The 72089-nt window shown below is 42.7% G+C and overlaps 1 protein-coding gene across 1 annotated transcript; it reads right to left on the bottom strand.

Moving 5' to 3' along the window:
- Positions 1–47649: 47649 nt before the first annotated feature.
- On the bottom strand, positions 47650–62356 carry SPCS3 (signal peptidase complex subunit 3). Its single transcript, XM_088446940.1, has 5 exons — positions 62069–62356; positions 55605–55678; positions 53427–53503; positions 50895–51010; positions 47650–48254 (listed from the first exon to the last, which is right to left on the bottom strand). The coding sequence occupies exons 1-5, from the start codon at positions 62209–62211 to the stop codon at positions 48122–48124; spliced, it is 543 nt and encodes a 180-aa protein (XP_088303066.1). The 5' UTR covers positions 62212–62356; the 3' UTR covers positions 47650–48121.
- Positions 62357–72089: the final 9733 nt, after the last annotated feature.

The following is a 72089-nucleotide window of genomic DNA, read 5'->3' as shown; positions in this document are numbered from 1 at the left end:
AGCCCTTCATTCGCTTTGCCAGGATTCCAGGGTGGTCAATCTGTTGAAATCAGACCACTACATTTTGGCCACCGTGCTTGATCCTAGGTTTAAAGCCTATGTGGTGTCTCTCTTTCCGGCCGACACAAGCCTGCAGAGGTGCAAAGACCTGCTGGTGAACACACTGTCAGCTGAAGCGGAACGTGACACGTCAACGGCTCCTTCTTCATTTTCTCCCGCAACTGGGGCTGCCAGGAAAAAACTTAGGTATCCTAAGCAACCCGCTGGCGGTGATGCAGGGCAGGCAGGACCAAGTTTGGACATCTGGTCTGGACTGAAGGACCTGGCAACAATTTCTGACATGTCTACTGTCACTGCATATGATACTGTCACCATTGACAGAATGGTGGAGGATTACATCGGTGACAGCATCCAAGTAGGCATGTCAGACAGTCCATACCTGTACTGGCAGGAAAAAGAGGCAATTTGGAGGCCCCTGTACAAGCTGGCTCTATTTTACCTGAGTTGCCCCCCCTCCAGTGTGTACTCCGAAAGAGTGTTTAGTGCAGCCGGGAACCTTGTCAGCGAAAGGCGTAGGAGGTTGCTTCCACAGAATGTGGAGAAGATGATGTTCATCAAAATGAATTATCAGCTCTTCCAGGGAGACCAGCCTCCAGAAGGTACAGAGGGACCTGTGGTGGTGGATTCAAGTGGGGACGAGTTAATACTTTGTGAGGATGAGGATGTACACACTGAAGAGGGTGAGGAATCGGTGGATGAGGAGGATGAGGATGACATCTTGCCTCCGTAGAGCCAGTTTGTGCAGGGACACATTAATTTCCAGCTTGTTTTGTGGGGGCCCAAACGAACCAATCATTTCAGCCACAGTTGTGTGGCAGACCCTGGCGCTGAAATGATTGATTTGTTAAAGTGTGCATGTCCTGTTTATACAACATAAGGGTGGGTGGGAGGGCCCAAGGACAATTCCATCTTGCACTTCTTTTTTTTCTTTGCATTATGTACAGTTTGGGGCCTAGTTTTTCTAACTGCCATCCTGTCTGCCACTGCAGTGTCACTCCTAGATGGGTCACGTGTTTGTGCCGCCCACTCGTGTCGCTTAGCATAGTCATCCAGCTACCTCGGTGCAACCTTTTGGACATGAAAACACTATTGTGAGGTGTGAGGTGTTCAGAATAGACTGGAAATGAGTGGAAATTAAGGTTATTGAGGTTAATAATAGCATAGGAGCAGAGAAACCAACAAATTCTGTGATTTTAGCTGTTTTTATGCTTTTTAAAAAAAAAATACAGATCCAAAACACAAAACCCAGAACCCAAAACACGGAAGGGTGGTTTTGGCAAAACCAATCCAGATCCAAAACACGAAGAAAGATCCAGATCCAAAACCAAAACACAAAACACGAAAAGTGGCCGGTGCACACCCCTAATTCATAGTATGTTAAAATACAGATAATGCTACTTTCACTCACATTTCCTCCTAGCATAGAACATACAGTCCTTCTGCTAGAACAAAAGATCTTTTTATTGGAATATGTACTTAAACATTTTGATTTTCAAATGCTTTGGTTCTTTTTTAAAAATAAAAAACAGTTTTCTATTGTAGACCTTCAATAAATGATACTTACAGAGTTCCATGAGAAACTGACCCATGCTGCAGACAGCTATTTAAAGACATCTATACAATGAAGATACAGAGCACAGCTTCAGACATTATTCTTCTATAAAGTTAATGTTATTGAATATAAATTATTTCCTGGGACATGATTCATTTTTGCTAACATCAGATGGTAAGTGTACTGATTAAAATAAATGATCTCCTTGTAAGCCATGTGCTAAATATCACAGGAGTTTGTGTTTTAATTTCAGGTCAGGACTAAAAAAAAAATTGAATTTGTATCATCCAAATGTCTAGCCAGGAATGGAGCTAATGATAGAACCTAGATTTGGCAATGTTTATGGCAGGCACAACAATAAGAAGGGCAGACGCAGTTTTCCAGTGAAAATTCTGGAGGGGGGATTAGTAAAGTGAAATAGGCAATTATTATAGTATTGTACTTCCATTACATGCATGAATGAAAATACATGAATATAAGGCAACGTGTGTCTCTCGGATGTAGTCTTTTCAGCCATTTGAATTCATAACGCCAGTATAGTAGTTTACAGATGGCTCTGACAAGCACAGGAAGAAATTCCTCCCCATATGAAATATATATTTAGCTCTAGAAGGCTGCCAAAACATTAGAATAAATTGGTGAATATCATTACTATGTTTTATGTATAAAAAATAAATAAAATAGAATCTTAGGGCCTGATTCAGACGCGCTCGCAAGCGGCTCGATGGTTGGGCAGTGCGTACGCGCAAGCCCCGGAGCGAGTGAGAACTTAATTCGCTCGGGGCTCGAAGCAAAATGGGGCGGCTGTCGATGTTGATCGACAGCTCGCCACGTTTTGTAGGCGGGTCGGGGGGTGGCTGCACAAATGGAGGCGTTCCCGAAGGTACGCTTGCCGTTTGTGGGCGGCCCTACTGACATCACACGTAATGTCAGTAGTGAACTTCCTGCTCTATTAGAGCAGGACGATTACTGGAGCTTGCAGTGGACGAGACCCTACCACAAGGGTCTCGTCACAAGCCTGATGGTCGCGATAATCGCGACCATCGCCAGGCCGCCCGCACAAGCTGTGGGTGGTCACCCACAGCTATGCGAGGGGCCTGGAGGCGGATTTGTTTTAAAAAAAAATCCGCCCTTATTCAGAACGAGCACTCGCAAATAGTGAGCGCCTCTGAATCAGGACCTTAGCCTATAATGGAGACAACTTATTTCTCCGCAAGTGTACCCAAAAGCAATGACCCAAAATGGCTGTACTACTGCTTACAGGGAACTCATTGAGATGTTTGAAAAGTAAGTAATAATTACCAATGGCTATCAGCAGGTAGAGTTACAGATAGATTCAGGGCCGGATTAGGATGAGAGTAGGGGGCCCGATTGCAGCCTCTGTGCGGGCTCCCATTTTTGTCGGCCTGGTAGTCTTGAGCACTGTGTCAAATCTGCAGGAAAATAGTTGCCCGCTCCAGTTTCCCAGTGATTTCTGCAGCACCAACAGACAGGTGAGTATTGTCTTTGGGTGCAGGGTGTGTGACCCATGTGCACTGCGCGCCCTGCACTCATTATAGATATGTCCATGGTTAGATTGCATGATATTAGGAACTTGCCAGGTGAGCTCAGATCTGCTCCTACATTGCCTTCTCTGTAATCATTTCCATTCTGAGCAAGTTTATATGTGGTGCTCCGGAATGCCAGACCACATATACTCGAACAGCATTCAGGGTGTTAAATAGATTACAATTTTGATGGTCATAGGAAAGAATTCATTACAGAGATGCAAACTGCATCATACATCAAGTCACCTTCCCTGAGTGTTACAAGACAAGAACTGCTTAGGGGCATATTCAATTGTGTGCGAGAATAGCAAAAAACCAGCACCTGCGAGGTTTTTCCTGCAGGTGCGAGTTTTTTGCTATTCTATTAGGAGCGTGGTTTTTTAAAAAACATGCACCGGGAGGTTTTTTTCCACGCACCTCCTGAGCAAGCGTGATTTTTCCTAAAATCAATGATTTTATGAAAAATCACCGGCACTTGCTCTGACACCCCCGCTGAGGACTAATTAAGCAATTGGAAGTATACAATTAGCTTAATTAGTCCTTAATTACTCACCTTCCTCAGAGCTGTCTTCTGCATCTTCTTCTGCATCCAGCGTCGGGAGCCTGCTCTTTTGCAGCAGGGTGAGTATGTCAGTGTGTGTGGTGTATATAAGTGTGTATCAGTGTATGTGTGCATGAGTGTGTGTGTGTGTGACCCCCGGTGCGGTGTGTATGCCCCCCGGAATGGGTGCTGGGAGAACTACATCTCCCAGCAGCCCTTGCTCCTCCCAGCAACCCCCTCTCCAGTAATAAGAGAGAGGGGAAGCCACTGGGAGCCGCGTTTTTTTTTTCATTTTACGTGGCGCGGGGTTTTCAGAGCTGAACACCCCGCGACCACTATTTTTTTAATTGAATACCGCGGGTAGCGGGAGTGTGCATACCCGTGGTATTCTGGAATTGGGCGTGAGGTGTGCAAGGTTTTTAACTCACTAAACCTCGCACCCAATTGTATATGCCCCATAGTCTATATTTTAATAAATAGATGACAAGATAAGGAAGGAGATGTATCAACCCTACTAAACAGTGGAAAAGTTGCCCATAGCAACCAATCAGTTTCTACCTATCATTTATCAAGTAAATTCTATATAAAGATAGGTATAAACTGATTGGTTTCAATGGGGAACTTCTCCATTTCTCCCAAGGTCAGTAAGTGGGTATCCAAAATCAAGCATGGGACACTGTGTAGGCACTAATAGCAAGATCAGTAAGTGAGGAGCCAAACTCAAGCATGGGGCACTGTGTAATGGCACTAACAGCAAGGTTGGCAAGCAGAGAGCCAATTTCAAGCATGGGGCACTGTGTAGTGGCACTAATAGGAAGGTCAGTAAGAAGGGAACCAATTTCAAGCATGGGGCACTGTGTAATGGCACTAATAGCAAGGTTGGTAAGCAGGGAGCCAATTTCAAGCATGGGGCACTGTGTAGTGGCACTAATAGCAAGGTCAGTAAGAAGGGAACCTATTTCAAGCATGGGGCAATGTGTAATGGCACTAATAGCAAGGTCGGTAAGCAGGGAGCCAATTTCAAGCATGGGGCACTGTGTAGTGACACTAATAGCAAAGTCAGTAAGTGGGTAGCCAAACTCAAGCATGACACACTGTGTAATGGCACTAATAGCAAATCAAAATGTATCCCTGAATACAGGAAACCTACACAAACATATCACCTATTTATTAAGTCTGCATATGTGGGAAATCACTGTGGGCCTGATTCTGAGTCACACAAAATGCCAATGTTCATGGAGTTGAGCAATTTTTTTCCAACTACACATGTGTCTATGTCACTAACAAGACGCAGAGCGCATGCTGTGTGTGTACGCACAGAGGTACAGTTGCGCTTGAGATGCATGGTATCAGAAATGTGCTGGGCATTCCTGGGCAGTGACTGGGAGGTGGCTATTCAGACACATGGAGGTAGTCCGTCTTATGGGTGTGTTATGGGATTTTTACAGGCGTGTCTCTGAAGTGGTTGTGAACTCAGATGCTTTGGAGGCCATACTCTGATGAAGAATCTATAATAATGCAAGCTCCTTCTCCCAGGCTGAACAAGAAGCTGAATGAGCAGGAGACAGGGCAGGTAGTCAAGAGAACTTTATAATGGCTTCTGCGTGTGTGACTGAGTTAATGGGTGCTGTGGGAGGGGTGAGTTGTTTAATGGGTGCTGGTGGGTAATGAATTAATGACCAGTTGAATGGATTAATGGGTGCTGAGAGGAGGGTTAACGATTGCTTGGAGTGAATAGATTAATAGTGTAGTGAGGGGTTTAATGGGTCCTGTGAGTCAATGTATTAATAGGTGCTGGGTAGGGGGTGTAAATGGGTCCTGAGAGTGACTGTATTAATAGGTGCTGGGTTGGGTGGAGGTTAATTTGTGCTGAGAGTGAGTAGAATAATAGGTGCTGGGTTGGGGTGGGGGGTAATGTGTGCTGTGAGGGGAATGAGAGCTTGGGGTGAATGGAATAATAGGTTAATGGGTGCAGGGAATGAATAGGTTAAAAGTTGCTAGGTGGAGGGAGGATAATAGGCACTGAGTGGGGGGGGTTAATGGACTAATGGGTGCTGGGTGGAGGGAGGTTAAGGGGTGCTAACAGTGTGAACAAATGTGTTAATGGATGCTGTAAGGGTGAATTGAGTAATGGATTTGAGATAAATGGGTTAACAGGTGCTGATTGTGGGGCAAATAGATTAATGGGTGCTCATGGTGAATGGATAAATGGGTTCCTGGTGGAGGCACGTCAATGGGTGCTGACAGTTTAGATAAATGTGTTAATGAGTACTAGGAGGGTGAATTGGTTAATGGATTTTTAAAGAGAAATGGGTTAATAGGTGCTGGATGGGAGAAATGGATGCTGAGTTGGAGTGAATTGGTAAATGGGGTTCATAGGGGCTAAGGTGAATGGGCATATAGGGTGCTTTAGTTTTGCAACAAACTAATAAAATTACAGACAGGATGTGCATATAAAAAAATTACTCACCGAGTTGTCATAAGTACTGTAAGTGTGGTTTTATGTACATGGTTTAAAAGAGTGTATTGGGGAATTGTAATGTGAAGATTTGGCTAAGGTGCTTAGAAACCTTGCACAGGCCCTGGCAATGCGCGGCAATAAGATATTTATCATTTTATAGATCTTCAGATGACGTCATCTCCAAACACCACTGAAGCCGGCCAATTGGCCGGCGTTCAGTGCACTCCAGGTCATCGTGACCCGGATTGCGCCGTTTACACGGCAGGGTTTCACGGGTCATTCCCATGTGAAACCCTGCAAGTTACCTGGGTTGGATTGCAGGGTCACTCCACCAGAGAATCCAACCCTGTCCCCTTTTACACCAAGGAGCTACCTGGGTTAACCCTGCAATAACCCGGGTTGTTGCTCTGCTGTAAAAGGGGTATGAATCGGATTATGCTACTATAAGAAGTTGATTTAGCATGACTCAACAACGTTTTCATGTAAATAAACCTCTGCTGAGTATAAGATGATGGGAACTAAGTACAAACTGGTGAAACTGGTCAACACCTCCCTCTTTTTCCCATGACATTTCAATTTGACTTTGATATTTTTGTGTGTGTTTCCTGTCCTTCCTGTAAAAGGTACAACAGTCTAGTCACAAGGGAACCGTATGGCCAACATCAGTTGTTGTGACTTAATACTATTGTTTCCTCCGTCTTTTCTCACCCACTCGTATAGCTCCATTTCCCTTTTTCTCATGAATGATGGGAATAAGTGTATTTTTAAATATCTATAATAAAAAAAGAAATCTTATTTTAGACCATACCCACACTCCATGGCAAAATATTAACTTCCATTGTCTGATTTCATTACCAATAGCAACAGAATGAAGTATTGCACAATGTGTAGATTTTGTTAAAACAAATTAAACAAGGAGTTTTCCTTACTAAAAAAATCATTATGTTACATGGGCCTTATTCAGCTTCGGACGGAATTGCAAAGCTGCTCATAAGCAGCTTTGCAATTCCGTGTGTGCAGATTTGGTAATGCACAGGTGGCATCATGCCTTCTGCTGCATTACTTATCCGAGCTGCGTGATGCAACGCAACATCGGATAATCTGCGGAACATTGGCTGGATAAGGCGACCCGGCCGCGGCAGATGAGAGGAAGAAGCCAAGAAATCTCTGTCAGCCAACGGAGATCCTGGCCTTACCCTTCAACACATCGTTGGCGACACGCCTCCATTTTGGGAAACGGAGGCCAACGCCAACCCCTTCCTGCCTGCAAACGGCAGCAGGCTGTCAATCAATGACAGGCTGCAGCCAGTCTGCATGTGCAATCACAGACCCGTTCTGCACATGCGCAGAACGGGTCAGGCACCTGCACAGATTCCCGATTCAGCGTGCACTGTTGAATGAGGGCCTATGTTTGGAACTGCGCTAGGAGTAATCTCACATTCATACTTTTTATCTCAATAAAACTATTTATCACCGCAATCCAACGTTTTTCTTATTTACATAAGTGCATCTAATTACTTACCAAACACATTTAAGTGCATACCCACATAACGATCTGTTGAAAAATAGTCTAGAAAATCTACCAAAAACTTCAACATTTCCTCTTTAGGACCAGCCCATTTATTAATAATAAATATGAATGAATAAATGTTACCCTTTTCAACAACCCTGCTAGCTCACTTACATAATATAATCCCATTGGATAACACAAACTTTTGCACCCTAAGAGGAAATAGGGTCAAGGGAGAAATGACTGGCGCCACAGTATCTACAGCCTGCAGCCGAAGAGATAAACGGCAGCTTCTCAAATGCTTTCCAACCAGGAATTTGTCTGTCCAATGAGCAACTTCCTTCTTTACTTACCTTACATGAGCTGCGCACACAAGAAAGGGAGAATTGTCTACTACAATAATTTAGGTGTGAAAGACATTTGTTTTCTTTCTAATGACACATTATAAATATATAGATAAAAATGTATAATATATAGATGAAACAATAGGACAGGTACATGTTTTACAATAGTATATATACAGTAGAGAGAGAGAGTGTGTGTGTATATATATATATATATATATATATATATACAAATCCAGGAAAAGAGGGCACACTTGTCAAACAATAATATTAGAAAACATGTTTCCTTTTTGATGCTTTCAAAGGCAAAACATCTTCATCACCACCCAGTGAAGGATAAGTCTAACTCCTGGCACATGTTGATATAATGCCAGTCAGATGACAGCGATGCAGACATAAAACATCCTCCAACAGTATGACATGGTGTCAATACCAAAAATGAACACACCAGCTAATAAATTAGTGAACAATCCATCATATTGATTAAATCAATCTTGAGATACTCATACAGTCTGTCGACCTCGATCCCCTTAGACCAGCAGCAAATATCTCCACCTGTAGCATCTGAAGTAATCTAAAAGAATCACTCACCTCAAGCCATCCTAAATACATGATCCATGAGGCAATCAGTCCACACGTGTGTGGCATTCAAAGTGAACACCGCGTGCGTTCCAGCCGGACCATGAGTTCTCACACTTACGGGCATCTCTGATGACATAATGCGCTCCATCTGTTATATCAAAGACACGCCACATCTCCTACAGAAATTAAGGGAAATAGTTGAGATACCTAATGATGTCTTGTTGGCGACTATGGACACGTTATGTCCTGGTATACCGTGATTCCCCATCAACATGGGATCCAGGCGGTAAAGGACATTTTAGTTACCACTGATTTTGTTGGTCCCCCAGTCGAGTTTATTTGTGATGTTATTGAATGTTTTCTAATACTGGTGTTTGACAAGTGTGCCCTCTTTTCCTGGACTTGCATCAATGGCTGCAGGTACATTGTGAGCCCCTTGAGTGAGCACCTTGCAGGTGGAAGACAAGAAGGATGAGTACATTCATTCCTATGTGTGATATATACAGTATATATATATATATATATCTGTATATATATATATATATATATATATATATATAATCAACTCGAACATATACGTATAATCAATAGCATGGCCTTGGTACAGATTATTTTTATACATAGTCCCCATACTTGTCTAAGCATTTGTTCCAACAGTCAACCAAGGCATCTATCCCAGCATAGAAGAAATCAGTGTCAAGCACCTGAAGCCAGGATATGATATCTTGCTGAACTTCACAGTCAGTTGGAAATCACCTTCCACCCAGGTGCTTCTCCAATGGTCCAAAGAGATGGAAGTTACTAAGTGCCAGGTCATGGCTGTAAGGAGGATGGTCCAGTAATTGGATGCGGCCTGGGATTGGCCTTTACTCACCTCTGAACTGGCGTCCTTGGGCTTCGAGATGTTCGGTCGCCAGGGGTAGTAATGAGTTATGGCTGAGGATTTTCCCAGGGTCTGCTAGGACTTCAACGCGTGCATCCTGGTTCCCGTGGTGCCGGGTATGGGAGCAGCCATGTTAGTTCATCTCACCTGATCAGTCTCCTCCAATGACAGTCCTGCAGTCTCTCAGCTGATCTCATGATCCAATGACCAACTGCCTAGGGGTATTTAGGTCTGACTCCTGCAACAGGAAGTTGTGTGATCAACATCACTGTATGACTTTATGTCGCTGTTTCTTTGTGACTACCTTCTTATGTTCCAGAGGCTGTATTACTTTCCTCAGTGTTCCTGGCTTCTTTTTGTCTTCTGTGACCTCCATGTACTCACTACCTGTGTTCTTGTACCAGTCCATGCATCTCAAGAGCACCTTTATGTACTTATTTACAGTGTTCCTGTATCCTCCGTGTATGCAGTACTTGTGCCTTCATGATCGCATTCCCCGTGTGTAGCAACCTTGTGTATTCAGGGCCTGATTCAGGTTGGTTCGCAAGGCTGTGTTCGCACGCACCCTGCTCGCTGCGAAAATATGCTAATGAATGCAATTGCGCGGCAAACACAGCACTATACCAAGACGCCCATCACTGTATAAAGCCTGCCCACTTCCCATGACATGCATCTGCAAGTCAGCAAAAACATCGGTACCATTGAGTAACATCGGAACCATCCGCACAGTTGTGGTTGACCTGACCCTGCCGCAGAAACTGCTAAACTTCCTGTCGCCATCTAGACTTCTGCCAGCATATGCTCTCGCAGGGGCTTAATTATGCACGCCCCTGTAACTGCGTTTAAACGCCCATGCACACCAGCGTTTCTCTGACCACCCCCCGTCCCCACCCTCAAACGGTCAATCACTGTGTGAAGCCTCTGCGTGCGCACTGCGATCGCATCTCGATTGCTGTGGCCAGTTTGTGCATGCGCACTGCGTCTAATACGCATGCACAAAATGCAAACATCAGCTGGCTGCGTGCGAACGCAGCCTTACGAACCAACCTGAATCAGGCCCTCAGTTCCTGTGTCTCAATACTTGTTTGTTCCTGCACCTCCAGTGCGTCTCAAAGCACATCTTTGTGTACTCATTACCCGGACCTCAGTACAAGTTCATCTATGCACCTCCAGTACGTTCCCAGAGCATCTTTGTGTACTCAATTCCTGTATTTCAGTACAAGTCCGTCCCCGCACCCCCGATGTGTCCCCAGTGCATCTTTGTGTACTCAATACCTGAATCACAGTACAAGTTCATATCTGCACCTCCCGTGCATCTCAAGTTTATTCCCGCATACTCACTACCGTATACCCTTACAAGTTTGTGTCAAGAGTTCCAGTGTGTCTCAAGTGCAACTCCGAGGTTATTCCATGTGTTTCCCTGAGCAAACGTATCTCTGGATCATCCTCTCCCAGTGCTTCTAGTGTTTCTTTATTTCAGTTCCTTTCTAGTGTTAATCCATCCCCAGTCTCCCTATGTTCTTTCTAGTGTTCCCAGTGTTAGTGAATTTCTTGTTATATTTGTTACGGTCTTCTATCACTCCCAGGTACCTGTCCAGAGGGCCGCAACCTGCTCACTTGATGCAGCGAAAACCAAATCCCAACTGGTGGGGTCACTGGAGAAAACTACCAAGTGAGTTAGACTCTGCACCTCTGGGCAGGTCTAGCCAAACATGTGTTTGGCCATAATTAGAAGACTAAAGCTGGCCACACACTAGAACAACTTACATCCAACCAGCCAACTTGTTGATTGGTTGGAATGAAAATCTGGTAAGGAATGGGAGTAAATGATTATCAGCAATTTACTCCTAAATGCCAGAAAACAGATGAAAATGGTCGGTCAGAAAAGTTTGTTAAATGTTTGATCTAAACTATTTGTTCATACAACAGTTTTGGTCCATTTTTCAGCGTCTTGGAGCAAGTTGCTGATTGTATTCCTTACCAGATTTTCATTCCAACCAATCTACTAGTTGGCTGGCTGGACAGATAATCTTTAGATGTGTGGCCAGCTTTAGTCTGTCACCCATATCACTGCTTCACGGCTATCCTAACCCCCCAGTTCTTGACCTCAACAGAGGTATTCCTATTTTCCAGTTGTGAACAGTACCTCCCAAATGTAGCATCATAACAACTCACATGTGCAGTTGGCTGAGTGTGGCCTGATGTTATCATGCAGCAATCCGATGTCTGTTCACAGCAACCCAGGTGATGAATTGCCTTCTGCAACCGACTCTATGTGGCACAGCAGCGGACAGAATTCACAGTATCTCCAGTGGTGAGGAAATTAACAAGAAGCATGCCCTTGTGGTCTCAAAACACGGATGCCATGACCTTCTTTGCTGATGGATTTGTTTTGAACTTCTTTGAAGGTGGGGTTTATGTGTGTTTCCATGTCATGGATGCTTACTTCTTCTCTGGTGTCCCATGATGCACCCATATTTCATTTCCTGTACCAATATGCTGCAGGAACTGCACTACCTCCTCATGGTACTGCATCAAGTTCACGAGAGACCCCCTGGTGCCTATTGGTTTTGTGAACTTCTGTGAGTTGCTTTGGTACCCAGCATGAAAACTTTTTCCTGTTTCCCAGTTGCTCATGAACAATGTTGTGCACCATACCTACTAAGCTTTTCAGGTCGGCAGCAATATCACTAACTCAAACCTTTCTGTCCTCCTGAATCAGACCTTTAATGGCATCTGTGGTGGAGTGCTTGGCTGGCCGGATTGCTGCTCATCTTTAACATCTGACCTCAGTGCTAGGTGATTGTCTAGGGTCTAGACTGTGCACTAATTCAGTTTTTTTGTTTCCTGATTACTCTCTATGGCTCTTGTTCATTAACAAACAGAAGCACAACCCTGTCCACCACCACATAACTGAACCTAAGGATGACAGGTAAGCACAATTTGCTTTACTTTACTATTTTAAAAGATTTTTTTTCTGAATTTCTCAATAACAAACCTAAGCTTAGGGGTGCCATGAAAATAATCTGATACTGTAGGGCGCTGTGATTCAAAAATATTTGGGAACCACTGGGCTAGGCCCTGTAAAGTGCAATTAAAATAAAACTGTTATAAGTGTATCAGATTGGGTACATTGTAATGCTCTGACAGGATATTTCTACCTTATTTTTACTATTATCTGACTTGTAACGCATTTCTGATAGATTTGATTTGCTATAAAGGCGAATTATAGGTCAGTTATAAGATATAATTCCAAGTCATAAGATATAAGATAACTCTACGTTTCTGCATTTTACACCAGTATGCAGATTACATAATCTGTCTTTAGGTGGGCACTGTACGGAAAGTTTTATTATGTTTACTTTTAGTTATTTATTTTATTATTTTTTATTAATTTGACAGGACATTTTACTGTCAATGCTGTTGCTGTATATAATGATACATGTGCTGTTCTGCAGGAAAGCAAATGATGCATATGCTATTAAAGATAAACCATCCTGAATTTTGACTTGCATATCTTGTAACCAGTCTGTAATTACGTTATTAGTTTTATTTTTAATAATATGGCGCCACAAGGGATCTACAGCGCCATACATAGGGGTAACACAAGTGACGAACTGCACAAGTACACAATTAAAACAGACAAGAACATAACAACCATATAACATAATTATATAATTATGGTGCTCAAATTACATAATTACATGGAAAATTCAGTGGGGATCTGCTACTTAAATATTTAATTGTATATAAAAAATGTGGAAGAAACACATAGAGACATATAAACACTAGGGCTAATGATATGTTGAATGTATGCCTGTCTGAGGAGTGTATCATGCTTTTTTGGCACTGCGCACAAAAGTATGGGCAATGCAGATTCATATGTATTTTGATGTCATCTAAGACCGAACAGGTAGAACTGGGCTGTAAAATGGTATTGTCATGATGGCACACAGGGCCTGTTCTAGAGTTTGTAGGTCTCAGGGTGAGAGTTTCCTTTGGCACTCTGGGCTTAGGGGGCATGGCCTTGTCGAGGGCGTGACCATGGGCGACAAAAAAATGATAAAGAAACCAGTAATTGCAGGCGGACAACATTTGTCGGGGGGGCGGTCATTTGCCAGGGCAAGACGTTTGCCAGAGTGGGGGAGCTGTTTGCCTAAGTCTTACCTTGTCAAGGCAGGTGGGTCCATCCTCCTTGGTGATGCTCCTCCATCTTCTCTCCAGCAGCCACACCTAGGGGTTAATTTACTAAGTTGGGAGTTCTATTAAGAAGTGTTGTTGCCCATAGCAACCAATCAGATTCCAGGTATTATCTTCTAGAAGGTGCTAGATAAATGAGACATATAATCTGATTGGTTGCTATGGGCAACATCACTTCTTAAATAGAACTCCCATCTTAGTAAATTTACCCCCTAGAGTGCAACGTGAGATGACATCACGAAGTGTTCTGGGAGACTGAGACTGGTTTCCGCGGGCACTTGTAAATATGGTGGTGCGGCCATCGCAGCTTATATATGGTGGAGGGCAAGAGCGGGAGGGCACCGTCAGATTAGACGGCACCAGGGGGTTACTCAGGCCACAGTGCCCCAGGCGATAGCCCTGCGTGCCCACCCCCAGAACTGCCACTGAAGGCACAGTTAAGTTACAGCAGGTTGACACAAATGCAGGTTATGCAGAGATCTCTCTCTCATATATATATATATATATATATATATATATATGATTGATGGGAGGTACAGTATATATGTCTCAGGTTCTTAACTTCTCTGTGTTAATAATCCAGGTAGTGAGCAGTCTTGATTGCCAGGACACATGTGAGAGGCTGATAAACAGTATGTCAATTCCTCTAGGCAGTCTCTCACTACCTGGGAACAGACTGACAGATCTGTTGAGAGACACTGCTATGGCTTTATGCAAGTGCTGTATTTAAATGTTGTTTTGTCTGAGTTGGACATTATGTATAGTTAGTGCTGGACAGGCCAGGATTTATTTATATGTTTGTTTATTTTGTGCTGTGAAATTAAACTAGCTGCAGATACTTGTACAGATGAACTGGACTGGTGTGCTTTTAATCTGTTGCTGCAAGACAAGTTCTACAATTTACCCCAGGAGATGACACCCCACGACTTGATCTTTGGACACTTCTAATGAATTGTAATTATGAAAATAATGTTATAACAGTAAAATGGCAAACAGTTTGCATACTATCATTTGATTGTGTTATAAACTAGAGTTTAAGTTATTATTTTCTCTTCTCATAAATAAAAGCATTACTGAATTTTTCCCAGAGCAGTTTCTTGTAGGCAAGACACTGGGACTTTTTTAGGACACTGGTCAGTGCAATCAATTAGAAAAGGACTACTTGAGATTTTGGAACAGAGTTTGTCATTTTTGGCATTCCGCTATGTTTTCAGGGTATGCTGTAACTCCACCGCTGGAAGCAGCACAACATTTCAATAACACTAATGTGGATTAAAACAGCATTCATTAAAATTATACATAAAATTGTGCTAAGTAAATTAATTTAATAATTGCAACATTTAGCAGTAAATTAATATCCAATTGTGGCACTCCCACATAGTCTGCAGAAGAGTACCTACAGTATCAAAATACAAAATAAATACTGAATAAAACTGCTTAATATAATGACACAAGGGCTGGATTTCCCACTAGGCAACCTAGGCATTCGCCTAAGGCCCGGCGGGCCCCTTTGCCCGATGAAATCCACATGATCAAAGTGCTCCCAGAGGAGCACTGTGCGAGTACCGAATGACATAATGTCACTAGGTCCCGCCTCCACTCCCAGAGAGTCCCGCGCCGCTGTCTGCACAGCGCTCTTTTGGAGACTGTGTGCGCAGTGTGCAGCCACCGTGACTACCTGCGCATAAAAAAGGGTGACAGTGACACCCACGCACAGTGCACTGACTCACTATCACCGGGTCCGCGACCTGCCGCCACCCTGTCCCACCTAGCTCTGGCTGCGGCACGCCCCAGCAGCCACTTTGCCAGCCTGCCAGGCCCGCTGCCCTCCAGCAGCAATCAGCAGCAGCACCCAGCAAGGCCAGGCAGGTAGGGTATTACTCTGATGAGCTGCCTGCAACTGGATGGGAGAAAGGTGCTTTGAGGGGATGGGAGGTGGATCTGTGCTGTGAAGGGAAAAGGGGGGTCTCTCCTGTGAGGGCAGAAGGGGGGATTCTGTGCTGTGAGGGCAGAGAGGGGTCTGTGCTGAACTGGCAGAGGGGGGATCTGTGCTGAACGGGCTGAGGGGGGATCTGTGCTGAACGGGCAGAGGGGGGATCTGTGCTGAAAGGGGGATCTGTGCTGAATGGGCAGAGGGGGGGTTCTGTGCTGTGAGGGCAGAGGGGGGTTCTGTGCTGAACAGGCAGAGGGAGGATCTGTGCTGAACGGGCAGAGGGGGTAACTGTGCTGAGAGGGGAGGGGGGAAACTGTGCTGAGAGGGGAGAGGGGGATCTGTGCTGAAAGATCAGAGTGGGGATCTGTGCTGTGAGGGGAGAGGGGGTCTGTGCAATGGAGAAGACAGGGTGTCAGTGCTGTGAGGAGAGAGGGGTGCTTAGAGGGGAGAGGTGGTCTGTGCTGTGTGGGGGGAGGGTTGTGTGCTAAGTGGGGTCTGTGCTTTGAGGAGAGAGGGTTTCTGTGCTGTGAGGGGAGAGGGGTCTGTGCTGTGAGGGGAGAGGGGTCTGTGCTGAGTGGGGACAGTGGTTTGTGCTGTGAGTAGAGCGGGGTGCTCAGAGGGGAAAAGGGGTCTGTGCTGAGAGTAGAGGGGTGTTGTGATGGGAGAGGGGTTCATGAATTAGGAATGAAAGTACAGTGCTATGGATTGTTTGAGGAAGGGTGGCCCCAAAACCAGTACCTTGCCTAGGGCCCCATAAGGTCTAAATCTGGCTCTGAATGACACAGTGACCTTTTAATGAAAGTGCAATTGCCACTTTGAATATCATTTCCTGTCATAGCAATCGGCCAGAGCTGTGTGCTTTTCCCCATGTTAACATTCAAAAAATATTCTGAGAAAAAAAAACGGCAACATGGAAGAATAGTGAGTAACTCTGAATAATCTGTGATAGCCACTGTATGTACAAGCAACACTGCTTGAGTTACCGTATATACTGAAATAGATCTAGACACATGACCTTGGAGTTAATTAACTATGCAGTTCTTTTTAATGTAACAGCGTCTTCTGTGGTTTTGGCTTCTGCATTTAAAGGGGCAATAATATTAAATTCAAAGCAAGACAGTTTTTCTTATTTAATATTATTGCCCATTTAAATGCAATAGCTGAAACTACCAAAGACGCAGCGACTTTGAAAACAGCCATATAGTTAACCAGCTAGATTGCATCCACAATTGAACACAATTATGTCAACAACATGGGCCAGCATCCACAGCATGTGCTGGACTTTCCATATCTTGTTAAGTCCAAAGACATTGAATAATCACTCACTATTACACTATGGTTTTATTTATTTATTTAGGGGTTTTTTTTATGAATAACCACTCACTTATAATTATGTTTAGGATATACTAACCTTCTTGGTACAGCTTTATTCTCCTATGTTGGAATTCCATGATAATATTCTATGTAAGTATAATGATATATTGCTTTCAGTGTAATATTATTACATTTTGCATAATATATATATTTATATATTATATATTTAAACAATGTGGTCACATACCATGTTGCACCCCAAATCTAGGAATGGTGAGTGCCGTGGATTAGTGCTTTTTGTTTATTATGATTAATTTTTATAATTAATCATTTTTGTGATCACATTTTCTCATGCACCCCTTTTAACTAGTTATCTAACTTGTGTCAGCTGTTTTCCTAGGTGCTTTGCAACAGGTGTGCTTGGTAACTGTCTCACATTTAAAAGCAAAGTTGCTGTGAGCTTTAAACCTTGATAGCATACCCTGAGTTTAACACTAATGTGATGGCTATGTCCATGTTATAATTTTGAGCAATAGAGTAGGGACTTGCAGTAAAGTGGGGTCCCGTGACAGGGGCTGCAAGCTTAAATGTATTGATCAATTCATGAACCAAAACCCCACTGTTTATTATGTTTATTATTATTATTGTTAGTTATTATGGTGAGTGCAGAGCCCCTGTGATTTCTATTTAAACAATGTGGTCACATACCATGTTGCACCCCAAATCTAGGAATGGTGAGTGCCATGGATTAGTGCGTTCTATATATATATATATATATATATATTCCATAGACAAAAAACCTTACGGTTTCACATGTCCAATTAAGGCTGCCTAGACATGATCTGAAATTTCACAAAACCTCTTGATTTCTGCCACTCAAACTTCAAAAAGCAATGAAATTACGATCATTAAGGCTGACGCCTTAATAAACGTGTTCCTTGCGCAATACAGATATGGTATGCCATCACACCCTGTGGTTTAATGCAGATTCAGCACTCTCATAGAAGAGGTTGCTGTCACTCACAAAATGGTGGAGCTGCTAATTTACAGAATTGTGTGCTCCTTGGAATACACACATGCAGTCTATGCAACTGAGGGCCTGATTCAGAGCCGCTTGTAAGCGGCCGCTCATTCGCTCCGAGCGATGTTCGCACATCTGCGCATAGGTTGTAATGCGCATGCGCCAACCAGTCAGTGCGGTCGGAAATTGTGTGCTCGCAAAATAGCGAATGCCTGCTAATTTGAGTGACAGGATGAGGCATTTGTGGGTGGTAACAGGGGAAGGTGCTTGAAAACGGGGAGTGGAGATCCAAACGCAGGCGTGCCAAACGGTCAAAACGGCCGTTTTAAGGGTGTGCATAATTAACAAAGCAGCGTCATCGACCACGTCACTTGGTTGTCTTTTAGTCTGAACTGCTCGCATGATTGCGGTAGGAAAATGCTACCACAAGAATAGCGAGCAGTTCATACGCCTTTCAATGTACTCGATTAATCTAATAAATAGCGAAGATGATGTATGATGCGAGCGGCCAAGGGGCGTCTTTACAAAATAGCGAGCGCATGTTTCGTTCACTCGTTCAGACATAGAGGCGTCAATAGACCGCAAAGAGCGAGCGCTTAATTTAAATATCCGGGCCTGAGGTCAAAGCAGAAAGTAGAGCTGTGTAGATGGGATAAAAGGGGTGTGGATGGGGGGAGGAGACAGCGTGGACAGTTGAGACACAAAGGCGTGTAGAGGAGGGAAGTTTAAGCAGTACAGAAGGGGGGTGGTAGCCAAAGTAATGCAGATGGGTGGAAAACAGTGGTGTGGATGGGGGAAACAGAGTGGCACGGTTTGGGGGGACAGTGACGTGGATGGGGGTAGAGAGTGGCATGGACATGGGAAGACAGAGCTGTGCAGATGGGTGAAGACAGATTGGTGCGGATAAGGGAATACAGACTAGCACAAATAGGAGAACACACAACAGTAGGGATTGGGGAAGACAGAGTAGTGAGGGTGAGGGAAGGAGACAGAGTTGAACAGTTGGGGGGGACAGAGTGGTGCAAATGGAGGAAGAAAGAGTGCCACAGAAGAAAGGAAGACAGCGGCGTGGCTTAGGGGAAGGCAGTGGTGCAGAAGGAAACAGAGTGGCACGGATGCAGGGTGGTGCAGATGGAGAAATACAGATTGATGCAGATAAGAGAACACAGACTACCATAGTCCAGAGACCACACAGCAGTAGGGATTGGGGAAGACAGATTGGCGTGGATGGGGAGGAAAACAGAGTGGTGCGGCGGTGGGGGGAGACAGAGTTGCACGGTTGGGGGACCAGAGTAGTGTAGATGGAGGAAGAAAGAGTGCCACAGATGATAGAAAGACAGCAACGTGGCTGTGGAGAAGGCATGGATGCAGGGCAGCTGGGGAACAATATTGGTGCGGATGAGGGAACACAGACTATCACAGTGGGAGACCACACAGCAGTAGGGATTGGGGAATACAGTCAGGTGCATAAATATTGAGACATTGACAGAATTTTCATATTTTGGCCTCTATTCACCACCACAATGGCTTTGAAATGAAACAAACAAGATGTGCTTTAACTGCAGACTTTCAGATTTAATTTGAGGGTAATTACATCCAAATCAGGTGAACGGTGTAGGAATTACAATGGTTTCTATATGTGCCTCCCACTTTTTAAGGGGCCAAAAGTAATGGGACAAACTAAACAACCCTAAATCTAACTTTCACTTTTAATACTTTGTTGCAAATCCTTTGCAGGCAATTACAGCCTGAAGTCTGGAACGCATAGACATTACCAAACGCTGGGTGTATCTGTATTGCGCAAGGAACACGTCCATTAAGGCGTCAGCCTTAGTGATCATAATTTCATCACTTTTTGAAGCTTGAGTGGCGGAAAATCAATAGGTTTTGGGAAATTTCAGATCATGTCTAAGCAGCCTTAAAGGGACATGTGAAACCGTAAGGTTTTTTGTCTTTGGAATTTCATAGTTTTTCTAAAAATTCATTAACTATCAGGGTTTGGATGAGCAAGCCGCGCCACCTCCAGGGGACAAGGGCAACAAAATGGTACACTAACGCAGGTGGAAGAGGGGACAGCACAGAGGAGGTTGGTTTGGAAGTAGCAGAGTGCGAGGTGGCTGTAGGCGTGTGGGGTAGCGGCAGCAGCAGTGGTGTAGAGCAGTGGCGCAGTGCAAAGGGGGCATCAGTGGGCGACAGAGGGCTCACTGCTAGTACGTATGCACCTGAGAAAATCAAATCAATAAGTGACACATAAACTAATGCAGCAGTGAGATCCATCTACACATCTTTTAAAAATTGAATGTGTAAAAAAAAAAAAGGTCCTGGTTCTGGAAATACAGTGGGAAAAAATGCCTTCCCGGCAATCTCCAGTCATCCATACATGGTCAGCTGATTTCTTCTTGCTGCAAATAGTGCATGAGACCTGCTGTTGTGCAAATGTGCAGCTTCCTTGTAGTTATGGCAGGAGGTTGAAAATTTCTTTTAACTCTCCCTGTCATCAGCTGTAATCAAGAGGCTTGCTACCTATAACAAATTCTAAGCATGGCATTTATACCTGTTCTCAACATATACATGTAATCAGAGTGGGAATTGGCCCCAATACTTGTATAGAGAACAACAAGCACAAAGTTTCAGAGTGTTCTGTGAGTTAGGCAAATATTGAAGCCTTTTGGATTATGTGACATACTGGTAGAATATTACAAAGTTCATAGAATCCCTGTTGCTTTCATTCATTATAAACAGAATCTAGCAAGTTCATCAGTTGGTACACATTACCTGTATCATCATCAACAGCATTGGTAAATTCACTGCTGGTTGGAAACACTATGTGGTCCCTCCCCGACTTAGATATGGTCCTATAACATTCTGTGGCAGTGACTCCAAAAAACGGGTTCTTATTCTTTTTTAGCCCAAAGATACTTGAACATCACCACGGATATGTACAATTTTGCCACAAGACCTTTACTGTAATCTAATAAATAAGAGTTACTTAAAGAAAAGTGCTCTAAGTCTATAAGCATTCAGCAGGATTCCATTCACTGACCTGGAGAGAGTCCTGAAAGTGCTCTCCTACCCTTTTCCCTAAACTTCATTACCTATAGAGGCATATTTGTAATCATAAGTTCATAAATCCAAATTATGCTGGTGTTTCCAAAAGATTTCTCATTTTACTTTTGGAATTACACAAAGAAGTGTAACATCCAAACATTCAAATTCATATTTACGCAAACTGTAAAGGTCATTTAAATGAATTAAGACAAAATTGACTAATAAAATTATGTTACACTTGAAATCTGTAACAATTCACAATAAGTTTCAATCTTGTTTAACTACTACCATGATAGATATTATAAAAATAGAATAACTTATTCTGCCTTTTGAGAAAGCCGCTGACTGCGATGAAACGCGTTAAGGATCAGCTGTTGTACCCTCACTGCCACATACCCACACCTCCGGACTTACCTCCAGTTACCTTGTGGAGATCACGCATCATAGGCGCTATTTTGCTCATCGAGCCACTCTGCTCAGTGTGCCAGCCACACGGCTACTACACCGCTGAATCTCCTTGCCGAATCTATATACACTTAGCCACCGAGCTGCAGCTCCAACATGGTGCGGCACCTACACTGGAGGCATACGGATCACGCAGCTGACCGATAAGGTTATCATCCAGCTGGTAGGAACAGCGATCCCACTGTGCTGCCGGAGGACTTATTGTTTACAGCACTCTCAAATCCGTCTATTCGAGGAGGTGTCATATAATGGTATGTGAAGTACATGTGGACACTTTGTTTCAGGCTACAATATAGCCAAGTCATTTTTGCTACATTCAATTAGCGGAGTCTCACAGGACATTTCTCCCAATAATATTGCTGCTTTTTCACTAATTTTTTCCAACTTCATGGACATATTTATTTCATCTTTCCAGTTTCACAAGTGACTCTATTTATGTATAATATTGTTGGTGTTCTCTTATTCTCATTTTCCTTTAGTGATGCTTTCATTTTAGCATAGCACTTGATTTATTTAAACGTTTCTTATTGCCAGTTCTGCTATGATAATATACTCAGGATATATCCATGATTATGTATTAGAGCATGGTTTGATACCTTTTAAATGCATATTAAATATCTTTTATTTAACATTTGATTGATATTTTTTGTGTGTGTAGCGCTCTTCCACCTTTCTGGTTTTTTACATTTCATTCCAACCAGCCAGATTGGATAGATAGAAAATTGTATAGTGGATGCCGGCTTAAGAGTTGTGGGTAGGCCCTTACAGAGGTTCATAGAGGCCGGGGAAACCCAAATGAAGACCCCCCCCAACCCCCTCTTTCTTAAAAAAGCACATTAAAAATGCATTTTAAATTTGAGATTTACAATTAGAAGTGCTTTCCTAACTTTTTTTTCAGCACCATAAATCATTTCTCCCACTACCCTAATTTATCCCAATCACACACACTTACCCTATTTCTATGCTAGCAATCACACACACACTTACCCTATTTCTATGCTAGCAATCACACACACACTTACCCTATTTCTATGCTAGCAATCACACACACACTTACCCTATTTCTATGCTAGCAATCACACACACACTTACCCTACATCTATGCTAGCAATCACACACACACTTACTTAAGAAAGCAGCGAGTCTTTCTATTTAGGCGCTAGGTTTGAACTTATTACTTGGAAATTGCCAAATTAGCAATTGGATAAATATACTGTAAATATTAAAAAAGTCGGAACATAAAAGCTATTAGTCGGAAAACTCTGAGGACCCCTGCCAATCAGAAATTTGGGGAAATTTCACCATCTGGTAGGGCTGGTTGCAGGTTCAGCAATTCACCATCATCATACCCAGCACTCAATCGCCATCATCATATTCAGCATCTGCACACTATCATCATACTCAGCACACAACCAACATCATCATATTTGGTACGGGATCCCGGTGTACAGAATACCGACAGAGGAATCCCAACAGTCAGAATCCAGACAGGATTCTTTCCCAACTCTAACCCACCTTTCCTCTAGCCTAACCTGAAGCCCCCTTCCCACAGCCTAACTCTAACCCTCCCCCCTCTGCAGCCTAACAATGCTCCTAGTGCCTAACCCTAACCCTCCTCTAATACTTACCATTGGGATATCAGCAGTCGCGAAGGTGGATGGTGCCGGGCTGTCGGCCACCTGAATATGCCTCACCTTACGCAGGCTGGCTGGCTTGTGAGGACAGGAAACTGCATCCGGACGCAGCCCCTTGCCTTGCCCTCCCAGAAAATGGGGCCAACCCCACACACCACCACTTAAATGCCTCTGCCCATCAATCAGGCAGAGGCATAGCAGGGGCTGCATGCAATCACGCAGGACCTGTTCTGCACATTCGCAGAACGGGTCTTGCGCATGCGCAGATTCCTGATAATCGTGAGTCTGCGTTCAGCATTGCACTTACTTACATGCAAGGCTCAATCAGCCCCTTAGATGCATTTCTTTGTGAATTCCTCTCTTTGGTATGTGGTACTGTATCTTTCTAGCATGTGTTTACCTTCCTTTACATTGTTACATACTGTATATGGGGAGGTTTGATGGCATGTGTGGGGTTTGAGGGACATTTGAAAGATCTGATGGGACTAACGGCATGTAACGGATCTGATATGCCTACAAAGAACGTGGGGATCATAAATAACATTGATTATGCTGAAGGCTCTTGGGTGGCAGTGTATTTCATATAGCCTAACTGTGCAAATGGCTTCTGAATTGGACTGATACCCGTACAGTAGTTGTCCCTACAGATGTGTCCTCATACATTCTTACTGCAGTCACGCTAAATCGCCCCACTTGGCCTGCCAGGTCCCATGCAACCCTGCTACTGCCGGGCATCTTTTTTTTCATTAAACTGCATCTTAGGTGCAATGTAATGTGACTAGAACGCACTAGGAGACAGTGCTGATTCATTTGTATGCGACTGAGCAAACAGAATACAGAGGTCTGTACTAACACAATGGACGGTGAATGTAATCTCAATGTCCCAAAATTAAATTTTTGGTTTAACTGTTTCATTTAAATACTTATTTACAAAATGTAATGAAATAAAGACTTTCAACTCTTGCAATGCTGTCTATAGAAAAGCCTGTGCTGTTGAAAACTATTCCCGATTTCAATAATAGGGTGATAGAAACATTTTCAACCCACAAATCTCGACGTATGGAACTGATATGCAAAAAATAAACTATTGTGTCTTCTTAATTTGTGTGAGTGAAGACACAATTCAGTTCAATTAGTTATTATAACTCTATGCTTTAGAATATAACCTCGTTAATTGTAGTTGTACTGACAACTTGAGCAACATATTGCTGAAATAGAGCTATTGATACAGATTGTTGTTGTCAGGATGCATGTGCATTCCATTCATTACCATAAGCAGCAGTGATTCTGTGCATAGAAGTCCTACATTTAACACAGAAGGATTCCAGCAAGCTAGTAGTCAGAATGGGATGCAATCGGGAAACCGGCTGACATGATCCCGACAGCCGGCTTAACGACTGCTTTATCCCGGCGTGGGTTAAATGACAGGCGTCTATATCTAGACGCCTGTCATTTTCCCAATGCTGGGAGACAGGCGCCCGGCATCCTGATCGAAGGGATGCCGGGCACCGCGAGCGGACAGCAGCGGGGGGGGGAGGGTTAGGTTTAGCGCACCCGGGGTGGACTTAGGGTTAGGCTAGGGGGAGGGTGGGTTAGGCACTCCCACGGGGGGGACTTAGGGTAAGGCAGCGGGGAAGGGGGAATTAGGGTTAAGCACTTGGGGGGAAGGTTAGGGTTAGGCACCACTAACGAGGGTTAGGGGGGATAGATTAGTGATTACTTACCTTAGGACGATCGGGATTTCCAGCGCTGTCGGGCTGCTGCTGCCGGGATCTGTTCAGCTGTCGGTCTGCCGCTGCAGGGAATCGAATTTCATACAGATTCCGTCAGAACAGCAAGTGTCTCTTTGACCACAGCAATTAATCAACAGCTACTTGTTATACTAAATACAATTATTATTATGATTAGCATTTTGTGTAAATGAGACTTCACTGGCTATGCCGCAGCAAAAACAATAAGACAAAATACATTACCACACATTTTTAATTGATTGTAACAGCCTTGTGCTATTTTACATTTACATATTAATTGTTTTAATGTTAATATATGTAATTATGCGCATATGTGTCTCTCTTCAAAAAGGTGAGTTTTTCCTAACACCATGTAACCATTTTAACGCACACTGAAATGTCGTTTCTTGGTGGTTTTATAGCACACATATAACTAAGTGTAACATTATATGAATTATAAATTATTGGCATTTTAGTAGGTAATTAGACGTAGGCAAATGATTTTCAGTCTCTTATAAAATCATTAAAATGTATTAACTTAACCAATATACTTTCATGAAAACACTGCCATCTACTGGTCACATTGCTGAATTTCAACATCTAGGTGGTGTTAGGGCACATTCATGATACATATTTTTTATTTAACAACTTAGGGCCTGATTCAGCAAGCATGGCAGATGCGATCGCGGCTGCAATTGCGTATGCAGATCTGCTTCGAAAGTATGCTAATATGTGCAATTGCAAAGCACTCGCACGGACAACATGCAGATGCCCACTTCCCCTCTCGCACATCCGCAATACCTTGCAATCCAGCCAAAACATTGGTAACATCGAAGCCGCTCGCACATTTTCAGCAGGTCAGACCTCACTTATCAATTGCTAAATTTCCTGTACACAATGGGGTCACTCAGCAGGTGCACAGGTGTAGTCATTACTCACTGACACATTTTAAAAGATCCATTGGTGGAACTAATTATTTCTCTTGTTATTTTGTGAGGAGACCTGGAAAACATGCACTGTTCCTATTCTTCAGGAGATATTTGATGAATGTAGCTATGGCTGAATATATCCCTAGCACATACTGTACAAAACACTGTTCATGATAATCAGCCTAAAGGCTTGTTAAGAAGGTTTCAACTGTTTCATTCACATTGTAATCCAAAGAGCAAGACTACTTTTATCATGGCTACCCCGCTATACAAAGCTGCAATTGGCAGCATAGTAAAGTGGGGAATGTGGCCATGATGGTCTGATTCAACACAAGTAAAAGAATGTTTAAATGAACTGCGCTTGGTTGTTGCTTTAAAAAGCTGCTCTGTTATATAAAGTCAAGTTTTAATGAGAATAGAACGAGAGCTGATGCTAAATAAAGTAGAGAAGGGATCTGAATATGTTAAAATGGAAATAACAAAATGAAGGAAAGAAAAAGGGGACAGACAGAAGACAAAATAGACAGACACCACTGAAACCATATATAATGTGTAGACTCTTTTAAAAGACATGTGAGGCAGGTCCAAGCAAATGTGCAGTGGTATGGTTAGACCAAAGCAAGCGAACCTATCTGTCCTTACCTGGGTCTTCGGTTTCCAGTGCTGGCGGTGTATCCTCACTCTGCCTATACTGCACGGGAAGCCACACGATGTGTTTGTGGGGTAGCGACAGCTGTGCGCAGTGGCCAGGAATGATGTCAGAGGGTATGTGACGATCGTTACTGCTTGATCCGCTGGTACTCCGCTTTTCTTCCTCCACTTTGTTTGTAAGACCAACGCGTTTCGTACCTGCCTAGGTACTTTGTCAAGGATAGTTTCTTACTCACAGAATCCTTCCTTATATAAGGAAAACTTTATTGAAAAATTGGTAAAACACCGGAAGTGGTGGCTGAATGGAGCAGGAAGCTCATAGGCCAATAAAAAACAATATGGTTTCGTGGTGAAAAGGAAAAAAAATTATATAAAAAAAATATAAAGGGAAGATAGACATTAAAAATAAGAAAGTAGACATTAAAAATAAGAATAAAAATAGAAATAAAATTTAAAATAACAATTAAAGAAGAATAGTGGAAGTAAGGCTGGGTACACAGGTAAATATTTTCTGTCCAACCATCCAACTAGTTGATTGGTTGGAATGAAAATCTGGTAACGTATGGGAGTAAATGATAATCAGCAATTTGCTCCTAAATGCCAGAATACAGATGAAAATGGTCGTCAGACAAGTTTGTTAAATGTTTGATCTAAACAAATTGTTCAAACAACAGTTTTTGTCCAATTTCTGTTTGGGAGCAAATTGCTGATTGTCATTTGTTTTCTTACCTTACCAGATTTTCATTCCAACCAATCAACTAGTTGGATGGTTGGACAGAAAATCTTTACGTGTGTACCCAGCCTTAAAGAGAGAAAAAGAATAGTAAAAGCTATAGTGTAAAATTTCTAAATATACTTTTCATAAAAACACATTAAGTTCTATATCTGCATTCAGTCCTAAAGGTTAAAAGGGTTTTAAGGAATAAGGCCCTCATTCAGAGCCGTACGCTCTGAGCAGAGCGCACGCTCTGAATGAGGGCCGGCCTCCATGAAAATGGAGCGTCCTTCTGGACGCTCGTATAGCTGTGGGTCGCCACCCACAGGCTATACGAGCGTGCATTTTGATGGCCGCGATGGTCGAGACCATCGCGACCATCGAAATTGCGAGCCGGAGCCTGCGGTTGAGGTTTTCAACCGCAAGCTCCGGAGTGATTTTGGCTCTATCAGAGCCAAAATCACTCCCACTGACATCACTAGTGATGTCAGTGGGCCGGCTTCTGACGGGAGGCGTTCCCGTGGGAACGCCCCCGTCAGGGAGGCACGCCCCCGGTACGCCTACCAAAGGGGGCGTGCTGTCAATCAACATCGACAGCACGCCCCCTTTGATCAGACACAACGAGCGAAGGACTTTCCTTCGCTCGTCGCGTCTGGCGCATGCGCACGACGGAGCTCCCTCCGTCGTGCGCATGCTCAGTCCATAACATCGACCCACTTGCGAGCGGACAGCCGCTCGCGAATGGGTCTGAATCAGGCCCTAAATCCATTTAGTTTTGTTTCTTTTTAATGTGTCGACTATGTTCCCTCATCTCTAATGAGGCGTAATTTTGTGTATGCCTATAAATTTTAGGCCTGATGGATCTTTACTATGGTTGACGAGGAAATGTTGAGACACACTGTGTGTTTTTAATCCTCTCTTTATATTATATATATGCTCTGCAACTCAAATTTTTATTTTTATTTTAGTCTGCCCTACATATTGAATCCCACATGGGCATTCTAAAAGATAAATCATACCTTCTGTGTCACATGTTAATTGGTCTTTAATTTGATACTCTTTATTATCTTGATTTGAAGAGAATTTAGTAGTTGGTTTTATAGAAAACCAACTACTAAGTTCTCTTCAAATCAAGATAATAAAGAGTCTCCCAAACAATCCAAGAGAGTAGTTACGTATGACACATATAGAACTTATTCTAGCCTTAAATAATTCTACACTTAGTTAAAAGCTCATTAAGTTTGAAATTTACTTGACATTCACCGAGGGATTCTGTGAGTAAGAAACTATCCTTGACAAAGTACCTAGGCAGGTATGAAATTCGTTGGACTTACAAAGTGGAGGAAGAAAAGCGGAGTACCAGCAGACCAAGCAATCATGATCGTCACAGACCCTGTGACTTCATTCCTGGCCGCCGCACATACCTGTCGCTACCCCACAAACACATCATGTGGCTTCCCGTGCAGTATAGGCAGAGTGAGGACACACTGCGAGCACTGGAAACCGAAGACCCAGGTAGGTCCGCTTGCTTTGGACTAACCATACCACTGCACGTTTGCCTGGACCTGCCTCACATGTCTTTTAAAAGAGCCTATACATTATACAGCCAGGTGCATAAATATTGGGACATTGACAGAATTTTCAGATTTTGGCCTCTATTCACCACCACAATGGCTTTGAAATGAAACAAACAAGATGTGATTTAACTGCAGACTTTCAGATTTAATTTGAGGGTAATTACATCCAAATCAGGTGAACGGTGTAGGAATTACAACAGTTTCTATATGTGCCTCCCACTTTTTAAGGGGCCAAAAGTAATGGGACAAACTAAACAATCCTAAATCTAACTTTCACTTTTTAATATTTTGTTGCAAATCCTTTGCAGGCAATTACAGCCTGAAGTCTGGAACGCATAGACATCATCAGACGCTGGGTTTCATCCCTGGTGATGCTCTGCCAGGCCTCTACTGCAAGTGTCTTCAAGTTCCTGCTTGTTCTTGGGGCATTTTCCCTTCAGTTTTGTCTTCATCAAGTGAAATGCATATACAATCGGATTCAGGTCAGGGGATTGACTTAGCCATTGCATAACATTCCACTTTTTAGCCTTAAAAAACTCTTTGGTTGCTTTTGCAGTATGCTTCGGGTCATTGTCCATCTGCACTGTAAAGCGCCGTCCAATGAGTTCTGAAGCATTTGACTGAATATGAGCATATAATATTGCCCGAAACACTTCAGAATTCATTCTGCTGCTTTTGTCAGCAGTCACATCATCAATAACTACAAGGGAACCAGTTCCATTGGCAGCCATACATGACACTACCACCACCATGCTTCACTGATGAGGTGGTATGTTTTGGACCATGAGCAGTTCCTTTCCTTCTCCATACTCTTCTCTTCCCATCACTCTGGTACAAGTTGATCTTTGTCTCATCTGTCCATAGGATGTTGTTCCAGACTGTTTGGCAAACTCTAATCTGGTCTTCCTGTTTTTGTGGCTCACCAATGGTTTACATCTTGTGGTGATCCATCTATATTCACTCTTGTGAAGTCTTCTCTTGATTGTTGACTTTGACACATATACACCTACCTCCTGGAGAGTGTTCTTGATTTGGCCAACTGTTGTGAAGGGGTTTTTCTTCACCAGGGAAATAATTCTTCTGTCATCCACCACAGTTGTTTTCCGTGGTCTTCCGGGTCTTTTGGTGTTGCTGAGCTCTCTCTCGGTGCGTTCTTTCTTTTTAAGAATGTTCCAAACAGTTGATTTGGCCACACCTAATGTTTTTGCAATCTCTCTGATGGGTTTGTTTTGATTTTTCAGCCTAATGATGGCTTGCTTCACTGATAGTGACAGCTCTTTGGATCTCATATTGAGAGTCGACTGCAACTGATTCCAAATGCAAATGTCACACCTAGAATCAACTTCAGACCTTTTACCTGCTTAATTGATAATGAAATAATGAGGGATTAGCCCACACCTGTCCATGAAATAGCTTTTGAGTTGCTAGTCCCATTACTTTTGGCACCTTAAGAAGTGGGAGGCACATATAGAAACCGTAATTTGGATGTAATTACCCTCAAATTAAATCTGAAAGTCTGCAGTTAAAGCACATCTTGTTTGTTTCATTTCAAAGCCAGAGCCACAAAAACAGGAAGACCAGATTAGAGTTTGCCAAACAACATCTAAAAAAGCCATTACAGTTCTGGAACAAAATCCTATGGACAGATGAGACAAAGATCAACTTGTACAAGAGTGATGGGAAGAGAAGTGTATGGAGAAGGAAAGGAACTGCTCATGATCCAAAACATACCACCTCATCAGTGAAGCACGGTGGTGGTAGTGTCATGGCGTGGGCATGTATGGCTGCCAATGGAACTGGTTCCCTTGTATTTATTGATGATGTGACTGCTGACAAAAGCAGCAGAATGAATTCTGAAGTGTTTCGGGCAATATTATATGCTCATATTCAGTCAAATGCTTCAGAACTCATTGGACGGCGCTTCACAGTGCAGATGGACTATGACCCGAAGCATACTGCAAAAGCAACCAAAGAGTTTTTCAAGGCTAAAAAGTGGAATGTTAAGCAATGGCCAAGTCAATCCCCTGACCTGAATCCAATTGAGCATGCATTTCACTTGATGAAGACAAAACTGAAGGGAAAATGCCCCAAGAACAAGCAGGAACTGAAGACATTTGCAGTAGAGGCCTGGCAGAGCATCACCAGGGATGAAACCCAGCGTCTGCTGATGTCTATGCGTTCCAGACTTCAGGCTGTAATTGCCTGCAAAGGATTTGCAGCAAAGTATTAAAAAGTGAAAGTTAGATTTAGGATTGTTTAGTTTGTCCCATTACTTTTGGCCCCTTAAAAAGTGGGAGGCACATATAGAAACCGTTGTAATTCCTACACCGTTCACCTGATTTGGATGTAATTACCCTCAAATGAAATCTGAAAGTCTGCAGTTAAAGCACATCTTCTTTGTTTCATTTCAAAGCCATTGTGGTGGTGAATAGAGGCCAAAATCTGAAAATTCTGTCAATGTCCCAATATTTATGCACCTCACTGTATATAGTTTCTGTGGTGTCTATCTATTTTGTCTTGTTTGTCCCTTTTTCTTTCCTTACTTTTGTTTTTTCCATTTTAAACATATTCAGATCCCTTTTCTACTTTATTTAGCATCAGTGCTCGTTTCTATTCTCCTTAAAACTGATTCAACACAAATCACTTCATCATCCAATTCAGGAGTCTCCCAAACAATCCAAGAGAGTAGTTACGTATGACACATATATAACTTCTTCTAGCCTTAAATAATTCTACACTTAATGAGCTCTTAACCAAGTTTGAAAGTCACTTGACATTCAACGGGGGAGTGAGCTCGATGGCCTATATGCTCTTTTGCATGGTCCCCCAGGGTTTCTGACATCTTCATCTTCTATCTTCACTTTCGGGGGCGGCGGCCTTTAAGTTCTTTTGCATGGCCCCCGCCCATTCAGGACTTCCACTGTATATTCTATCTTCAGATCTTCCAGGCTATTCCTGGCTCCTCCTCTGCCATAGAACTGACTGCGCCTGCCTCACGCTGGCTGATATTAACTGGCACAAGGTAGCGAGGCGCTGAAACTGCGAGTCAATCTTAAATTTTCAAAATGACTCCACAGCGCCAGTTTTGAAAATGGTGAAAACCACCATTGTGCATGCCGCTCTCTGCAAGTAAAGGCTTCGAACCCAGCGCCATGCCCTCAGCCGCCTCCCGCCGACATGTCCGCATCATCAAGCTGCCAACACCACATCACACCGGGTCCCACAGCAGAGGCAGATGGTGGCTGGATCCCCCGTATCCCGCACTACCGCCACGATGATGGTGTGCTGGGATGCCGGGAGCAGAGATCAGTCGCCAGCTCGTCTCAGCAGCCTACACACTACAAAATTGGTTGGCTGGTCTGTGGTTGGGTCTCCTAGTTTTTAAGCATGTTTGAAAACCAGGAGACCCGACAGGCGACCAGGATCGGGTGTGCGGGTCAGTCGGCAGAGGGTGCACACTTGGCCACTGTCGGACAAACCAGTCGGTTGAGAGTCGAATATGCCGAGGATTGGACAACTGTGTACCCAGCTTAACTGTCATTTTTCAAACACCTGTAAAGTGACAGTTAATTGCTGATTGGTTGGTACTTTGGGCCTGATTCAGACCCGTTAGCTAGGATACCTTCTCACGCAGCTGTTCGCATCCACAGTGTGCAAATCCCGCGATCGCTAGCAAGACATTAGCACGCCCAGTATGTTTTGCCGTGTGATCGCGGTATGTATTTAGACGCCCACTTTCCCTTAGTAACATACGTCATCTCCAAGAAATGTATTAAACAATCTGTAACATCGGACCCATACGCACTTGTGGCTGACCATACCCTTCCGCAAGCACTGTGAGTGCTGTTTACTTCAGCCATGTGATGTTTTTACTGAAACGGCGCACTGCGTCTTGTACGCATGCGCAGATTGCAAACATCGGCAGGCTGCCATTAGAAATTGACCCAACAGCTCAGTCGTCTGACTGAGGTGAGCAATAACTAGTCTGGATGGGCCAGTGGGCGGAGCCGGCAGTTTTATTTCATACAAAATTTAGGGTGGACAGAACTTCGGCCAGCCAGTTTGAGAACCTGTGGGCCTATTTACAATGGAGGGTCTACAGCTCCATCCGCCCCATTGTTAATCCGGCCATGGTAAAAACAAGTAATTTAACTATTACAGTGCATCTGGAAAATATTCACAGCACTTCACTTTTTCCACGTTTTGTTATGTTACAGCCTTATTCCAAAATGGACAAAAATTTATTTTTGTCCTCAAAATTCTATACACTATACGCCATAATGACAACGTGTAAAAAGTTATTTTGAGATTTTTGCAAAATTAAAAAAAAAAGTATTCACATCCTTTGCCATGAAGCTCAGGTGCATCCTGTTTCCACAGATCATCCTTGAGATGTTCCTACAGCTTAATTGAAGTCTACCTGTGGTAAATTCAGTTGTTTAGATATGATTTTGAAAAGGAATACACCTGTCTATATAAGGTCCCACACTTGACAGTGAATGTCAGAGCACAAACCAAGAATGAAGTCCAAGGAATTGTCTGCAGATCTCCTAGACAGAATTGTCTCGAGGCACAAATCTGGGGAAGGGTACAGAAAAATATCCACTCTCCCCTCAGAGAAAATAACTTTACCCCAGTCCTCAGCAGTCCAATCCCTGTACCTTTATCAGCCTGTCCCTGATGTTTTTCCTGGAGAGAAGTGGCTTCTTTGCTGTGCTTCATGACACCAGGCCATCCTCCCAGTTTTCGCCTCACTGTGCGTGAAGATGCACTTACACCTGCCTGCTACCATTCCTGAGCAAGTTCTGCACTGGTGGTGCCCCGATCCCACAGCAGAATCAACTTTAGGAGACAGTCCTGGCACTTTCTGTACATTCTTGGGTGCCCTGAAGCCTTCTTCACAACTATTGAACCTCTCTCCTTGAAGTTCTTGATGATCCGATAAATGGTTGATTTAGATGCACTCTTACTAGCAACAATGTCCTTGCCTGTGAAGCCCTTTTTGTGCAAAACAATGAAGACTGCACGTGTTTCCTTGCAAGTAACCATGGTTAACAGAGGAAGAACACCCTCCTTTTAAAGCTTCCAGTCTGTTATTCTAACTCAATCATGATGTCAGCTGGTCTTTTTGTGGCAGGGCTGAAATGCATTGGAAAGGTTTTTGGAATTAAGATCATTGTCATGGGCAAGAGGGACTTTGCAATTAATTGCAATTCATCTGATCACTCTTCATGACATTCTGGAGTATATGAAAATTGCCATCGTAAAAACTGGAGCAGCAGACTTTGTGAAAACCAATACTTGTGTCATTCTCAAAACTTTTGGCCATGGCTGTACATTACAATATAGCTTCTTTTTTTATGTGACATCTTGGAGAGAGCATTTTATGTGGAATCATACATCAGGGGGGTAAGTTTACTAAAGGTCGATTTTAATCCAATTTAAAAACTGAACAACATTTATGTTGTGTTTCAGTGGCTAAATTACATATTTACTAATAGACAATTTCCTTATATCAATTTTTGCGTGTTAGTTAATGTGAGATTTAGACCCTGAAATATAACATAGATGTTAAGCAATTTTTTAATCGCATAAAATTGACCTTTAGTAATACATCAAATAGACCCAAAAGCTTGTTGGATTGTGCTTTAGAGTGAAATTTAATAAAATATACTACAATGTAATAACCACTTGACTTTGAAACAAAATATTTAGACAAGGCTTCTCTTAGTAAAATATAACAAATTTAATATACATAATCAAAATTAGTAATTTTGACACGAGATACAACAAATCTACCACATGATAAAATATACATGTATAAAATAGTGTCCCTTGGACTTAAATCGGTCCTTATGTAAAATATGAAACCAGGTAACTTGAGTATAAATCCTCACTAAAGAAATGCAATAAGTCACAGTATCCTGTATAGTTTAGTTGCATACATATAATGTGCAATGCTCACCAGCAAGTTGAAAAGCACAAGTTGGGATTCCTTTAGCTTAAGTGTACAGGATCCAGAGGAAATACTTTCACTCAATATTAGTGTCTGCCTCCCCGTATAACTTGTGGAGGATGGCGGCAGTGCGTCTCTGCTGTATGGCTCTCCCCCTGAGTCTGGGGAACCGGTGTCTGCTTACAGCGGCTGGTGTGGTATCCCAGCACTGATCACACCGGGTCCTCCCTATGGGTATCACTTGCCTCTGGTTACAGCAGGTAATAGCCACTCGATACTGGATGCACGCTGATGGACCTTGGTAAAAATAAAGTCCTCCAAATAATACAGGTCCACACAATGTGACAGAGCAGGTATATCTGGATTGCCTGGATGCAGTCTGTGGGCACTATTATCCTTTTGTCAACCGGTTTCACTTCCTTCAGGGAGCTTTAGCAAGACATGAGAGATGTGCTCCAGATCTCTCTTAAATAAGGGAACTCTCCTTCATTCATTTTCCCCAGGTGTGTTAATTGGATCATTAATCACCTGCGTGTCTTAAGGCCCCCATACATCAGCAATCGATTGTGGCAATCCTGCAATCGATTGTGTATAAAAATATGCAATGTATGGGCTTCACAGATCGCAGATTGCAACCAAAAAGTGATTGGAATTGTTTAATCAGATTGTCCAACATGTTGGATTTCACAGATCGATTGGGTCTGTAGATTGCTAGTGTATGGACATGATCAGCAGATTTGCAGACCGTTTCTAGCAAAATGATGGGCCTTTCAAGATTGCCAGATCTGTGTTTGCTACAATCGATCTGCAAATCACTGCAAAAGATCTGTAGTGTATGGGCGCAGATTGCTCGATTGGGAAATCCTAAGATCGGGCAATAAATCTTCAAATTGTTCAATTGTGGTTTTCAGATTGCTGATGTATGGGGGCCTTTAGTTAAAACAAGAGAAGCCTTGACTATATACTTATAATATATTTAGTCTACAGCAAAAGTGTAAACATGAATAAAAACATGAAAATATAAATAAAAATAACATGAGTAGTCTAACCTAAGATGACATAGAATCCAATATATATATATATCAATTAGAAATTCCAATGGAAAACTTACTGTAATGATTACCAATAATGCACAGAATTCCATATACATCAGTGGTACTTAATAAAATCAAATTATATATGCATATAAAGCTGTAATTTAAATATCTCCTTTATCCAACCTAAAATTCCTAAGTAACAGATATATTTATATTTCCTAGAGCGTATTTAGGCCCGTATTCTATTTGATGTGAAAAGTCCAGACTTTTCACCTGTTGGACTTTTCGCCTCTTTTCCAGGCGGAAAAGTATCGCGCACGTGCCCGCTATTCCCCTGTATTCAATTCCAAAGTAGGTAAAATCGGGAATCAGCAAAACTTTGATCGGCGAAAAAATACGGGAATTTTCGGGAAATAATTGTAGGTCCCCCCTAAAGATGTCCAGACCTGGGGGATCTCTATGGGTAACCCCGGTTTTGCCTGCAGAAGAAAGTCAGGTTTTTAAATAGCCGCGGAAAGTGCATAAATGCGGCTTTGAAGAAGGTGATGCAGAAGAGCATTTAGAAGGGTTTTTTTGGGGAAAAAAAAAAACTATGCCCATCAAATTTGGGGTACTTGAAAATGGGTGCAAGCATATTTTTAAGTCCCATAAATTATTTTTTTAAATTCTGCAAAAAATGCACCTGCTGCTACTCGTGTTGTTCTCTTTTTTTTTTTACCCCAAAAGTAGAAAAAAAAAAATTTGGGGTGTCCCTATTTTTTTTTTTTTTTACTTTTTTGACACAGCTCGTTTTAAGGGGGCATTCCCAAGGGTGCAGGCCAATTTTTTTAAGCCTGCACTCCTAAACCCCAATTCTGCACTACTTTTCGCCAGCAAAAGGATGGCGAAAAATTATCCCCGTTTTTTTACATTGACTTTTCGCACCAGCGAAAAGTCAATGTAATGGAATACGGGGATAATTGAAATAGGCGAAAATGACGTCATCTGCGATAAATTATCACCGATTCCGACATTTCGCCTCAAAATGAACATGGACCTTAATAGTTTTATTAAGTGTCACATGTCTAACCAGTTGGTTAAATGCTCAAACACATAAGTACAAAAATGGTTAATGGTGAGCCATAATGACATTTATATATCTACATTATTGTCTATTTAAAATACTATTCCCATAAAGTGTATGACCCTAACTCAGGAAACATACTCTAATGGTATCCCATCCCAACAACAGCCAGACTCCACTCTACTTAGCTTCAAGAAAACAAGAGATATGGTAAGACCTTACCTTTGTTATCTCTGTTTCTACAAAGTCCATAGGGTCCACAGGGTTAACCTTGGGGTATAGCTGGATCTGGATCCACGGGTAGCACGCAGTTAAAGCTTTAGCTGCTCCCAGGATGCACTTGGGTCCATCCTCCTCTATACCCCGGCCCCGAGCCACAGGCACCTCAGTTGGTAAGCAGCCACGGCCGGAGGAGGAGACTAAATAGAGAGAAGGAAGACTGGAACACACAAGAAACCATACTCACAGAATGGGAGACTGAAAACCGGTGACCAGCCACACAGCCCATATGAAGCCAGGTGCGTCAGGGAGGGTGCCCTCTGGACCCTATGGACTTCGTAGAAACAGAGATAACAAAGGTAAGTTCTTACCATATCTCTTGTTTTCTACTTCAGGGTCCATAGGGGGACCACAGGGTTGACCTTGGGGATGTCCCAAAGCAGTTCAACCAAGGGCGGGGACGCTCCTGTGCAGAAAGGAGAACCCGGAGCCCGAAGGATGCATCCTGAGAGGTAAAGGTGTCCAACGCATAGAACTTCAAAAACATCTGAATGGAAGACCAGGTGACCGCCTTACATAGCTGAACAGCAGAGGTGCCACGTCTAGCAGCCCAAGAGGGACCCACAGAACGAGTGGAATGAGCCTTAACAGAGGCTGGCACAGGTAAACCCTCCTGTGCATAAGCCTCACAAATAACAGAACAAAGCCAACGGGCTAACGTTTGTTTGTTGGCAGACCAACCCCTCCTGTGAAAAAAGAGGACAGACAAGGAATCAGACTTCCTAACAGAAGCAGTCCGGTCCACATAAATTCTGAGAGCACGGACTACATCCAAGGAAGCCTCACCAGCTGAAAGATCAGGTGACTGAAAAGCTGGCACAACAAGTTCCTGATTGATGTGGAACTTTGAAACCACTTTCGGCAAAAACTCAGGACGAGTGCGAAGCACCGCTTTGTCCTGGTGAAAAATCAGAAAAGGGGGACGACAGGAAAGCGCCCCCAATTCTGACACCCTCCTGGCAGAAGCAATTGCCAGGAGAAAAACGGTCTTAAACGTTAACCACTTGAGTTCCACCGACTCAAGAGGCTCAAAAGGAGGACCCTGCAGTACCCGAAGAACCACCGCCAAGTCCCAAGGAGCCACAGGAGGCACGAAGGGAGGCTGGATTCGGAGAACACCTTGGAAAAAAGTGTGAACATCTGGCAGTGTAGCGATCCTTCGTTGGAACCACACGGACAGCGCGGACACACGCACCTTCAGGGAGGCAAGGCGTAAGCCTAGGTCCAAACCTGATTGAAGAAATTCCAAGAGCCTAGAAACTCTGAACACCTGAGGATCATAGTTTCTGGACTCTGAAAGTAAGTGCGCCACACCCTGTGGTAAATCCGTGCGGAAGCAGGCTTGCGTACCCTGAGCATGGTACTAATGACCGAACCCGAGAAGCCCCGAGACCTTAAGACGGCTGTCTCAAGAGCCACGCCGTCAAAGACAGCCGACCCAGATCCGGGTAAAAGCAGGGCCCTTGAGACAATAGGTCCTGACGCTGAGGAAGAAGGTACGGAGCGTCGATGGAGAGGCTCCTCAGATCGGAGTATCATGGACGTCTGGGCCACGTTGGAGCCACCAGCACGAGCCTGCCGCCGTCATGCTTGAATTTCCGCAGGACCCAAGGTAGCAGGGATATCGGAGGAAACAGATACGCCAGGTGAAACGTCCATTTCACCAACAGCGCGTCTACCAAACATGCGCTTGCATCTCTTGTCCTTGACCCGTAAACGGGCAACTTGTGATTGTGACGAGAGGCCATCAAGTCCAGCTCCGGCAGTCCCCATCTGTCCACGAGTAGCTGAAACACATCTGGGTGAAGCGACCATTCCCCAGGATGCACGTCGTGACGGCTGAGGAAGTCCACCTGCCAATTGAGGACTCCGGGGATGAAGACCGCCGAGATTGCTGGAATGTGGCACTCCCCCCAAGCAAGGATGCGAGACACCTCCGACATCGCAGCCCAACTGCGAGTTCCTCCCTGGTGGTTGATGTACGCCACCGTGGTGGCGTTGCCGGACTGAACTTGAACCGCCCTTCCTTGAAGAGCAGTGCCGGACGACTGCTGGACCCTGTACACCACCCGCAGTTCCAGGATGTTGATGGGGAGAAGAGCTTCTTTCGCAGTCCAACGTCCCTGAAGTGACAACGAGCCTGTCACTGCTCCCCAACCCCGGAGACTGGCATCTGTTGTGAGCAGGACCCATTCCGGGATCCAAAAGGGGTGCCCCTCAACAAGATGAGCTGTCTGAAGCCACCAAGCCAAAGACTGCCGAACCTCCGGGGACAACACCAGCATCTGAGAGCGGATCCGGTGAGGTAACCCGTTCCATTCTGATAGACACCATGGACCCCAGAACTCTCACTGCTGAATGGACCGGCAGGTGGCAACTGTGTATCCACAGCTGTAGGGAGGAGACCTTTTGCGGAGTCAGGAAGATCGTATGCTGATGAGAATCTAGTAGGGCTCCCAAATGAACCATCCGCTGTGATGGAATCAGGGAGGACTTTCTCCAATTTATCAACCACCCGTGCGCTTGCAGACAAGCGATCGTCAGGTGATGTTGAAGAGGTACCTCCGGAGAGCTCGCCAGCAAAAGGAGGTCATCTAGATACAGCAGCAGCCGTACATTCTGGCTCCGAAGATGTGCGGCCATGATCGCCATCACTTTGGTGAATACCCTTGGTGCCGTGGAGAGGCCAAAGGGTAGCGCCCGAAACTGATAGTGATGCTGCAGGATAGCGAACCTCAGATACCGCTGGTGCGAAGGTGCTATCGGAACATGGAGGTAGGCGTCCTGGATATTCAGGGAGGCCATGTAATCCCCAGGTTCCATCGCTAGAATGATGGAATGTAACGTTTCCATCCTGAATTTGGGAACGCTGAGGAATTTGTTCAGAGACTTCAAATTGAGAATAGGGCGATGAGAACCATTGGGTTTCTGCACCAAAAACAGAGTAGAGTAGTACCCCGTCCCTCATTGTGATTGAGGAACGGGATCAATGACCCCCTGCTTTCAGCAAGGACTCTATAGCTTCCTGAATCTGCAAAACCTTGGTTTAGTCCTGAGAAGGACTCGTGCAGACAAACTGGTGGGGCGGTCTGTGCCGAAAAGACAGGGCGTACCACTGGGAGACCACTTCGCGAACCCAGGCATCCGTGGTGGTTTTGTGCCAGCACTGGGGAAACTGAAGAAGTCGGCCTCCCACTCTGGGTTCCCCCAGAGGGAGGCCCGTCCCATCAGGCTGAAGATTTATCTTCCTGCTTGGAAGAAGGGCGCCTGGCACTCCAGGCCTGCTTCTTGGGCTTAGAGGTGGTCTTGGTCGCCGACTGCCTCAGGAAGGACTGACCTTTGGTCTTGCCCTGAACCCGAAAGGACCGAAAAGCGGAGCTCCGCACCTTAGCAGGTGCTGAAGCCGAAGGGAGGAAGGCTGATTTGGATTTAGCCAGAGTATCTACTATCTTGTCCAAGTCCGGACGAAATAGTAATTCTCCATTAAAGGGTAAGGCCTCCAGGCCTTTATTTGAATCAGCGTCTGCTCTCTAAGACCTCAACGACAAGGATCGGCGAGCAGACAGCTGCCACCAAAACCCTAGAAGTCAGCAGACTAGCACCTAAAGATGCTTCTCCAATGTAGGAAGCAGCATCTCTCATCTGTCCTAACAACGCTCTCTGGACATCCGGAGCATCGTCTAGAAAGGTATTCTCTAATGTATTGGCCCAACCCTCAATGGCCTTTGCCACCCAGGAGATGGCCATGGACGGCTGGGCTACTGCCCCGAGAGAGAGTAAATGGACTTTAGGCAAGTCTCAACCTTCCTGTCCGTGGGATCGTTCAGCGAGGATATAGACGGTAATGGCAACGTAGTGCTTCTGATTAAGCGAGTGACATGGGAATCCACCACCGGTGGAGTTTCCCATTTTTTACAATGCACCTCAGGAAATGGGTAATTAGACGCCAACCGCTTCTGTGGCTGGAATCTCTTACTGGGTGCCTGCCAAGCCACCGCCATATGATCCGTCAATTGATCAGACAGGGGAAACACCGCAGAAGTCACCTTAGCCTTTTTAAAACTAGGGTACTTAGACTTCGGGGCTGGTGCCTCTATTTGAAGAATGGCTCGCACCGCCCTAACCAGAGCCCGCACATTGATGGAGACTTAGTATCCACCTCCTGGACCGAGACGTCCGAGTCGGTGTCGTCATGCACCTCCTCATCATCTGAGGACGCCTCGGTGTCTGTGAAATGCGCGGCTTGTGCCATTATAGTGCGTTTAGACTTCCCTGAAGGGATGTCACTCTGCAGCATCGACTGAAAAGCCGAAGACGTGGCCGCCAAACTCTGGACCAAGTTGGAGAGCACATCCACCCATGGAGAGGTAGCCGCCCCAGGGGCCTGAAAAGGCACAACAGCCTGCTGCGTCACAGCGGTAGACTGTATATACATAGGTAACCCCGCATAATGACCAACAGGCTGAGACCCAGGGAGACTCTGCAATAATTGCGGGACACCCGGGGAATGGTAGGCCGGGGCAATGCCCTGGTAGGGATAGCAGTCGGGACCGACAGACGTCCACAATAGACACCAGCAATTGAGAAAACATCGCCCATGGTGGTTCCTGCGACAAAGGGGGTTTTGAGGAGCCAGGTACCAACTGGCACCGTCCGCACAGGCCATCCTGTGATAAATCCTCCCTATCCACTCCCGCAGAACAGCGCCTGCAGGAGACCAACACCGGAGCCATGGAGTGCTCAATCTCCTCCTCAGATATGACAAAATATATTGTAGAAATATATATATGTATCTGGCAATAGAGAAGAATAGTGCCACACCGGCGCACTCACCTGTGTGCTAAACAGCCCACAATATGGCACTGTGTCGCACACAACTGTATGTGACTGACCACACCAATACTTGATTTATATAGGTGAGGTTTGTAGAAAAACGCCCTACCTCCACACACCTGTAGGGCCTTATAGGAGAAGGAAAGGGATAGGTATAAGCTGACAGTAAGTGGAATAAGCACAGACAGGCAGCACTAGCAAAAGTCACATACCATGCAGGAAGATAATACTCACTGCACCTTTCACTACACTCAACCGCCCAGATTCAGTGTCTGGGAGGGCTATAGCACTGTGTACACTGTCCTTTAGCGGGGGAGAGGTACACAGGGGGACCGGTCCGCATGCTCCCTGAGAGATCAGCGCTGCCACCTAGAGAAAATGGCCACCAGAGACCTCAAGGGAGGAGTGGCCGAGTAATCTGCAGCTAAGGGATGCCAGACTGCGTGCTGAAAGGCGCGCTGAGCTGAGGGAGGAGCCGCTAGGGAAAGCTTCCTCCCCTTGCTAGCTATTAACCCCAGGGTTGCCGGCTTCCCGCTTGCCGCGTATTTTACCCTGGTGGTCTAGTGGTCTCATGGGGTATGCCTCCAAGAAGGGGGAGCCCGCCGCCACCGCTAGCGCCCCCGGTCTGTCCCCCAGAAACGGGGGCATCGGACTGCATTTAGAGGAACCCGCGAGCCGCCGCTAATCAGCGTCTCCGGCAGCAGTCCAGGGAAAGCCCCAGAGCCCTGCTAGTACAGGCTCTGGGGTCCCGCCGCGATCCACAGATATGCACTGGCATTGCGGCACCAGCGGGGAGTAGGAGCGGCAGCTTGGAAGTCTGTATAGGAAGTCCGTCGCTGCCGCTCTACAGAGCCTAGTAAAATAGTTAAATTGGCACTAAAAAGAAAAAAAGAAAAAGCTTTTGGGCCCCACTGCGCAAGGTGACCCGACTCCGGCCGGGCACCAACTAAAACTGAGGTGCCTGTGGCTCGGGAGCGGGGTATAGAGGAGGATGGATCCAAGTGCATCCTGGGAGCAGCTAAAGCTTTAACTGCGTGGTGCCTGTGGATCCAGATCCAGCTATATCCAAAGGTCAACCCTGTGGACCCTGAAGTAGAAAGAAAGCTAGCTCTAATCCATATCCCCACAACTAGTTCTCAGCATTGTATAGATAAAAACTGAAAAGGATTATATATTAGGCAACTCTAATGGGAAGACAAAATTGCATACAGAATGCATGATAGTATATAACACCTAATAACCTGCAATGACGGACGTCCTCTTGCAGGATTATGTATATATGCAGAAATGTAAAGTAGTTGAATAGTGTTTCCCTACAGAGATGACTAGGTGAGTGATCATTCCAAACAAGTAAAATCCAAAACTATATTTAAGCCTTTTGGGTGTAGAGCAGGGGTGGGGAAGCTTTGTTCTGCTGAGGGCCATTTTGATATATATATATATATATATATATATATTATTGTTTGCGGGCCTGGTGCAGGCCATGCACCTTTCATGTGGTGTCACAAGGAGCGGGTTCACAATCACTAGTGATTACAGCAATGCCTGGAGCATCCTGAAGATGCTCTGGGGAGCTGGAAGGGCAGCGGTGTGACCATCTGAAGCATCCTAAGGACGCTCCAGGCAGCACTGCTGCATAGATTCTGGCTGCAGGATGCCATTCTAGGCACCCTGCTAGCCAGATGAGGCTAGCATGAAAAATCTCAGAGGGCCAGACCAAATGATTCCGCGGGCCTGAGGTTCCCCATCCCTGGTGTAGAGTATCCAATTTAAGAATCCAAGAGGATTCCCCTAGACCAGTGTTGGCTAACCTTGACACTCCAGCTGTTGTGGAACTATATATCCCAGCATGCCCTGCCAGTTTTAGCATGCCCGAATAGTAAAACTGTAGCAGTGCATGCTGGGTTATGTAGTTCCATAACAGCTGGAGTGTCAAGGTTAGCCAACACTGCCCTAGACACAGCCTTTTAAATCTACCACCACCACTTTTGGTTCCCAAAATCTGTTCTACACTTGTGAGTTTAAGGCCTGTCGGATCACCTCCATGTGTTTGTGCAAAGTGCCAAGACACACTGTGCTTTTGTATTTTCCTTATGATGTTGTATCTGTGCTCTCTAAATCTAGTTTTTACTGATCTCGTTGTTCTACCTACATATTGTAAAGAGCAAGGGCATTCCAGAACATAAATACAGTACACATATTGTGAAATTGGGAACGGAATTTTAGTTGAAGTGGATGGAATTGTGGTGTACTTATTTTGAACATGCCTACAAGTTAGGCACACTGATCTATTGCACTTATAACATCCACAAGGTCTTTTTGGGAGCCAAGAACTTGGTGTTGACACCTTATTATCCTGTCTAAGTTCATTAGTAGCTAAAATATTTTTAAGGTTTATATTTTTCCTAAATACAATATTGGTGGTCTCTTGCAGATGTCTAGATAAAACAGGATCTTGTTAAGAGTATTTTGAAAACAAATTGAGATACTCAATTTTTGTTGACTTGTTGTTAAATTTAGAAATAAAGGGAATAAATTCTTTATTCATTTCTCTTTCATTTTCCCTCCTACCACGAAAATATTGTTTGTTCCCACTAGTGTTATGAGTACCCTCTTGTTGTAAACTAGGACCTTCTACACCCAACAATTTAGGTCTAAGGAGAGAGGAAGCGTATAATCTTGCTTCATTGAGTAGTAAATCAGGATATCCTCATCTCCTGAAATTAACATTTCTTCAATCTGTATTATAAAATCCTCATCTTTCTCACAATTTCGTCTTAAGCGGAGAAATTTTGTTTTTAGGTATATTTCTTATCCATAGACGGTGTTGTCCACTTTGGTAATGCAGGTAGTTCCCCACTAATACTTCTTTCCTATAGTTGGAGGAGATCACTTTATTGTTCTCATCAATGGAGAATGAGACATCTAGATAATTGATGTGATCAAAACTAAAAAGTGTGTGTAAATTTTAAATTATACGTGTTAGTGTTTAAGTGCTTAAACTCAAGTGCCAAATGATAAACAAATCATCAATAAAACGGCCATAGAGGACCAGGTTTTCGCTAAATGGGCCGCTCCAAAGGTATTCCTAGAAGCGGCCCATATAGAGATTAGCATAACTAGGTGCAAACCAGGTCCCCATGGCTGTCCCCAGTGCTTGTAAATAATAATGTGATTCAAACAAAAATTGTGTGTTAATATAAACAAAACCGCATCTAAAATAAAGTCACGTCGTCCCACTAACATTGTGTTCTCTTGATCTAGATAGTATTTCACTGCTTCCACACCTTTTTGGTTGGGGATATTGGTATAAAGAGCTTGGACATCTAGGGTTAAAAATCCCCATCCTGGTGTCCATTTAAACTTCAACATCTTTTGTAATATATGAGTGGTGTCTTTTATATGAGACTTTAGGTTGACGACGTGACCTTGTAGATGAATGTCAACAAAATAGGACAAATTAGAAGTGAGTGACCCTATACCAGAAATAATGTCTCCCAGGGAGTACAGAAAGTACTTTGTGAATTTTTGGGAGGTGATAAAAGATTAACGAAGGAGAGTTCCCCTATTTAAGAAAGATCTGGAGCACATCTCTCATGTCTTGATAAAGCTCCCTGAAGGAAGTGAAACCGGTCAACAAAAGGATAATAGTGCTCACAGACTGCATCCAGGCAATCCAGATATACCGGCTCTGTCATTGTATGGACCTGTATTATTTGGAGGACTTTATTTTTACCAAGGTCCATCAGTGTGCATCCAGTATCGGCTATTACCGGCTGTAACCAGAGGCAAGTGATCCCCACGGGATGGACCCGGTGCAATCAGTGCTGGGATACCACACCAGCCGCTGTAAACAGACATTGTGGTTCCCCAAACTCAGGAGGAGAGCCATACAGCAGAGACGCACTGCCACCATCCTCCACATTTTATTTTTGGGAGGCAGACACTAATATTGAGTGAAAGTATTTCCTCTGGAACCTGTACACTTACGCTACAAGGAATCCCAATTTGTGCTTTTCAACTGGTGAGCATTGCACACTATATGTATGCAACTAAACTATACAGGAGACTGACTAATTGTATTTAATTAGTGAGGATTTATACTCAAGTTACCTGGTTTCATATTTTACATTGTTTTATACAAGTACCAATTTAAGTCCAAGGGACACTATTTTATACATGTATGTTTTATTATGTGGTAGATTTGTTATATCTCATGTGTCAAAATTGCTAATTTTTATTATGTATATTAAATTTGTTATATTTTACTAAGAGAAGCGTTGTCTAAATATTTAGTTTCAAAGTCAAGTGGTTATTACATTGTAGTCAATTTTATTACGCTTCACTCTAAAGCACAATCCAACAATCTTTTGGGTCTATTTGGTTTTGAGAATTAACTAGCCAGCTGGTACTGGCTGATCGGATTAGTTTTGAGTGGGAAAACAATTTATTTACATTAGCGCAAGGATTTCAGCGGTTAGGAAACCATCAAGCTGTAATAGAAATTTTTATCTTTAGTAATATACCCTCCAAAATCCTTTGAACCACCAGTGGGACTTGATGAATGGACCTCTCTAGTATTTATAAGTTTCTACATATATTTTGAATTCATTATCGTATGTATCTCGTGGTGTTAGGATAGGTTTTCCTTCTTACATATATAACCATAAAGGGTTATGGCAACATAGATTTGATTGGTGCAGATTAGTGACAAATGTATGTAGCTGAAAAAAAAAAGCATACAGTAAGTTAAAAAACAAACAAGAATGCGTGTCTGCTTGTCCTCTATGCACGCCCAAGTGGCGTAGTTTGGCAGGATTATGTTTTTGCCTCGGTTTGAACTTCGTCAGGGCCACACACTGTCACACAATCCATAAAAATGGGGACACTTAAATTACACAGATTCTGGTGCTGGCTCCAGTGAAAATTGGCAGTCTGACAAAAACCTGTGTGAGTGTTATGCAAGTTCATAGTAAATTAAGTTAGTCTCTTTTAAAGTGACCATATATATTTTAATCAGCCCTCTTTGTTTAGATGCAATAACTTTGTGGGCCACATAGCAAGATCATAAAAGGCCAGCCCACACAGAGCCCATTCATGTGATGCCACAAAGTACTGCCCCTTTTACATTATGCCACACAGTAATGCCCTTTACAGATTACACCACATAGTAGTGCCCCATATAACACACTATTTTAAAGAAGAGTAGTGATCCTTACACATTATGATCCCCCCAGCAACTCGACCTCCTCGTGTCCCTACAGTAGCCTCTCGCCTCCCCCAGAGTGCCATCAGCAGGTGTGGATTTGGTGCCGGGCCACCAGCTAATTACATTGTATCTTCACTAGAAGTGCTGATCAGAGGCAATCATCCCACCCTCCTGCAACAGACACATTCATGCCAATTTGCGGGAGGTATTTCCAAACTGTATAAAGTGGAGACAGGTGCCCCCACTGCGTGTGGCATTAATATGGTGTATACCATATTAATGGTAGGTGGGAAGGGTAGCCCAGCATTTCAGAAAGAAAATAGTACACCAGCCGCATCCACTATGAAGCAGTCTAGAGCCCATTGTGTCACAGCTGTAACCCTGTGTCGACTAAATTGGGGATTTTACTGTAACATACAGTATACCATTTTCTGTTACAACTATTTCACAGTTTAAAGTTTATTTTTTATCTGGGCGTATTTTTCATAATCATTTGTGAAACGTATCACTGCAAACATGTTCATGGTTTTTCTCTTCCTGTGCATTACTACTGAAAAACAAGACTGACAAGTATGTATCTCGTACACCACGTTGGATACTTTTATTCAAACAGTGTTTGGACTGTTCATATTGGTCTATGGATGACAGTATAATGTATTCCTAAAATGAATATCCTAATTTAAAAACAAAACATAACATTCACCACATTTATTCGATAAACAAAAGGCTCAGCCATTACCAAAGAAGAAAATGTTTGCATTGCTCTGGACCGCTGGATACAATTGCTCCTCCCCCCACAATCGGGGAGAAAAACACAGAACTACTCAAAATAAAAAAATAAAAATTGTGGCTTTTCCGCAGTATTTACAAGGGTCTTCTTACCTACATGGGCATCACATTTTTTGAATAAAATGTTTTATTGCCACGTACGGATTTGTAAATAGAACATGTCTTTCTTTTGGTAGGAAAGTAGGCAGGATAACTTCAAGATGTACAGGAACATACATATATATATAAAAAATTCAACGTAGCAAACATTGCAATAACTTAATAGCTCATTGTGGTTTTGTAGGTATCGGGGAATGGAATGGAAATGTGCCCTGACCCTGTGACCAGAGGTAGGATGCCAGCATTTGGGACAACATTCCACGACAGGGTGAGTGTGATGTTCCTGTTACCCCTGGAACAAGAGAGTACAAGATTAACACAAACAAGATAATCTTTAAAATGTTATGGTCACCAATAATTAATGGTTTGATTCAAAAGAAAGACCAAACCCCACACTGCACATTCCGTAATGAATCTGGAAAAAATAGCGTAACATCTAAAGTTCATGCAAAGTAGATATAAAAACACACAAAGCAATTACTAATAGACCACAGGGTATAATCACACTTAACAGTTAGTCCTAGCATGTAAAGTGTGCAGACTTCAATAACAAAAAACATTACATTAAAAATATCCTAATCTGAGACAATATACCAAGTTGTATATACTGTATGTATATAGTATTTTGACATTTTTGAGCAACTAAAATATGGACTTCATTACTTTATCTAGGAAAATGCTGTGGTACAACCTGGAAAACAGGGGGAAAACATATACTGTTTGTCACAATTCCCAAAACTTAAAATCCCTTTATTACTGAATGTAAACTCTACATTTCCAGAAGGTGCTTCAGCTGCCAACAGATGAAACATGTATGTTACTGTACTACATACAGAGATGTTTTACACTATATCACTTTGGGTTTACAAGTATTAACAGAGAAGAAACCTCGAAACAAAATACACAATTATTACATGTGTTGAAATTAGATTCTCTATAACTATCTATTAACTGTGGCCATGCACTCCATGTATTAAGCACAGGTATAGAACTTTTATGGTGTTAGAATGTTGTGGAAAAGTTTGCAGTCAGTTCCTGTACTTTGTAGGCTTTTTTTTTTTTTTTATCATTCAAAAATGCAAAGTAGCTGATGAGTCATAATGAATTAGGCGATACCCCACGAAGTTTCCTTAACTCATATTTCATATCATACATAATGAATGAGTGCCACAAAATGGAATTTTCTTTTCTAGCTCTAGTCTAGAGGTTTTTTGTACTTAGGAGTATTTTGTATACTTTATCCCGGGAAGCCACCGCTAACACTCAAATATCTCTATTTTGGCAACAATATACTAATAGTTGGTCTGATTATACATATTTATAATCCTGTGCGGGATCAAGTTTTCCTGTTTGGTGGGTATCGCCTGATGCCAGCACTAAGAAATTAAATTTAAGATGGTCCGCATTTAACAAAAAGAAACCCTCCAACAGGGGTGTGCTGGGAGTCTCTATTGTAAGCCAATCGCTAAACAGAGGATGTTTAACTATCAAAAGGTATTTACCTTCATAGCTTCCATATCTAATTATATCCCCTTTCACAGTCCACACATAACCTCACACATTGTCTTTCTCTCACATCCTCCTGAGATTTGGCCGACATTCCTGTGTGACTGGATCATGCAGCCCACCAAGAAACTCTGCATTCTGATTGGCTCAAAATGCAATATATAGCACCTATCCTTGTGTATCAATGCCTATTTCCCTACAGATTGTAATCTTACGAGCAGGGCCTTCCTACCTATATATCTGTCTGTTATTGCCCAGTTATGTTCTATTTATGCTTCCAATTGTAAAGTGCAACGGAATATGCTGCACTATATAAGAAACTGTTAATAAATATTTCAGTAAATCAACAACCTCTTACAGACCACCTCTCCTGGTCCATGGCTGACACACACACCAAGCACTATGTACATACACAAGGGGGTGCTAAGCAATTGTATCTATGACAAAAAAAAATCCAAAGCAGGGTAAATACACCTTCCCAAGTAGAGTTTATTTCCTCTATCCTACTGTGACTTTTCAGTAAGGTATAATATAAGGTAGCTGCAATCTCAGCAAGTTTGTATACATCAGTAATATTGCTGAGCAAGATCAGTCACTCATAAGTAAAACAATACTGCCACCTAGTGCTCACATTAACCGCACTTATTAAACATACTCTAGACTTATCGAGCAATATATAGAACAAAAGTACTTGTTACCACTTGGAAGTAATTCTGTTTTATGCAAACATTAACTTTATTATTTCTGGTGAATACAGAGCTGGTTCTCCCAACTACTACATTGCATACAGGCAATGATGGAGCCATTTACCCACATTTTAATTGCAGTAAGTATCAGATACCTTGGAAAGCCACAGCAGAGTAGATTACTCATAGGAGGGTATGGAGACCTGCAAGGAATCCTTCATTCTGTCTCCCTATACAGTGTACCCACAAACTTTTTTTTTTTTTAATAGGTTAAAAGGGGGTCTAGAGTAACCTACTAAACTGAACAATGACGTGCTGCCGTTCTGTCCACTTAGAAGTTATCAGCTTTGAAATTATAACTAAAGAAAAACTACCTAGAAGACGGCTCGTCCCTTTTCCAGTGAAAATACTGTAGACACTTTAATGTCTGTATTGCAGATTGCTTGTTTCAAGATATTAAAAAAATAATACAGTGCTAGTAGAATTCAGGAAACTGTGGTACGAGTAATATCAAACAGTGATAATTAAATAGCACAACTTTGAAGTACTTTTGACATCTTGATCCTTCACAGAACACGCTCTTCTGTCACCACAAATCAATCATGAAACATTCTGGCGCCAAAGAGTAAACAGACATCAGCATTTTAGTCAGGTTCCACCTTATAAATTTTATCTCTTGCACTCGCCCTATGAAAAGAGCACATTTTAATAAAAACAATATATTTTTTCCAGATGCTTACTTCAGACCGTTTCCATCGTCAAAGAAAAAATACTTTGATTTCATCTCTTTTAAAGACAACTTTGGGTTATCTCCCCGGAGAATGATCTTGTCCCATAGCACAACCTGATTCAAAGCCTAAAAGTGAAAGCAAAGACATATTAGATTTTATAACATATCAAAGAACAAAATTTACACTAACAAGAGTGTGTAAACTAGAATAAGTGAACAAAATAAATGTATTATTCCTAAAAAGTTTAGGATCCTGACAGGAACACTCCCATTGCATACTTACTATTTTACTGAATGGTCTTTGAGGCTCCTGGATATTAGGGAATTCTCCCTGACTACCGGACAGCAGCAGACCCAGCTGGATCTGAAGTGAGTAGACGCGATTCACTGCAAATTGAGTCATCATGGCCTGCCAACCACTAAGCACGATGCCATTATTCGCGGCACAATGCCACCAGGGGGGGGGGGGTCGGCCATGACTATGCAAATTGCATCATCATGTCCCTGCACTTGCCAATTAGACATCCCCTCCCAGGAATCCCAAAGTTGCCACATATGATTCAATATGTACTAAAACACACCCAAAAAAAAAAAAAGTCAAATGGCTATTTTTTATTTTCACTCTGGAGAAAAAACTAACGTTAACGTTTTTCTCATCTGAGTAATACTGGGCATACAGTATACAATTATCTGTCAGACACTGGAAAATACTGGACGAAACGATTGTTCAAATTGGTTAGAATCGTTTGATTTAACCAATTTGTCTGACGACCATTTTTGTCTGTTTTCCAGTGATTGGGACCATATGGTCGATTGTCACAGGCAGATGTCTGACAAATAATTGTATAGTGCATTAGTAATATTTTCAAAACATCTCATTATCATTCACAAAACTGTAACAGCATTTAAAAAGATTACTTTCATTAACTGACACCTATTTAGAGCCTGAGAGAGATTAAAGAAACAACGATCCAAAGTGGAAAGTTTTGTTTTGGTGAAGTTCCATACAATAATGACCGAATCCTGGGAGGAAAATGTACGGAATCCTGGGAAGAAATATACAAAATCCTGGGAAGTTTAAATTAGAGTTAAAGAGATGGCAGTAATGTACGTCTGTGCAGAGAATACATCTGATAATTTTACCAAGATGAAATACAATACTTAGATTTTGCACTATTGAATAAGTTGCTATGTGGCTTGATTAAAAGTGTTAATTTCCTTTATTGATAATTTAAAGGGAGTAATCAATTATCTGCCGCTGTAACAACTGTTTCTTCGGTACCTCGCAGCCACCAACATTGCATATTTGTCCTTACCTAGGGGGTGTGGGAAATCCGCAATGTTGCTGTACTGGTGATGTGCGTAGCCACACATCGCCAATACCTGAAAACTACCCTAAATGTGAGGGATTACAAGTTGATGTTTTTTACAAGAAGATATTTACCATTATTTTATTGTTCATTTTTTTATATCCGTTTATTCAGAAAACTAATTCTGTGGAGATGCGATTGTGTGCCGTTTTAAGGTGTGAATTCACTAACCCACATCAATTAACATTTGTTTTAATATTACACACAATGGTTTTGGTTTATTTTTTCATCTGAGCACAGAGTATCAGGATTTTGGAGAAGCCAGAATTTTCATATGATTATATGAAGAGGAGCAGAACCACGTTGGGTTACCCACAAACATTCACTCCACGCAGTTTTGCACTAGGCAGTTTAATGGATTAAAGAAAAACAAGTTAAGTTTACTTGCAAATGTTGAATAACAAAAGATCTCGCTCCACGCACTTCAAGGGTATGCACTTTTCATATATATATTCCTTTATCTATTTGAGTTCGCCTGCACTGGATTTCTTCAACTAAACACAGACTTTAAGACTACGACAGATGGGAGTCTATACAGTCAATTGTTTAGGAGTTTATTTAACAATCAGCTGTTTTGCTGCTGGATTTAAAGCGGCCATTCTTAAAAGGCAATACATGGGTATTGTCTTTTTAAAAAAAGAAAAAAAAAAATATTTAAAAAGAAAAAAAAAGTTTTGGTTGATCATCTTTAATGTTCCAAATAGGTTGAAATCTAAAGTTGGGAAAAGCACACATAGGGGCATATTCATTATCGTGCCCAGATTGGCCCCCGTTAATTTGGTATCCAACTTACTGCGAGATGCAGCGGCAGATACCATACTACCAGAGCAATTCAGTATTGCACCAATGCGGGGACAGCAGCTCTATAAAGCATCTGTCGCCATGAGCCTTATGACACTACTTTTGCCACCATACACTAATGGGGAAGGTTTACACTGCCAGGTGTTACATGCCAGTGTTACTGCTCATGCATGAACAGGTTTCATGCAGTTGCATAACCAGAGAAGATGAGTGTTGGAGGGAACAGGGGTCCCTTTCCGCAAACGGGAACTGCTTCCCATAAAAAAAACTAGTATTTCCATGTGTGTAATGGACCAGTTTATGTTAATGACTAGGCCCTTTTAGCGACTATTTATTCCGTGCAAAACCACCAAATAAAATGTCATACTTACATTGCTCTTGGTGGAGTATTCCGCAGATAGATATATGAATAGTTGCTTAACATTCCAATCAAATATTGGCTGCAAATGTAAATTAATTAAGAAAGACAATTCATGGTGTTGGCATTTTCTCGTATATTGAATTTATGAAAGTGAACTTTACTCACAAAAGGGATCTGTACTATTTGAGTAGCCCAATATAGCAAAGATTCATGCACAAATGGTATTCACACGAATTTAAGTAAAAACAGACCACAAAGGATGTTAAACCAAAAATGCTGCCTGGTTACTCTCACATTTTGAAGAGCCAATGTTTCTGCTATGCTAATGAAAGCGTAAATATTACCCCACTGAGGCACGTAAAAGTATGTAAGGCCTCTGGCACACAAGATTCCCCTCTTGCTCATCAAAAAAAATAAAATAAAAAAAATATTATATATTTTTTTTAACAAGCTTTACTGTTTGGGAGACGATTATGCGACTATGCTAACGTTGCATGGTAATATGACAGGATTATTCATCTGACTGCATGCATGAGAAAGCATGCATGTAATATCCCATCTCCAGGCTTCACAATTTATACACTCTGTACATATGCCTAATTAGAAAGACTCTGGCAAGCATCATATGAGTTCTCTCACACTAATCCTACTAAATTCTCCGCATTTAAAGAATTTCTACTTGAGTCATTGCCTGTAAAGTCTACCATAAACTTAAACCCTATTTCTTTTAGTATTATATTATTTTTGTTGTACTTTAGTTGTAGCAGTTATTTTGATTCTTGCTTTCCCACCAGCTTGGACTTATGGTAAGATCAACACCATTACATAGACACATATATAAATACAAACACAGATTTTTCTTCATCTATTTTAGGTGATCAGACTAAAGTTGGGTACACACAAAGTTTTTCTGTCCAACCATCCAACTAGTTGATTGGTTGGAATGAAAATCTGGTAAGGTATGGGAGTACCTGATGATCTGCAATTTGCTCCTAAATCCCAGAAAACAGATGAAAATGGTCGTCAGACAAGTTTGTTAAATGTTTGATCTAAATAATTTGTTCAAACAGTTTTTGTCCATTTTCTGGCGTTTGGGAGCAAATTACTGGTTGTCATTTGCTTTCATACCTTACCAGATTTTCATTCCAACCAATCAACTAGTTGGATGGTTGGACAGAAAATCTTTACGTGTGTATGCAGCTTTAGTTTGGAAAATTAGTAAGGTTCCAAAGGGGCAGGAGACAAAAGCCAGTAGTGTCTGTATGTGTAATTATGGTAACATTGTAGAAGTGAAGGCAGAGATTTGAAGCTGTCCTCTTGTAGATGTTGTCACCATCCTGGCGCTCAGAATACCAGCGCCGGGATACCTACAGCAGTCGAAATCCTGGCTCCAGAATCTCAACAGCCGGCATCCCACCAGTAAGTATTAGGATTAGGCTGCTAAATGTATATTGTATTTGTACTTTGAGAAACCTCATGTTTAGACCAATAACTAATCATAACTATTGATTTCTGCACATTTCATGAGTTTGACAGATTGAATGATTTTTAGATGTATTAGTATTTGTATCTAGTCTGCCAACATGTACAGATCTCATTTTCCAATTATATATAGTTTAGGCCCAGGGGCTAAACGCAAACGTGCATCTCTCCCACGATTGCTGCAGTCATTCACACTTTAATCTTTGTAGCACCTCTGCTTACCTAATTAATGTAGGCATATATTGTTTTAATAAACATATCCCCTGCATTTTAAAAACTTGACAACTTTCAAGTTTAGGGATATAAAAAAATAAATCCCTATGAGAGACACAGATCACAGCTGCCGTCATAAGACTTTTATATATCATTTATAATCTGAAAAACCCACGTTCAAGGATCTCCGAGATACATAATACTTGTGCCGAAATTTACTATGGAACGAACATCTATAATCCATTTAAGAAAACAATGTTATAATATGACGAAAAGTCACGCTTTTGGCAATTGCACAGATATTCAGGCTAAAGTCAACTTTCCAGCAACAATCTGTTCTACTAAACTACTTTTGGCACCGATATTAAAAGTAAACATAACCTTGGGATTTTGTGCCTGCGGAACACACTATCAGTGGGATTAGGTTTATCAGCAGTCAGACAGAGAATAAGAGAAAAATGTGCAATATTTCATTTTGTTCATAAAAGGATATCTGCATTTAAATCAAATATGATAAATCCGAGGTCACTCCTTTCTCTGGGACCAGTGAAATCTTCAACATTCTCTCTGCAAGACAAAGAGAGAAGACATTACAGATGGTAAATGTTTTTATGAATATAGATGCATATCGGGGTTGTAAATAGCATTTGCTTTTATCAACAACAACGATTAACAAGGCGATGTGACTTAATCCAGAGCAGAACACCACGTTAGCCCCCTTAATACTTATACTACCGTTAGGATCCGTCATAGTATCATCATTGCTATTACGCTATCTTGCTATTCCTAAAGGACAATACACACTAGATGATGTCTAGTGTGTACCGACCATGTAAGCGACGGGATCCGGCAGAGTGCTGGCATCGGCAGGTGCATACACACTTGCAGATGCTGGAAGTGACAGCGGGGTCCATGCTGCAATCGGCAGCATGGCCCTCGCTAATTATGTCGCTAATAAGACCTGCATGCAGGTCCAATGGGCGATGTTGCGGACGAGCATCATCGGTGAAATTGAGGGTACACACTAGACCATGTGCCCGATGTTGTCATATCGTCTAGTGTGTACCTGGCATAAGACAAAAGATGTTTTTTATCCGTTATTTTATTGTCTTCTCAGATACTTACTGCACCTTCATCTATATCTATATCGGACCTTAAGATCATTTACACCCTAATAAGATGCAAACAAGAAGTAAATCCTACAAGTAATGCTCACAAATATCAACATCATTTTTTAAAACAAGCCTCTAAATTTCCACTTTAAAAAAAAAAAAAAAAAAAACGTAGGTTCTATTGTAGATGAAACTACAGGAGTTCAAAGCAATTGTCCTAGAAATGCAGTGACGGAGCCAGAAATAACCCTCTCATGGACTGACTTCCTCTGTTCATCTCCTTTGCGTCCCCAGCACTCATGAGGGAGGGGAGCAATGACATGTGTGAACTCAAATATTTTTCCCAATTCGCTCTACTACGGCAACCACAGAGTCACTGTTCGTCTATGCTTCAGTTAGCAAAAGGGATATTCCCATTTGCAGGGCATAAGGGAGAATAGTGTGCAAAGAAGACAACTTTTGTACTATATACTGTATGCTTCAGAATAAAAGTGTTATATCCAAAAATATCACCACAGAAACCAATGACATTGGCACCCTAATCATCCAGGCACCAACCAATGTTACTGGTCAACAAGCTCATTTTCTCACACCGCAGTGAGCCCCGATTGTCGGCTGGACATAAATAGACCTGTTAGGTATTAGTGCATAGCACCTCTTATTCAATGCTTAAAAAAAAAAAAACTTCCTACTGCATGTAACAATATACAGTCCTATACTAAAGGATTAGGGAGTTTCATATAAACATCCACTTAACATGTAACAATTAACTTGGCTTCATGACATGACTTATGTTTCAAGACTGCACAGTCTTCCGATGAGTCTTGTTTTGAAATCTACATTGGCTTCTACAAACTGTATATGAAGGGCCTGGATTTAATTTTGTTACCAAAACTTCAAACCATTCTATATGACTAATATTCCAGTTCCCTTCCCACTGTGTAGATATCAACCACGCAATCCAATTAATTAAAGTAACTGCATAGCTTATACACAACTCTATCTCCTACTTCTCACCTTTCCCAAAACTAGTACATGAAAGACATTACAGGTTGAGTCTCCCTTATTCAAAATTTTTTGAGCATCAATTGAGATAGTAAACCTTTAGCTTTCTGATATTCAATGTACTCCAAGATATTTCATTATGTTATGCATATACCAAAATATGGAAAAATCAGAAATCCAAAGTACTTCTGGTCCCAAACATTTTGTATATTAGCGAAACAACCTATATTAAAATATATACCTTGTGTTATCAGGACATTATAGTAACACAAAACAAAACACTTATAACATATTTGGCAGTGATGCTGTAATGCTAGCACCTGCAATCAGCGACATTAATTTATACTGTATTACTCATTTCACTACATTAATTATTCACCCGTATAACAGTGGTTCCCAAACTCTACCATTACAGTTCACTTCTTAAGAATATCTATGTTTGAGACCAGATGGTTAAATAAAATTAACTGAGGTACTAATTAAATCACCTGTGCTCAAGCTTGGATCTCCTTAAAATGTGGACTCTATTAGCAGAGTTTGGGAACGTCTGCCATATGAGTTTAACGGGTAAATATAAAAATGTCAAAGAACAACAATTCTTCTACCAAGCAAACACTAATATTAATCTGACTCAAAAATGTCTATGAATATATTTATTAATATTATCATCATCACCAGTTATTTATATAGTGCACACATATTCCGCAGCACTTTATAGAAAATATTTGGTCACTCACATTAGTCCCTGCCCCTGTAGAGCTTACAATCTATATTCCCTACCACATATAGGGCAGAATTCAATTGTTTCGCCCCCCGGCCCGCCCAACAGGAACTATTCAATTGTTACACCTGTCGGACGCTATCAGCTGCTGGCACACCATTTCAGCTCACACTCCCCAGGGGGTGCGAGCTGAAATGGGTGAAAAAGTGACCAGTTTGGTCACCTAAACGGCACTTTTCGCGATCGCGCCCTGCACTCTGGTCGGGGGTAGCAGTTTTACATGCGATAACAGGCATCAATTGAATAGCACCCCGCGATCTCCTGTCACTTTATAAGGGAGATGGGGCGCACTAAAACAATTGAATACCACCCATACACACAAAGGTTCATTTTTTTGTTGGGAGCCAATTAACCTACCAGTATATTTTTGGGAGTGTGGGAGGAAGCCAGAGTACCCGGAGGAAACCCACGCAAGCACAGGGACAATATACAAACTTCACACAGATAGGGCCATGGTGGGAATTGAACCCACAACCTCAGTGCTGTGAGGCAGTAATATTTAAACATTTTAACATTAATACAAAAATGCAAAATCTGAATTACTATAATTTCCCTATTGCAAAACACTGCGGAGTATGCGGTCACAATATAAATACAGGTTTACTATAATAAAGCCCACTTCATATCTTCAACGCATAAAATAATCCTACAACAACCTGCAATTGTTAAAGTCACCACTGGTACACCTGTTTCAATGCATGTTATTTCCCTTTCCCTTATGAGTGCCAAGGAATACAACCACCAGCCAAAACACTGAAAGAGAATGACACATTATCTTGTTACAAAGGCACCTGTGAAGGAGTAGAATATATAAGGTAGCAAGAGAACAGTCAGTTCTTGAAGTTGAAGTGTATTGGTGCATACACACGGTCAGATTTTTCTTCAGATCTGAACAATAACTATTTTAAAAATCATTCAATCGTTTATATCTGAAGGAAAATCTGACATATGACATGTGTGAACAATGCGTGTTCCTGATGGTCAGATAACGACATCTGATGTGTTTGCAGTCAGACTTGGACGATTAAATTAATTTTAATGCAGTCAGAAATCGTTCAAATCATTGGTAAAATCTTTCAAATCGTTCATTTGACACATCTGACAAATCTGACAGTGTGTATGCACCATTAGAAGCAGGAACAATGGGCAAGGGTAAGGATATGAGTGATTTTGACAAATCAAATTGTGATGCATACAACTGGGTCAGAGCATCTTCAAAATGACAGATCTTGTGGGGTGTTCCCAGTATGTAGTGGTTAGTAAGTACAAAAGTGATCCAAGGAAGGACAACCGGTAAACCGGCGACAGGGTCATGGGCACCCAAAGCTCATGGATAATGCACCCTGCAACACTGCAAAAATTGTTCAGGAATGGTTGAGGAACATGACAAAATTTAAGGTGTTGACTTTGTCTCTCTAGGGGGTAAATTTACTAAAGTGAGAGTTTATAGAAGTTAGTTTTAGAAGAGATGTTGCTCATAGCAACCAACCAGATTCTAGCTATTATCTTCTAGAAGGTGCTAGTTAAATGTTAAGTAGAATCTGATTGGTTGCTCTTCTAAAACTCACTTCTAAAAACTCTCACTTTAGTAAATGTACCCCCAGATCTCAATTCGATGAAGCATCTGCGGGATGTGCTGGAAAAAAAAGTCCAAGCCTTGAAGGCAACTTACAGGACTTAAAGGATCTGCTTCTAACATCTTGAGGAGTCCATGCCTTGATGGGTCAGAGCTGTTTGGCAGCACGAGGAGTGCCTACACAATATAAGGCAGGTGGTTTTAATTTTATGGCCGATAGGTGTATGCTACATAAACACATGTTGGAAGCTATTTTGTTCTATTGTGTGGGAGTGTGTACTTTGGCAGACACTTTAATATGCAGAATAATGGGCATGTCTGTTCTCTTACACACAAATATCCATGCACACTAGCACAGCATTAATGATAACCAGCTTATAGTTTAATTAAATATTATGGACTTTACAATCCAAATAAACAGTGTATTGTAACAGGCAGGTTATCTTTCTGCACAGTTCTTCAGCAAGGACTAATTAGCTTTACCATGCATTATACAAATATAATCAGAGTTGCACATGTATAGAAATAGCATGGTGGAAGTATAACTGGGCTTTCTGACAAATGTGAAAATGACCACCAAAAATGCAGACACACAGGGCCGGAAACAGAGTTAGGAGTAAATAAAAAAAAAAAAAGGAGCCATTTGCACCTGGTCGATTCCATGTTGCTCTGCAAGTGAGGCAGATGTAAAATGTGCACAGATATTTTATGTTGGGAAAAGTGTGTCCTAGGTTCATCCTAAAGGTCCGTGTGAAAACAAAGCTGCCCAGTATTTGTCTGCTACATGCAAAAGCAGCCAGTATTTTCGCTGCATGCAAAAACTAAAAGGATTTATACCCCTAGCGTTGCAAAATAGTTTGATCCACAAAAAACTGCTACTTTTATTTTGGGATTTGCGCCTAATTTTGTATCAAGCCCCCGAAACTGCAAATGCTGCATGACTGCACTGACAAGTACTCACAGCCATCTGGATGAATTGCAGTGCAGCATACTACAAAAATAAGCTTTCAGTTATGAATGTGGCAAATTAGGTAGATAAGCGGGATGTAGTCAGCATCCCGGCGTGTGGGATGCCGGCGGTTGAAATCCCGACAGGATACCGGCACCAGAATCCCGACCGCTCGCATCCCGAAGGTAAGTATCGGGGATTAGGGGGAGGGTTAGGCTTAGGCACTTAGGGCCGTACTCAGTTGCGCACCCGCGATACCTTTCAGCCTGCCGCACTTTTCACCTACATCGCATGTTTTGGTCCAAAAACTTTTCGTGCGCGCCTCCACTATTCGCCATATTCAATTCCAAAACACGCGAAAGCGCAACCCTGCAAAACTTAACCAGGCTGAAAGTGCTGTAAAAAAAATGGGGAAATCAGCCTAACACCTTCCAAAAAATGCACTAACATTGGAGACCAATATAGAGGTCCCCAAATAGCCCTACTGAAGCTATTTGGGGTACTTAAGTGCTGTCAATTGCTTCTAATTAGCGCCTTTGAACAAGTGTTAAAGAATAGCATTTTGCTCTTTTTTGGTGAAAATTAGTAGTCCTGTCAAATGTGGGGTACGTGAAAATGGGTGTTAGCATATTTTATAGTTGCTAAAGTGAAGTGTAAAAAATCGTGAAAAACCCGCCTGAAACAAGTACCTGCAATAAAAAAAAAAAAAAAACTCCCATACTTGCAGACTCCCCAAAAGACTATTTCGCTAGTTTAAAAGTTTGCACCCTGACTCTGTATTTTTTCACCCCCATTATCAAAGTAATTTTTTAGGATGTTTCCCCACCTTTGCACCCCAAAACCACAAGTCTGCACTTTTTCCACCTGCTATTCAGTGGTGAATCTTTTTCACCTATTACACTGCATTGCGTTTTCGCGTACACAAAGTGTTTGGAATTGAATATAGAGGAAACTTTCCGCCTGGCGAAATAACGTCATCCGCAACTTTCTTGCATCTAATTGAATACGGCCTTAGACAGGAGGTTAGGGGTAATGGTTAGTCTTATCTTACTTACCTAAGGGTGTCGGGGCGCCGCTGTCGGTATTCTGACCTGCGGCATCCCGACCGCCAGGATCCGATACCCAACCCAGATATGTATAGCATGTAAAGGCTATGACAATCTAGAATTATGTATTCTTGCAAATATACCACGGCTGGTTACTGTTACACCTGCAATATGTTGTGTACATTACTATTCCACTGATGAAAATCTGCCAATGTATACATGCGAATATGAGATTTGCACCTTTCCACACATACTAACTATTCTGTTCAAAATCTCCAGGTGCCAAGTATAGCATGCATAGTACTAACCAGCTGGCACCCCTGTATCATGCATGTGATATGTGCCATATAGGGGGCCCTGGAAGGGACACACCGGGCATGCACACTGGAGGAAGCAGAGTCCCTGGCTGGGTGTAATCACTGTTACTGGTAATAATCAGCCCATAGAGCTGGCTGTGTAACCTGCACAGAGCCCCTGGCAGCACTCACAGAGTCACCCTGGACACATGGATGTTCACAGGCACCATCCGGTCTTTGAAGGCGGTGGTGATGAAGCAGCCGAAGGTGAGCGCGGCCATAACACTCAGCGAGAAGGCGAACAGGGAGTTTGCCCGGGACAGAGCGGTGTTCATGGTGACTCCACCGAGCAGGACGCGGCGAGCGGCTGTCTGGTGTTACGGAGGCCGGGGAGCAAACCGAAGCTAGCTAAACTAGTGCTGAGCTGTCTCTGTCTGGCCCAAGCGGCTCACCGTAGAACGTCACTTCCAGCGAGGAAGCGGAAGTGACCCGGCCTTTCGGGGAAAGAAACAAATCAGCCTAAATTGCAGAAGCGGACATTTTTGTTACTGGCTAAATGCCCATAACTTGGCTGTTACGAGCGCTCGCTCGGTTACATCATGAATAGGGACACGTGGACTTTATACATAAACATTTAGGGGCAGATGAACTAAGCTCTGGAAAGTGATAAATTAGAGAATGATACACTGCTTATCAATCAGCTCCTGTCATTTTTAAACACAGCCTGTAACATGACAGGAGCTGAATGGTTTATCACTCTAATTTATCACTTTCCAGAGCTTAGTACATCTCCCCCTTACACATACCTCCTAATATTTTGTACCATATTTGCCTACTCTCCCGGGAAGGTCGGGAGTCTCCCGAAAATTGGGTGGTGCTCCCGGCACCCTGGAAGATTGGGCAAGTCTCTGAGATGGCCCGCACCCCCCTACCGGCGTCTGCTTCCACCTTGTAAGAGGGCAGTCTGGGGGAGTCAATGACGCGATTGAATCGCGTCATCGTGGCCCCGCCCCCGGCTGCACAATGCCAAGAATCTCGGCATCCCTGGCGGAGATCTGCCCTTTTTATAATAGGCATCCATGGGCACAAAAAAAAATGCAACCCTTACCAGCCTGTTTGTTGGCTAAGAGACAGAGAACTCACAGCCAATCGGTGGCCTCTTCCCATGGTAGCGGCCACTGATTGGCTTGTGGGGCTCCATGTGCAGGAACACAAGTGGGTCCTGTCACATTCGGGAATGTCACTATATGCACAGTATGTACATATAGCGCTGCTATGTCTAGCTGGTACAGGTTCTTTTATTTTCTTACCCATGGATGCTTACTGGAGAAGAGGACAGATCTTCGCCTGGGATGCCTACTGGACAAGGGGACCGACCGGCACAAGGGAGTGGGTAAATACTGTATGTAGCGTAAGTAGGAATGAGTGTGAGTGTGGATGGGTGAGTGAGTGAGTGAGTGAATGTGTAATAAAATAAAACATTTGGTGTGTGTGTTGTGTGTACTGTCTCTATGTTAATATTTCCTGTACAGGGGAACTATAGGTACCAGCAGTCCCGTAATGCCCAGACTTGCTGACACTTTTGGTTCTCCAAGTGCCAGCAAGTGAGGCAGGTTTGCTGGGACCCATAGTCCTACTGTAAAGGACAATATTAGTTTAAATCTATTTTTTAAAACCATCAACTTTGCACCCACCACCCAGGGTTGTGGGGGATAGCCCCGGGCTTCAGCTTTATATATTTTTTTAAATGTAACAGTTTAAAGCCTGTCTTGCACTCAGAAGCATGCACGGATCACACTGATCTGTGCAGCTCTTCTGTTAAACATACTGCTCACAGGCACTTCTAGTGTATTCAGTCCAAATACGACTGAACACACACACTTGCAAACATGATTACATACACCATTGGAAAACACAAATCAGTCAAACAAGATTCTTGGTAAATTTGCAAGTTTGTTTTAAACACTCATCCATGTGATGTCTACATACCTCACAACTTTTGAAAAGAGGGAAGCGGGACCAGGTGCGCACACACCCGAAAAGGGGGCGTAGCTTCCAAAAAGGGGCAGAGACTCACGGCAACCCCCCGTTTTCGTCAATATAGGGGGCGTGCCCAGCACTCTCCGAGCTGCTGGCAGCCCCCCAGGCTCTCCCTGCGCTAGTGAACAGATGCCGTGCGATGCGCACGGCATCTGTTCACCTTCTGCACACCCACTGCTCTGGGGTGTGCTCTCCCCAACTTCCCCCGCGGGACACTGTGGTCCGAGGGTGGGACAGCGGGACAGTCCCAGAAAAACTGGACTGTCCCGCTGAATGCGGGACAGTTGGGAGGTATGTGTCTAGCGTGTTTAAATCTCTACCAGACACGATTCTTAGTAAATTTATCCCTAAGTCTAATTTATGAAAGAGATAATGCTGGTGAAGTCTGACATTACTCAATTTATCAAGTTATGTGCAGCAAAGTGACACCATCCGCTTTACTGGATCCCTGGCAGGGTCACATAACAATGCGCACGCACCGATGTTAGCTGTACGTGCACATAAAGTAAACAAGGAACTGGATAAACACTTAGGGCCTGATTCAGAGCCACACGCAATCCACATGTAATACTGATGTTCACGTAATTTAGCATTTAATTGCAACTGTACATGCGGAAAAGTGATAGGCGTTCCTGGGCGGTGACTGGGTGGTGGCTGTTAGTGCACACAAAAATGGTCTGTTCAGTGGGCGTGTCATTGCAAGTGGCTGCTTTCAGCCGCACAACCACAAGCATAGGAGGCCGTGGTCAGACGGAGACACTGCATTTGCCATTGGGCTGGTGCAATTTTCAATGGTGCAACCAATGGTGGCATATAAGGACGCACCAATCAGCATTACAGCGTGCACAGGCATTAAATGTGCGCTCCTAGGTCCGTGCATATTTGGGCGCATAAATGCATAAGGAGAGGAGTTTGTTGGCCACTTTAATAAAGTCGCAGATGGCCAACTGCCAATTGACGTTGTGTGCGCTATTGCGTGTGACTCAGAATCAGACCCTTATGGTGGATACACACTACACGATATGCTCCCTGAGCGATATCGTGTAGTGTGTCCCCGGCAGGCTGTGCTCAATGTCGTTCATGACATTGAGCACAGCCACTGAACGATATCATTAATGATATCGTTCAGCGCCGGGCTCTCTCCCCCATTCCCCAACATGCAGCAACCTGACGACATCGTCAGGTTGGCCTGCATGTCAGCCCGATGAACGATAATGACGAACGACCCGCGGGAACGCGCGTCGTCGTTATCGTTCCTCTTTTGGGGGTTAAAAATGGACGACAAAGTGGATGACTGAATGATAACGATATCATTATCGTTCAGTCGTCCACTTTATCGCCCAGTGTGTACGCACCATTAGTCTATTTGCATCAATGATAGGCTGGCCAAAGGAAAACTGTCATTGCTGAGAAGAATGGGTTTCGACTGGGCTCTCGGAACAGCCCCTGAATGGTAATTAATGGTTGTGTAATACATTATGTTTCTCTGCAATGGGCAGTAATACATAATAATTACTGCTGTCCAATAGCCACCAATAATAAATAGATTCCTAATTCTATTTTACTACCATGACAATACTGTAGAAACAGATTAATTCATACCCCAGCAATTCACAGAGCTTACCTGTGCCGTATAGATACAGTATTTATGAGAGGTATTCGGGGCACTTCTACCTACCCTCATTTTTATACCTCTTTTTGGAATCAACACTTCTGGTCGCAAGTTATTGGACCACTTTACTCCATTATCCCTTTACCTATCAAAATAGACCCTATTATGTGTCTGCTGGTTATTATTACTCTAGGAATGAAAACTGGCTCCAATGCTCTGCTAGTATATTCTACACTATACTGTGCTGCTTATATATATCCTCAAAGTGAATGTCTTCTGAAGTCCCCATATACAAAATGTCGAAAGCATTGCTTGATTCCGAAATCCACAATATTTGTAATTTACTTACAAAGAGGGACCTTAGCTAAATTCAATGAAATCTGGCTTGGATGGTTTAACACTCATTAGGGAATGCATTGGGGTATTTTTATGTCCTCCCTCCCTATGGTATAATTGCTGGATATTTGTGTTATCCTGTTTTTACTGTTACTTGAGGCATACCCACTTCCTCTGGGATATCTCCTATTGTAAAATAATATTATTCACTCTAACCCTCACCTTGGTGCCTAACTGTCCCTCCTGGTGCCTAACCTTAACTGTCAGGGTAAGTGACTAACCCAGAGGTTCTCAAACTCAGTCCTCAAGGCACCCTAACAGTGCAAGTTTTAAGGATATCCATGCTTGACCACAGTTAACTTAATTAGTACCTCAGTCAGTTTGAATTAACCACCTGTGCTCAACCATTGATATCTCTAAAACTTGAACTGTAGGGGTGTCTTGAGGACTAGGTTTGAGAACCTCTGGCCCTTTGGAAAGTGTCTAACCCTAAAAAAAATTTAGAAAAAATAAAATATGTCGACCATTTTTGTGTCAACAATTTCCATGTTGACCTTTTGTACCTGTCAACAGTACAGAAGGATGACCTTTTTTCATGTCGACCTTCTGGTGTCAACCAAATTATTTTAGACCTTTTCATTGTTGACCTTTCGTATGGCACCCTCTAAACATAACCATCTAAGGAGAGATACTGTAGCAGGATCTCCAAAGTCCCAATGGTGCTAACGCTCTCCCGTTATTAGCACAGAAAGAAACATTTCTGACGTGTACTTGGTTTCAAAATAAAGTCATATGCCGAATTCTGTTAAAAAGTGAATGATCCAAAGCCCTTCGCTCCTTGCATGCTGATGGTGCAGATGTTGTTCTGGTCCAAGAATCACTTTTGTCACTCCTCTTCTGCCCCACTGCTTAGTAATCAATTATACCCCACAGCATATTATTGTAACTACTCCCAATCGAAATCCAAGGGGGTTGCTATTTTATTCGCTAAACATCTGCCTGTTTTGAATGCTGAAGTGCATAGCTTTTCAATAATTTTTTTACAATTGTCAATACTTATGCCCCAAATCAGGGTCAACCGGCCTTTCTCGAGAAGGTCCTGGATAAAATTGATTTGCTCCAGCAGGGGATCTTGGTAGTCAGCGGGGATTTTAATTGGGCCCTGGATCACCATCAGGATACCTCTTCGGGCACCTCAACTGTTCCAAGCTGTACATCAAGAAGGGTAAGGCGCTTGCATCACACTCATCAGCTGTCCAATATCTGGCGGATATTCCACCCTTCAGAAAGATATTGTACATACTACTCTAGCCCTCATCAGTCATACTCTAGGATAGATTACATATTACTTGGTCATAGACATCTTCATTTGGTTCAGGCAGCCTTTATAGGTGCAATGACCTGGTCCGACCATGCCCCAGTGAGTCTTGACTTGTCCCTTGGGTTTACTGACCCTCAATGTAGATCCTGGCATTTTAGTGAATCCTTATTGAATGACCCTTATTGTAGGTCCCAAATAGAGGAGGCTATTGATACAGAATATCTATCAGGCTATCTATACAGACTGTAATATAACTCTGGATGTCTCAAGCCTCACTATTTGGGAAGCTCATAAATGCATCGTAAGGGAAAAATGCATTCAATTGGGTTCTTACTTAAATAAACAATGGGCTAATGCAGAAAATACAGGTCTTGGAGACTACCCACAAAGCTTCCCTTTCCTCTGATGTTTATGTAGAACTAGTTGAGGCGCGAACAGCATTAAACAAACTTCTACTAGACAAAGTTAAACAATCTTTCAGAAAATACCATAGTCGGTATTACCGTTGGGGCAACAAACCAGGGAAAAATGCTAGTTAGGGCTCTCCCCTTTATCCCTTTTAATAAGGACGAGAAGAGTCAAGTATTACATGACACCCGTAAGATCACAGTAGCTTTTTGTTCCTATTATTCCTCACTGCATAATCAACTTACTCCCTTGGCTTACCCCGAAATTACTGGGAAGCAGCAAGACTTTAAGGTCTACTTTACTAGATTCCCTAGACGTGCTGACCTTGCCAGCAAAGACTAATAAAAGCCCTTTACTTTGCCAGGACTGGAGGAGGCTGTTAAATCTACCCCCTCAGGGAAAAGTCCTGGCCCAGACGGTTTTACCATAAATTACTATAAGGGTTTTAGGGCCAAATTTTCCTCTAATCACCCGTAGATTTTCTGGGTCTGACCTAAACTGTGAGGGATTGTGGCCCCTGATTGTTGATTATTAGGTCTATATTACAGCACTGCTTTCATCCTATTCCTTTTCTTATTGATTCATCGTGAGTATACATCATCTGATATGGAGCGACTTCTCTCTCTTTTTCTGCTCTATTTCTTTTTCTCTCTATTCCTTTTTCTTCCCCTCTCACTCTCCTCCCTCCTCTCCTTTCCCAACTGTCTTGATGTCCTTGGTTTTTATTTTAACATTTATTCATAGTCTGTATTTGCAGGTCTCTTTGTTGTTCAGTGGATTCACTGTTGATATGTTTTACAGAGTTTTATATCTTTTTCAGTGTATCTGCATTTTATGATGCTCTTCTGTATGACGGACCTGTTTCTGTTCTGAACATGTGTTGTTCCTATTTTCCTTTGATAACTTTAGTAAAATATATTTTGCACTAAAAGTGAATGATCCACTGCAAGACACCCATGTTCACACTGCATTCAAAATATATTTATACAGTGTGATATGTTATATTCAGGGCAACAATAAGACAATATAATGCAAGTACAAATTATTCGGTGCAAATGGGAAAACTAATTTTAATGCATTTCCAGGAATATAAGGAGATGAGCAGTGTATCAATTATTCATTTCCATATTGCACTTTGTTTAATCTTTAGTATCTAAAATTCTGTTTTCTTTATTTTGTAGTTTATTACAGTTGGTCAAAAGCCATTGTATTTGTTTGTATATCTTATCTTATTTCCCCACCTTGACATTGTTTATTGTACAAAGAATTAACATATCTGCAGAAGTAACCCCAGTAGTCATTATTGATACAGAACAGCCTCAGTATTTGCTATTGATAAAATGTGTATCTCTAGGAGGGGGTATCCACTTAGCGATTTAACCAAGCGATTGCACAATAACGACGTCATTATAGTGCAATCGCTTGCAAATCGTGCATGCATCAGGCATGTTTTGGTCGGAAGCGACCAGCGATGCGCGTGCCTGCTGGTCGCGTCCGACATCGCCCATACATGCTGGTCAACCTGACGATCCCATCAGGTTCAGCATGTGCGGGGATGAGGGATGTGCCTGGACTGAACAAGTGGACGTTCAGTCTAGGCACATCACTAGATATACAAACGAGAGCACGATTGCAATGTCGTAATCGTGCTCTCGTTTGTATATCTGTAAGTGGATACCCGCCTTAACAGGGTGTCGAAATAAGAGTACAGTATGTGAAGTGTATAGATGTCTATACATATCATTATAAATTGAACACAACTTTTGGATAATATTTATTTTCAAGAACAATTTCACCTAAATTAAATATTCCATGCGAATCACAAAGTCCTGGTATGCAAAACTAGTCATTAGGGCATAATCAAACCCTACATAACTCCTGCACATCTGTAAGAACTTTACGCCTGCTGTTGCTGGCAGGGGGATTCTGAGATTCAGAGACCCATTGGTACTTATCTTGTGTCCAACGAGTAGAAGCACAGTCACCCAGCAATGTCATCATCGTATGAGTGATATATAGTACTGCTTTTATGTATCCATGTAGATAGTAAATTATACTGCACAGCTTACATCTCTCCTCCCTTAAAACATTAAGTCCATAGAACTGCATTTTTGACCTCTTTAACATTTGAGGCGTTAATTCATAAAAAATATTACTATATTATTCTATACATTTCTCACCAATCCTTTATTGGAAAGTGAAGTGACAAAATGTTCTTGGCAAATAGGCACGTGAATCCTGGAACGAAGAGAGGCACATAGTTGGCTTGTGTCTCACCCCCCCCTCCCTTCCTATACCCCATCCCTCTATTCCACATTTGGGCATTAAGAACAATATTGGGTGAAAGCTCACATATCATAACTTTAATACATGTCCCTTCATGTGAATGTGTTTTACATTCAGTTCTGTCTCCCTCTGTACATTGTGATACATATTTTTGGAACTAGCACACTGAAATGTAAACGGTTTTAGACACATAATTTAAGATAAGCCTCTTGGTTTTATAGGGGATCTGAAAATGTTGTCCAGATCTATTTATACTGGCTATATGTGTCAGAAAACAAAGCCATAGTAAATCACACCAGGCCCAAGATTCATACAAATGACTGACAGTTGGCAGGTTTGCAACCATCATTGATTTTAAAAGAAGATAACGATGAGTGCTAGTGAGATCAATGCTAGTCTTTATTTATTACCATGGTAACATTGAAGCCCGACAGACATAGCATGAAAAGGACAGGATCTTGGCAGGTATCTTGATACTGTACCTTTTCAAAGTACGTTTATGAACTCTTATAATAAATAGAATGCCATGTTCTATACGGGATGTAGTTATGCGGCTGCCGGTTTCAATCCCGACAGCGTAATTCCGGCAATGGATTTAACATAGGCCTCGAAATACCGACACCTATGTTAATCCTGATGCCAGAATGTCGAGAACGCCGGACCGGTCGTCCTCTCTGCCAGGTAAGTATACACTTACCCTGGGGATGGGGGGGTTAGGTTTAGGGATCCCCGGGGGGATTTAAGGTTAGGCAACCCCCCCGGGAGACTTAGGTTTAGGCTGCGGGGAAGGGGGGGTTAGGTTTAGGCACTTAGAGGGGGGGTTAGGGCTAGGCACTAGGGAGGGAGGTTAGGGCTAGGCACCCCTAAAGGAAGGTTAGACATCAGGCTAGGGGAAGGGAGGGTTAGGGTTAGGCACTAGGGAGGAGGTTAGGGTTTAAGATGCGGGGAGGGGGGTTAGGTTTCAATCCCATTCTGTTCTAAACTAGGGGGTATATTTACTAAAGTGAGAGTTTTTAGAAACAGAGATGTTGCCCATAGCAACCAATCAGATTCTACTTAACATTTTACTAGCACCTTCTAGAAGATAATAGCTAGAATATGATCGGTTGCTATGGGCAACATCTCCACTTCTAAAATCTACTTTAGTAAGTATATCCAAATGAATGTGCAATCTTCTGTAGGATGAACCAGATGCAGTTAAAATGTAGGTATCCCCCATTTGTCCTCTAAGTAATGCCGTGGGGGGAGGGGAGGTGTCTGCGGGGGGATTGGTTGTTTTCAGCAGCACTTGTCTGCTTCATTAGCCGAGGGAGAGGGGGGGTGGCCGCTGCGTGGCACTAGTGTTTTCACCAGCACTCATCTGCTTCAGTAGCCTATGGATGGGGGGTGCAGACCACAGGGGGAAAATTGTTTGTATTGAGGGGGAAGGGTGGTCATTAGGTAGTGGATCTGGCCACAGGAGGGAAGGAGGGTGTTTGGTGTTACCAGCATACAGGGGCTATAGTCCAGGGTAGGGGGTGGGGGGCTTCTGTTTGTATTTGGTGGGTGATGTGTGCACTATATAAATAGCAATAAACAAATGTGAAGGAGCTGCGGTCCATTCCACCGTATAAATGTACCTTTACATAGGGAGGGCATAATGTGTAAGGGATAATAGTATTTCTGAAGTAGCTTTGGACTTTCTCAAACAGCTGCACCCCAATAATCAAATGGTTACACCCTCAATCAACTAAAACAATTATAAAATCTAAAAAAGTGATAATCAGGATGTACTAGTGTCAAAAACATAGAAAATTAATAAATATACTTTCCTTATTACATCACACAGTCGGTCTCACATGTCAGGTAATGTTCTCGTAGGAAATGTCATTGAATGCATGGAAAACAAAATAAATTCAGAAACAAAGTGTAATATGTCACGCAATATTTATTTTTTCATAATTCGAATGTAATAAAATGCAAAAACAAGTAAAAACCTGATTACCACTTTCTAAGTTTTTATAAAGTGTTAAGGGCATTACTGTCATGAACTGTAGAGAAGAAGCTAGGGGGTAGGGTGACTAGGAAACAAGGCAGTGACAGCTAGGTCTTCCTATTGTGACCAAACCAGGTTTGGCTAGACCTACCCAGAGGCACGGAGTCTAACCCACTTGGTGGTCTTCACCAGTGACCCCTCCAGTTGGGATTTGGGTTTCACAGCACCAAGTGGG

This window comes from Taudactylus pleione, unplaced genomic scaffold, assembly GCF_031769625.1.
Source record: "Taudactylus pleione unplaced genomic scaffold, aTauple2 ptg000408l, whole genome shotgun sequence".
In the NCBI taxonomy this organism is placed as follows: Eukaryota; Metazoa; Chordata; class Amphibia; order Anura; family Myobatrachidae; genus Taudactylus; species Taudactylus pleione.
The sequence above is the reverse complement of the archived record's forward strand: the minus strand, read 5'-3'. Positions and strand labels throughout refer to the sequence as shown.

Coding starts and splice junctions, on each gene's coding strand:
- SPCS3 (XM_088446940.1), bottom strand. CDS start 62,211: ATGAACACCGCTCTGTCCCGGGCAAACTCCCTGTTCGCCTTCTCGCTG. Junction 53,504..55,604: donor CATATTTGATTTAAATGCAG/ATATCCTTTTAT, acceptor TAATTAATTTAC/ATTTGCAGCCAATATTTGAT. Junction 51,011..53,426: donor AATACTCCACCAAGAGCAAT/GTAAGTATGACA, acceptor TTTCACTTTTAG/GCTTTGAATCAGGTTGTGCT.